The 71,692-nt window shown below is 44.5% G+C and overlaps 5 protein-coding genes across 5 annotated transcripts in view; all 5 read right to left on the bottom strand.

The window, feature by feature from the left end:
- The window catches only part of LOC118945296 (olfactory receptor 10G7-like), a 5,805-nt gene extending 2,627 nt beyond the window's left edge, over positions 1–3,178 (bottom strand). Inside the window, exon 1 of the mRNA XM_036967721.1 lies at positions 3,171–3,178. Coding sequence (XP_036823616.1) covers positions 3,171–3,178 — 8 coding nt within the window. The remainder of the gene's footprint in view (positions 1–3,170) is intronic.
- Positions 3,179–3,289: 111 nt separating this feature from the next.
- LOC110509432 (olfactory receptor 10G4-like) lies at positions 3,290–4,261 on the bottom strand. The gene has a single exon (XM_021590323.2). The coding sequence runs from the start codon at positions 4,259–4,261 to the stop codon at positions 3,290–3,292; it is 972 nt and encodes a 323-aa protein (XP_021445998.2).
- Positions 4,262–27,507: 23,246 nt separating this feature from the next.
- LOC110510114 (olfactory receptor 1-like) lies at positions 27,508–33,466 on the bottom strand. The gene is made up of 7 exons (XM_036967929.1): positions 33,390–33,466; positions 32,271–32,462; positions 31,531–31,583; positions 30,487–30,708; positions 30,199–30,315; positions 29,873–30,070; positions 27,508–27,928 (listed from the first exon to the last, which is right to left on the bottom strand). Exons 2-7 carry the CDS (start codon positions 32,415–32,417, stop codon positions 27,670–27,672), a joined length of 996 nt encoding a protein of 331 aa, XP_036823824.1. The 5' UTR covers positions 32,418–32,462; positions 33,390–33,466; the 3' UTR covers positions 27,508–27,669.
- A 10,637-nt stretch (positions 33,467–44,103) lies between these two features.
- On the bottom strand, positions 44,104–45,489 carry LOC110509431 (olfactory receptor 10G4-like). The gene is made up of 2 exons (XM_021590322.1): positions 45,463–45,489; positions 44,104–45,045 (listed from the first exon to the last, which is right to left on the bottom strand). The coding sequence occupies exons 1-2, from the start codon at positions 45,487–45,489 to the stop codon at positions 44,104–44,106; spliced, it is 969 nt and encodes a 322-aa protein (XP_021445997.1).
- Positions 45,490–59,995: 14,506 nt separating this feature from the next.
- LOC110509430 (olfactory receptor 52E4-like) lies at positions 59,996–65,324 on the bottom strand. The gene is made up of 7 exons (XM_036967894.1): positions 65,161–65,324; positions 64,610–64,801; positions 63,754–63,806; positions 62,803–63,024; positions 62,515–62,631; positions 62,192–62,386; positions 59,996–60,706 (listed from the first exon to the last, which is right to left on the bottom strand). Exons 2-7 carry the CDS (start codon positions 64,754–64,756, stop codon positions 60,448–60,450), a joined length of 993 nt encoding a protein of 330 aa, XP_036823789.1. The 5' UTR covers positions 64,757–64,801; positions 65,161–65,324; the 3' UTR covers positions 59,996–60,447.
- Between the last annotated feature and the right edge of the window lie 6,368 nt (positions 65,325–71,692).

Raw genomic sequence — 71,692 nt, 5'->3', positions numbered from 1 at the left:
ATTTGGAAGACCCATTTTCAACCAAGCATCAACTGATGTCCTGAGATGTTGCTTCAATATATCCACAATTTTCAATTCATCATGATGCCAACTATTTTGTGAAGTGCACCAGTCCCTCCTGCAGAAAAGCACCCCCACATCAATACTTCTACTGCTACTGGTACCTGTAGTTAAATAATTATACATATATTCATAATTTCCTAATTCTTCAAGGGCTGGATTTTCAACCACAGAATGAATCCACCATTCATTCTGATCTTAACCCGAACCCTCCGATGTCCACAAATTAACCCATCTTTCCCAATATAATGCTATTTCCTTTTGTAATACCAGCACTAGAAATACTGTTTTACTCAAGTAGAAGAATAATGACTGACTTTGATAAATACTGAAAGGACAAGTACTTGGAAAAGCTTCTCAATTACAGCAATGCGAGTAGTTTTAATGAGTTACTTTACACTTCTGTCTATTTACTACAACTTGACATTATAAATAAAGTTGTATTTATGGTTTAAAGTATGGTAATTTCTTATCAAGAAATGGGGAAATATCCCTGGACTGCGCATATTTGAAAAGTGTAACTAAATCAAGTCCATCGGGATTGAGTTACAGAAAAGTATTCAGACACAATTTGTTACATTATTCAGGCCATTTGAGACTCGAAATGAACTCAGGTGCATCCTGTTTCCATTTATCATCCTCGAGTCCACCTATGGTAAATTCAATTGATTGGACATGATTTGGAAAGTCACACATCTGTCAATACAAGGTTCCACAGTTGACAGTGCATGTCAGAGCAAAAACCAAGCCAAGAGGTCGAAGGAATTGTTTGTAGAGCACCGAGACAGGATTGTGTAGGGACACAGATCTGGGGGAGGGTACCAAAACAGTTCTGCAGCATTGAAGGTCCCCAATAACACAATGGCTTCCATCATGTTTAAATGGAAGAAGTTTGGAACCACTAAGATTCTTCCTAGAGCTGGCCACCCGGCCAAACTGAGCAATTGGTGAAGGGCCTTGGTCAGGGAGGTTTCCAAAAACTCTATGGTCACTCTGACAGAACTCCAGAGTTCCTCTGTGGAGATGGGAGAAGCTCCTAGAAGGACAACCATCTCTGCAGCACTCCACCAATCAAGCCTTTATGGTAGAGTTGCCAGTCGGAAGCTGTAGAGCAACGCTCCCCATCCAACATGACAGATCTTGAGAGATTCTGCAGAGAAGAAAGGGAGAAACTCCCCAAATATAGGTGTGCCAAGATTGTCGCTTCATACACAAGGAAACTCGAGGCTGTAATCGCTGCCAAAAGTGCTTCAACAAAGTACTGCGTAATCGGCCTGAATACATATGTAAATGTGATATTTCAGTTTTTATTCTTTATAAATGTGCAAAAAAAGTGTACAATCCTGTTTTTGCTTTATCATTATGGGCTATTGTGTGGGCTATACAGTGCCAGTAAAAAAAAATTGGACACACCTACTCATTCAAGGGGTTTTCTTTATTTTTTTTACTATTTTCTACATTGTAGAATAATAGTGAAGACATTTCAAACTATGAAATAACACATATGAAATCTTGTTGTAACCAAAATTGTTAAACAAATCAAAATATATTTCATTTTTTAGTAGTAGCCACCCTTTGCCTTTATGACAGCTTTGCACAGTCTTGGCATTCTCTCAACCAGCTTCATGAGGAATTCATTTCAATTAACAGGTGTGTCCAAACTTTTGACTAGTACTTTATGAATATATAATGGTGTACATAGACTGTATGGTGGAAAAGTACTCAATTGTTATACTTGAGTAAATGTATAACAATTAACAACAATTACCCCAAGTAAAAGTGAAAGTCATCCAGTAAAATACTACTTGAGTAAAAGTCTAAAAGTATTTGGTTTTAAATACACTTAAGTATTTAAAGTAAAAGTATAAATCATTGCACATTCCTTATATTGAGCACACTAGACAGCACAATTGTCTTGTTTTTTAAATGTATTTACAGATAAAAGTTCAGAGCAGGGTACTGGTGTTAGCCTGCTAGTTACAGTGTCTAAGATGCAGGGTACTGGTGTTAGGATGCTAGTGACAGTGTCTAAGGTGCAGGGCACTGGTGTTAGCCTGGTAGTGACAGTGTCTAAGGTGCAAGGTACTTGTGTTAGCCTGCTAGTGACAGTGTCTAAGGTGCAGGGTACTGGTGTTAGCCTGCTAGTGACAGTGTCTAAGGTGAAGGGTACTGGTGTTAGCCTGCTAGTGACAGTGTCTAAGGTGCAGGGTACTGGTGTTAGCCTGCTAGAGACAGTGTCTAAGGTGCAGGGTACTGGTGTTAGCCTGCTAGTGACAGTGTCTAAGGTGCAGGGTACTGGTGTTAGCCTTCTAGTGACAGTGTCTAAGATGCAGGGTACTGGTGTTAGCCTGCTAGTGACAGTGTCTAAGGTGCAGGGTAGGGTACTGGGCGGAGGCCAGCTAGGGACAGTGTCTAAGGTGCAGGGCAGGGTACTAGGCGGAGGCCAGCTTTTGACAGTGTCTAAGGTGCAGGGCAGGGTACTGAGGGGCGGTAGGCTTGTGATTACTGTTTAACAGTCTGATGGAATGGAGATGGAAGCTGTTTTTCACTCTCTCTGTTCCAGCTTTGATACACCTGCATTGTCTCCGCCTGCTAGATGGTAACAGGGTGAACAGGCCGTGACTCGGGTGGCTGAGGTCTTTGATGATCTTCTTGGCCATCCTGTGACACCGGGTACTGTAGATGTCCTGAAGGGCAGGCATTGTTCATCTGCTAAACTGTAGCGTCTGCTAAACAGTAGCGTCTGCTAAACACGACCAATAAACACTGATTTGATGTTTGACCGACCATGCCGTGACCCCAATCTGTCCCAGGGGGGAGTGGGATATGCTTAAAGCACATTTATATTTCACCCAACACTGTACAAGTTACACACGTGTACATGTGTGAAACAGGACTAATGTAAACACTCCCTAATTTACCTTTTGAGAATTAATATCCCTTCAAATTATTTTGACAATATTGTTGCAATTGATTTCACGCACAATTATCAAACCATGCGATAACTAGTATTGTGTGTCAACATTTTAACCGTTTTTTTTTAAATTTTTTTTATTTGTTGATATTTAAAAGAAGAGTGCACTTTCATATTTGTTAGTGAGGGTTCATACCTCGTCATACCCGACTCTATACATTCATTTTACATTTGAGATTTGATAAAACATGTCAGTCAAGTCACATCTGTATTTGATTATGTGTATCCCAAAATATATAATAACAAATAAATAACTCACCCTTTTTGACATTTTATTGATACAGTTCTTTTTCTTTTAGACAGTATCTGAACCAATCTCTTTCTAATCTCCTTGGTCTTCAGACAGTAGATTGTAGGGTTGATCAGAGAAGGTAACAGCGTAGCTATAATCAGTAAAGCATTACGCTCCGTCAGATTCAGCCTCACCCCTATCCTCGTCAACAACACAGAGACCAACTTGGGAGCGTAGTAACAGGACACCACAATGATGTGACAAATACAGGTATTAAACCCCTGTGCTCTGCTCTCACTGTTTGGCAGTCTCAGGAGTGTGTAGATGATTTTAACGTATGACAGTATAATTAAGGGAAACTGGCCCGCGAGGAGCCATAGAGCCAGAATGGTGGGAATCAGGAAGTAAGGTTCAGGGTTGACACAGGCAGCCCTGATTAACGCTGGGTAATCACAAAAGACGTACCTAATGATTGGTTGGCAGTATGGAAGGTTGTCAAAGTCTGCCCAAGCAAGAGCAATTCCTAAGCATATTATACCAATGAACCAGGAAGCTATGATTAACACAAATATTTGTGCGTTAGTCAGGATGCTGTGGTACCTAAGAGGGTTGCTGATAGCGATGGTTCGGTCCAAAGCCATCAGGGACAGGGCCAGACACCCTGTGATGTCACCCAGGTGGTAGATGTACATGCTTGATATGCAGGAGTAGTAGGAGATGGTTTTGACCTCGCCCAGCAGGACAGAGATCATGGTGGTGCTGGTGCTGGAGGTGAACATGATGTCCACCACGGCCAGGTTACAGATGAGGAGGTACATGGGCGTGTGCAGCCGTCTGTCCGTCAAAATGATGCAGATGTTGGTGCCGCTTCCCAGAATCACAAGGAAATAGGTGATGAAGATGAGGAAACCCAGGAGCTTCTGGTGAGAGAGGTGGTCGAAGCCAGTGATGGTAAACTCCTCCACATTCTTCCCAGTGAAATTCACTGAAGACATCCTACACAAGCATCAGCCTACACAGACATAAAGATGATATATAAACACAACAACTCTATAGTTAAACTAAGACACTAACAAGTGGTGACACAAGTCGTACGATCAAATCCCTCTATTGAAACTAGCTGAGTAGACAGAACTCTACAACCCCTAGGCTGTGTACTGCGACACTGTGAAGCTGTCGGCACTTATACATTAGGTGACCAACCCACAGGGGTGAATAGGAGGGGGAGGTGTTTCCCCAATTATAGGTCAGGACCCACTGGGAGGTGACGCCTATTGGTTTTGAATCATGGCCTAAGTTTTGGTCTTGGATATCATTATTTGGAAACCTATATAGTTTGACAATAAGAACGTTTTAACAAAACCATCACAATTTATAGATCCCAAAGTCATCAGCCAATAAGACCACAGACTGCAACACTGCTGGCTTTCATCTCTCCTCTCTAATCAGGGAATGACTGTTGAATACCCATCAGTGAATTACCACTAAGAAAAAAGGCCAGCAGTACTGTGGATGTAGACTCCTAGATCTGAAAACCCCTCAGGATATAACATCTCCTTTAGTGAGTGGTATCGTATCTCTGGGGAGTAAACACCTACAGACCACAGGTTTAATCATTAGACGATATCAAATCAAATCAAATTTATTCATAAAGCCCTCCTTACATCAGCTGATATCTCAAAGTGCTGTACAGAAACCCAGATATGCTATGCTACGCTATGCTATGGAGCTATGTTTTCTCCGTGGTTTAAACACCTTCAGACCACAGGTTTAATCTATTTATGCTATGCTACGCTACGCTATGGAGCTATGTCTTCTCTGGGTTGTAAACACCTTCAGACCGCAGGTTTAATCTATAGATGCTTTGCTATGTGTAACAGTATAACTTTAGACCGTCCCCTCGCCCATACCCGTGCACGAACCAGGGACCCTCTGCACACATCAACAACAGTCACCCACGAAGCATCGTTACCCATCGCTCCACAAAAGCCGCGGCCCTTGCAGAGGAGAACTACTACTTCAAGGTCTCAGAGGTCTCATATCAATCAAATGTATTTATAAAGCCCTGCTTACATCAGCTGATGTCACAAAGTGCTGTACAGAAACTCAGCCTAAAACCCCAAACAGCAAGCAACGCAGGTGTAGAAGCACGGTGGCTAGGAAAAACTCCTTAGAAAGGCCAGAACCTAGGAAGAAACCTATAGAGGAACCAGGCTATGAGGGGTGGCCAGTCCTCTTCTGGCTATGCCGGGTGGCGATTATAACAGAACATGGCCAAGATGGTCTAATGTTCATAGATGACCAGCTGGGTCAAATAATAATAATCACAGTGGTTGTCGAGGGTGCAACAGTTCAGCACCTCAGGAGTAAATGTGAGTTGGCTTTTCATAGCCGATCATTCAGAGTATCTCTAAAGCTCCTGCTGTCTCTAGAGAGTCTCTAGAGAGAAAACAGCAGGTCTGGGACAGGTAGCACATCTGGTGAACAGGTCAGGGTTCCATAGCCGCAGGCAGAGCAGTTGAAACTGGAGCAGCAGCACGGCCAGGTGGACTGGGGACAGCAAGGAGTCATCAGGCCAGGTAGTCCTGAGGCATGGTCCTAGGGCTCAGGTCCTCAGAGAGAGAGAAAGAAAGAAGAGAGAAAGAGAGAAAGAAAGAGAGAATAAGAAAGGAAGCGAGAGAGAGAATTGGAGAGAGCATACTTAAAATCACACAGGGCACCGGATAAGACAGGAGAAATATATAACAGATATAACATACAGACCCCATCCCCCGACACACTGCAGCATAAATACTGGAGGCTGAGACAGGATTGGTCGGGAAACGCTTTGGCCCCATCCGACGATACCCCCGGACAGGGCCAAACAGACAGGATATAATCCAACCCACTTTGCCAAAGCACAGCCCCCACACCACTAGAGGGATATTTTCAACCACCAACTTACCATCCTGAGACAAGGCCGAGTATAGCCCACAAAGATCTCCGCCATGGCACAACCCAAAGGGGGGCGCCAACCCGGACAGAAAGATCACGTCATTGACTCAACCCACTCAAGTGACACACCCCTCCTAGGGACGGCATGGAATAGCACCAGTAAGCCAGTGACTCAGCCCCTGTAATAGGGTTAGAGGCAGAGAATTCCAGGGGAGAGAGGGGAACCGGCCATGCAGAGACAGCAAGGGTGGTTCGTTGCTCCAGTGCCTTTCCATTCACCATCACACTCCTGGGCCAGACTACACTCAATCAGAGGACCTACTGAAGAGATGAGTCTTCAGTAAAGACTTAAAGGTTGAGACCGAGTCTGCGTCTCTCACATGGTTAGGCAGTCCATTCCATAAAAATTGAGCTCTATAGGAGAAAGCCCTGCCTTCTAAGCTGTTTGCTTAGAAATTCTAGAGAGAGCAAGGAGGCCTACATCTTGTGACCGTAGCGTGCGTGTAGGTATGTACGGCAGGACCAAATCGGAAAGTTGGGTAGTATCAAGCCCATGTAATGCTTTGTAGGTTAGCAGTAAAACCTTGAAATCAGCCCTTGCCTTAACAGGAAGCCAGTGTAGGGAGGCTAGCACTGGAGTTATTTTATCACATTTTTGGTTCTAGTCAAGATTCTAGCAGCCGTGTTCAGCACTAAATTAAGTTAATTCAGTGCCTTATCCAGGTAGCCGAAAAGTAGAGCATTGCAGTAGTCTATCCAAGAAGTGACAAAAGCATGGATACATGTTTCAGCATCATTTTTGGACAGAAAGTTGGACAGTCTGGAGGTCCAGAGGTCTAATCATTAGACTAATGGTTTCCCTCTCTTATTAAGGTTAATAAACATTATCAGGTAGCAGTATTATCACTTCCCCATTGAATTGATAGTCCCACTGATCCATCCAACTGGCTCCATGTGGACAATGATACAGTAGATGATATGCAATGTATACTCTATCTCTAAATATACCTAGGCAATTCACACAAGAAGGTACAATTTCGATGGCCCCACCTGCTTCATACTGCAAGACTAAACTACAACTATGAGATTTTAATGTATCTCAAGGTAGTGGTAAAAGTCAAAACATACAGTTGAAGAAGGAAGTTTACATACATCTTAGCCAAATACATTTAAACTCAGTTTGTCACAATTCCTGACATTTAACCTTAGTTAAAATTCCCTGTCGTAGGTCAGTTAGGATCACATCTTTATTTTAAGAGTGTGAAATGTCAGAATAATAGTAGAGAGAATGATTTATTTCAATTTTTATTTATTTTCTCACATTCCCAGTGGGTCAGAAGTTTACATAGACTCAATTAGTACTTGGTAGCATTGCCTTTACATTGTTTAACTTCTGTCATATGTTTCGGGTAGCCTTCCACAAGCTTCCCACAATAAGTTTGGTAAATTTCGACCCATTTCTCTTGACAGAGCTGGTGTAACAGAGTCAGGTTAGTAGGTCTCCTTGCTCGCCGACGCTTTTCAGTTCTGCCCACAAATCTTCCATTTGGAAGACCCGTTTGGGACCAAGATTTAACTTCTTGACTGATGTCTTGAGATGTTGCCTCAATATATCAACATAATTTTCCTACTTCATGATGCCATCTATTTTGTGACATGCACCAGTCCCTCCTGCAGCAAAGCACCACCACAACTTGATGCTGCCACCCCCGTGCTTCACGGTTGGGATGGTGTTCTTCGGCTTGCAAGCCTCCCACTTTTTCCTACAAACAATGATGGTCATTATGGTCAAACAGTTGTATTTTGGTTTCATCAGAACAGAGAACATTTCTCCAAAAAGTACGATCTTTGTTCCGATGTGCAGTTGAAAACCGTAGTCTGGATTTTGTATGGAGGTTTTGGAGCAGTGGATTCTTCCTTGCTGAGCGGCCTTGATCTAGGATTGATTTGCGCACCAAAGTACATTCATCTCTAGGAGACAGAACGCGTCTCATTCCTGAGCGTTATGACGACTGCATGGTCCCATGGTGTTTATACTTGCATACTATTGTTTGTACAGATGAACATGGTACCTTCAGGCATTTGGAATTTGCTCCCAAGGATGAACCAGACTTGTGGAGATCTACAAACAATCTACAAAGGTCTTGGCTAATTTTCCTTTGATTTTTCCCATGAATTAAAATCAAATAGGCACTGAGTTTGAAGGTAGGACTTGAAACACATGCACAGGTAAACCTCCAATTGACCCAAATTATGTCAATTAGCCTATCAGAAGCTTGTTTATTAGCCATGACGTGATTTTCTGGAATTTTCCAAGCTGTTTAAAGGCACAGTCAACTTAGTGTAGGATAACTTCTGACCCACTGGAATTGTAATACAGTGAATTATAAGCGAAATGATCTGTCTGTAAAAATTACTTGTGTCATGCACAATTTGGCAAAACTGTAGTTTGTTAACAAGAAACGTTAGAGAGGAACGTTGGAGAGGTTGAAAAACTAGTTTTAATGACGTCAACCTAAGTGTAGGTAATCTGACTTCAACTGTTCATTTTGGCCTAAAATCGCAGCCTAAAGACAGTCCCCACTTCATCTGAAGCATGGTGTAGCTAACAACAGTTCCATCATCACCTGCATGGCTACCTGTAAACAGGTGAGGTGATGACTCAGAATCCCAGGTCTACCAACACTCTAATTAGGTCTCTGATGACCACCTGTTTGTTGATCCTGAGTCTGAGGAGAGTGACAGGGACACTAGACCTGGTGGGAATACTGCTCTGTCATCATACAACTTGTTACTGTACACTCATTACGAGAGAGAGAGAGAGAGAGAGAGAGAGAGAGAGAGAGAGAGAGACGTGTGTAAGCAACAGGCCAAAGCCATGGGTTTAGGCAAGCTAATAAAATATTGCAGCTAAATGTAAATTTGCTGAATCTTGCCAAAAGACTGTTTAACCATCTCTCTACATTGTCCCTAAAATACCCAACAGTTAGTGGGTTGGTAATCTGTTCAACACTGTGACATTAATCCTCTCATAGGATCTGATGTCACTCTGTACAGAGTTAACAAATAGGCAGTCATCAGAGAGACAATTATAATGTTGATACACCTGAGAAGAGTGTTTACAGGTAGACAACTTAGGCTGGGGAGACTTAGGATGTTTTAGGGTTAACGGGCTAAAGAACAAGGTCAATGCAGGTCAACACTTTTGTCCCTAGCTTGCATGCTTGGAAGACTGTGCAATTTAAAAAAAAATATTATATATATATATATATATAGAAATAGTATTCCGAAAGGTGACATATGCGCGATCAGTTTTATATCACTCATTTGCACGTCACATCATTGATATCATGTCACCATGTGGGGACTATGGGTCAATTCAACTTCGGCGTCCTGATTCTAGTTCGTGAGCTAAGGTCTCCCACTCAGAAGTATGAGATGGGGAGGGGGCGGGGGTAGGTTGAGCTCAGGTCTCCCCACTGGAAGCCCGAGGTAGGGGGAGTGCAGGAATCTATCACGGTGATCCTCCTCTTCATCTGAAGAGGAGAGGCGAGAAGGATCGGAGGACCAAAATGCGGCGTGGTAGGTGTTCATCATTAATTTTAATAAAGAAAACACTGAAATACTATTAATTTTTTTATTTCACCTTTATTTAACCAGGTAGGCTAGTTGAGAACAAGTTCTCATTTGCAACTGCGACCTGGCCAAGATAAAGCATAGCAGTGTGAACAGACAACACAGAGTTACACATGGAGTAAACAATTAACAGTAGAAAAAAAAGAGGAGTCTATATACATTGTGTGCAAAAGGCATGAGGAGGTAGGCGAATAATTACAATTTTGCAGATTAACACTGGAGTGATACATTATCAGATGGTCATGTACAGGTAGAGATATTGGTGTGCAAAAGAGCAGAAAAGTAAATAAAAACAGTATGGGGTTGAGGTAGGTAAAAATGGGTGGGCTGTTTACCGATAGACTAGTTACAGCTGCAGCGATCGGTTAGCTGCTCAGATAGCAGATGTTTGAAGTTGGTGAGGGAGATAAAAGTCTCCAACTTCAGCGATTTTTGCAATTCGTTCCAGTAACAGGCAGCAGAGAACTGGAACGAATGGCGGCCAAATGAGGTGCTGGCTTTAGGGATGATCAGTGAGATACACCTGCTGGAGCGCGTGCTACGGATGGGTGTTGCCATCGTGACCAGTGAACTGAGATAAGGCGGAGCTTTACCTAGCATGGACTTGTAGATGACCTGGAGCCAGTGGGTCTGGCGACGAATATGTAGCGAGGGCCAGCCGACTAGAGCATACAAGTCACAGTGGTGGGAGGTATAAGGTGCTTTAGTGACAAAACTGATGGCACTGTGATAAACTGCATCCAGTTTGCTGAGCAGAGTGTTGGAAGCAATTTTGTAGATGACATCGCCGAAGTCGAGGATCGGTAGGATAGTCAGTTTTACTAGGGTAAGTTTGGCGGCGTGAGTGAAGGAGGCTTTGTTGCGGAATAGAAAGCTGACTCTTGATTTGATTTTCGATTGGAGATGTTTGATATGAGTCTGGAAGGAGAGTTTACAGTCTAGCCAGACACCTAGGTACTTATAGATGTCCACTATACAAAAACAATAAACGAAATAACAACCATGAAGCTAATGCGAACTGTGCTGAAACAAGCAATCAACATAGACAATCACCCACAAACAAACAGTGCAACCCAGGCTACCTAAGTATGATTCTCAATCAGAGACAACTAATGACACCTGCCTCTGATTGACAACCATACTAGGCCGAAACATAGAAATCCCCAAATCATAGAAAATCAAACATAGACTGCTCACCCCAACTCACGCCCTGACCATAAAAAATAATGAATACAAAACAAAAGTCCCCCCCCAAAGGTGCGGACTCCGGCCGCAAAACCTTAACCTATAGGGGAGGGTCTGGGTGGGCGTCTGTCTGCGGTGGCGGCTCTGGCGCGGGACGCGGACCCCACTTCACCATCGTCTTAGTCCGCCTCCGTGGCTTCCTAACCGTGGAAACCCTTCTCAATGACCCTACTGGACAGAGGGGCGGCAGCTCGGGACAGAGGGGCGGCAGCTCGGGACAGAGGGGCGGAAGCTCTGGCGCCTCTGGGTTGAGGGGCTCTGGCGCCTCTGGGCTGAGGGGCTCGGGCGCCTCTGGGCTGACGGGCTCTGGCGCCTCTGGGCTGACGGGAGACTCCGGCGGCGCCTCTGGGCTGACGGGAGACTCCGGCGGCGCCTCTGGGCTGACGGGAGACTCCGGCGGCGCCTCTGGGCTGACGGGAGACTCTGGCAGCGCCGGGCTGGCGGGAGGCTCCGACAGCGCCGGACAGGCGGGAGGCTCCGGCAGCGCCGGACAGGCGGGAGGCTCCGGCAGCGCCGGACAGACAGGACCACCTGTAGGGAGGAGACAGAGAGACAGCCTGGTGTGTGGGGCTGCCACAGGACCCACCAGGCTGGGGAGACCTCCAGGAGGCCTGGTGTTAGGAGGAGGCACCTGAAGGACCAGGCTGTGGGGGAGCACTGGAGCTCTGGTGTGCAGCCTTTGCAGCACTCCCCCAGGCTGGATCACTGCTCTAGCCCGGACCCTCCAGAGTGCAGGCACAGGTTGAACCGGGCTGTGGGTAAGCACGGGAGATCTAGTGCCTACTACGCGTACCTCTCCCTTAGGCTCCACTCCCACATTTGCCCGGCACGAGCGGAGCGCAGGCATAGGACCCACTCCACCCTCCCAGCGCCCCGGAGACACAGCATGCAGAGCCGGTGCAGGATACCCTGGCCCGAAACAGCGTACCGGCGACCAGATACGCTGAGCAGGCACCATACGCCCTGGCTGGATGCCCACACTCACATGACACTCTCGGGGGGCTGCCCTATAGCGCACCGGGCTATGGACACGTGCGCTTAACCGCATAACACGGTGCCTGACCAGTAACGCGCTGCTTATAATAAGCACGAGGAGTGAGCTCAAGTCTGCTACCTGGCTTAGCCCCACACCTCGTCTGCCCCCCCCCCCCAATTTTTTGGGGGGCTGCCTCTCGTACCTGTTGCGCTGCCGTGCTGGCTTCGCCAACCTCATTCTCCTGTAACCTTCCTCACACTGCTCCATCAAATCCCAGGCGGGCTCCGGCACTCTCCCTGGGTCGATCGCCCATCTGTCTATCTCCTCCCAAGTTGTGTAGTCCTGTGATGCTGGCCGCTGTTGTTGCTGCTGCTGCTGTCGTCGCTGTCTTTTACCACGCCGCTTGGTCCTTGGTTGGTGGGTGATTCTGTCACGGTGATCCTCCTCTTCATCTGAAGAGGAGAGGCGAGAAGGATCGGAGGACCAAAATGCGGCGTGGTAGATGTTCATCATGAATTTTAATAAAGAAAACACTGAAACACACTATACAAAAACAATAAACGATATAACCACTGTGAAGCTAATGAGAACTGTGCTGACACAAGCAATCAACATAGACAATCACCCACAAACAAACAGTGCAACCCAGGCTACCTAAGTATGATTCTCAATCAGAGACAACTAATGACACCTGCCTCTGAATGAGAACCATACTAGGCCGAAACATAGAAATCCCCAAATCATAGAAAATCAAACATAGACTGCCCACCCCAACTCACGCCCTGACCATACTAAATAATGAATACAAAACAAAGGAAATAAAGGTCAGAACGTGACACTATCAAATAGAGCACCTAAAACGTTGTACAGTACTAATGCAATTAGTTGTGCAATTTAGTTTGTGTGTTTCTTGTTTGAAGTGCAATAGTGTAATAATCTTCTTTATAAGTGTGTTATCTATTTGTGTATTTGTGTGGTATAGGACCTTGTGGAATTTAGTTGAATTTGTGTGTTTTTTGTTAGCAATATTGCAATAGTGTAATAATTCGATACTCTTTAACATTTGTATTTATATAATACAATTTGTTTCTATTTGTCTTTGTTACTACTTTTTGAAATTTATAAGTCTTATTTTTGTATATATATTTATATATTTTTGTGTTGTTCCAAATGTCAACAGATGGAGGACTGAAGAGACTGAAGAGTCCTCTGCTGTCTGAACTAGGAGGGACGTTTCCCTCAGTATTGAATTGATACAAGACACATCTGTTAATTTTTATCATCTTTGTTATTATTAAATCCAATGGTACATCAATAGAGGGTGGAGTGTGTGTATTCTTCAAACATGTCAGGGAACTCCTGTCTTATACGGGGCACCATACAGGAAGGTATAATATTTGTACATTGTTGTTTTAGCAGAACACTGCTTCTACAGTATTATGTGAAGGATGGTTTATTCTACATGAAACTGTTACACCTGAAAGTTATCGAATCAAATGTATTTGTATTTGTCACATGCGCTGAATACAACAGGTGTAGTAGACCTTACAGTGAAATGCTTACTTACAAGCCATTAACCAACACTGCAGCTTTAAGAAAATAAAAACATTAAGAAGTAAGTAACAAATACTTAAAGAGCAGCAGTAAATAACAATAGCGGGGCTATATACAGGGGTGGAACAGAATCAATGTGCGGGGGCACTGGAGTCGAGGTAATTGAGGTAATATGTACATTTAGATAGAGTTTTTAACCATTCTAGCGCAGCGGAACCCCTCAACAACATTCCGCTGAAAAGGAAATTACCCATCCCGGATCTGGGAGAATTGTCATCAACTGACACTAATTAGCATAACGCAACGGACAAAAAATATTACTAGAAAATATTAATATTCATGAAATCACACGTGAAATATATTGAAACACAGCTTAGCCTTTTGTTAATCACCCTGTCATCTCTGATTTTGAAATTATGCTTTACAGCCAAAGCAAGACAAGCATTTGTGTACGTTTATCAATAGCCTAGTATAGCATTATGCCTAGCTAGCAGCAGGCAACCTGGTCACAAAGATCAGACAAGCAATCAAATGAAATCGTTTACCTTTGATGAGCTTCGGATGTTTTCACTCACGAGACTCCCAGTTAGATAGCAAATGTTCCTTTTTCCATAAAGAGTACTTTTGTAGCCGAAATAGCTCAGTTTGGCTGAGAATGCGGTCACGACAACGCCGAAAAATATTCAAAATTAGCTCCATAATATCGACAGAAACATGGCAAACGTTGTTTATAATCCATCCTCAATGTGTTTTTCAAATATCTATTCGATAATATATCAACTGGGACAGCTGTATTTTCAGAAAGACCGGGAGGAAAAATAGCTACCTCTGTCTATTACGCAAGAATTACTCTGAGAGCATTCAGCCGGCCACTTACGCAATGTACAGTGCCTTGCGAAAGTATTCGGCCCCCTTGAACTTTGCGACCTTTTGCCACATTTCAGGCTTCAAACAAAGATATAAAACTGTATTTTTTTGTGAAGAATCAACAACAAGTGGGACACAATCATGAAGTGGAAAGACATTTATTGGATATTTCAAACTTTTTTAACAAATCAAATACTGAAAAATTGGGCGTGCAAAATTATTCAGCCCCTTTACTTTCAGTGCAGCAAACTCTCTCCAGAAGTTCAGTGAGGATCTCTGAATGATCCAATGTTGACCTAAATGACTAATGATGATAAATACAATCCACCTGTGTGTAATCAAGTCTCCGTATAAATGCACCTGCACTGTGATAGTCTCAGAGGTCCGTTAAAAGCGCAGAGAGCATCAGGAAGAACAAGGAACACACCAGGCAGGTCCGAGATACTGTTGTGAAGAAGTTTAAAGCCGGATTTGGATACAAAAAGATTTCCCAAGCTTTAAACATCCCAAGGAGCACTGTGCAAGCGATAATATTGAAATGGAAGGAGTATCAGACCACTGCAAATCTAAAAAGACCTGGCCGTCCGTCTAAACTTTCAGCTCATACAAGGAGAAGACTGATCAGAGATGCAGCCAAGAGGCCCATGATCACTCTGCATGAACTGCAGAGATCTACAGCTGAGGTGGGAGACTCTGTCCATAGGACAACAATGAGTCGTATATTGCACAAATCTGGCCTTTATGGAAGAGTGGCAAGAAGACACAATCATGAAGTGGAAAGACATTTATTGGATATTTCAAACTTTTTTAACAAATCAAATACTGAAAAATTGGGCGTGCAAAATTATTCAGCCCCTTTACTTTCAGTGCAGCAAACTCTCTCCAGAAGTTCAGTGAGGATCTCTGAATGATCCAATGTTGACCTAAATGACTAATGATGATAAATACAATCCACCTGTGTGTAATCAAGTCTCCGTATAAATGCACCTGCACTGTGATAGTCTCAGAGGTCCGTTAAAAGCGCAGAGAGCATCAGGAAGAACAAGGAACACACCAGGCAGGTCCGAGATACTGTTGTGAAGAAGTTTAAAGCCGGATTTGGATACAAAAAGATTTCCCAAGCTTTAAACATCCCAAGGAGCACTGTGCAAGCGATAATATTGAAATGGAAGGAGTATCAGACCACTGCAAATCTAAAAAGACCTGGCCGTCCGTCTAAACTTTCAGCTCATACAAGGAGAAGACTGATCAGAGATGCAGCCAAGAGGCCCATGATCACTCTGCATGAACTGCAGAGATCTACAGCTGAGGTGGGAGACTCTGTCCATAGGACAACAATGAGTCGTATATTGCACAAATCTGGCCTTTATGGAAGAGTGGCAAGAAGAAAGCCATTTCTTAAAGATATCCATAAAAAGTGTTGTTTAAAGTTTGCCACAAGCCACCTGGGAGACACACCAAACATGTGGAAGAAGGTGCTCTGGTCAGATGAAACCAAAATTGAACTTTTTGGCAACAATGCAAAACATTATGTTTGGCGTAAAAGCAACACAGCTGAACACACCATCCCCACTGTCAAACATGGTGTTGGCAGCATCATGGTTTGGGCCTGCTTTTCTTCAGGAGGGACAGGGAAGATGGTTAAAATTGATGGGAAGATGGATGGAGCCAGATACAGGACCATTCTGGAAGAAAACCTGATGGAGTCTGCAAAAGACCTGAGACTGGGACGGAGATTTGTCTTCCAACAAGACAATGATCCAAAACATAAAGCAAAATCTACAATAGAATGGTTCAAAAATAAACATATCCAGGTGTTAGAATGGCCAAGTCAAAGTCCAGACCTGAATCCAATCGAGAATCTGTTGAAAGAACTGAAAACTGCTGTTCACAAATGCTCTCCATCCAACCTCACTGAGCTCGAGCTGTTTTGCAAGGAGGAATGGGAAAAAATTTCAGTCTCTCGATGTGCAAAACTGATAGAGACATACCCCAAGCGACTTACAGCTGTAATCGCAGCAAAAGGTGGCGCTACAAAGTATTAACTTAAGGGGGCTGAATAATTTTGCACGCCCAATTTTTCAGTTTTTGATATGTTAAAAAAGTTTGAAATATCCAATAAATGTCGTTCCACTTCATGATTGTGCCCCACTTGTTGTTGATTCTTCACAAAAAAATACAGTTTTATATCTTTATGTTTGAAGCCTGAAATGTGGCAAAAGGTCGCAAAGTTCAAGGGGGCCGAATACTTTCGCAAGGCACTGTAGTCGTTTACGCTCATTCTTCAACATAAAGGCGTGAAACTACATCAAAAGGCTGTAGACACCTTGGGGAATACATAGAAAAAGGAATCTGGTTGATAGCCCATTCACTGCTCAATAGGGACGCATCAGAACGTAGAGCTTTCAAAACATGAGTCACTTCCTGATTGGATTTTTCTCAGGGTTTTGCCTGCAAAATCAGTTCTGTTATACTCACAGACAATATTTTTACAGTTTTGGAAACTTTAGAGTGTTTTCTATCCTAAGCTGTTAATTATATGCATATTCTAGCACCTTGTCCTGACAAAATAGCCTGTTTACTTTGGGAACGTTATTTTTCCAAAAATGAAAATAGTGCCCCCTAGTTTCAAGAGGTTAAAGGTCTTACTCACATTGGCTGCGGAGAGTGTGATCACACAGTCGTCCGGAACAGTTGATGCTCTCATGGATGTTTCAGTGTTTCTTGCCTTGAACCGAGCATAGAAGTTATTTAGCTCGTCTGGTAGGTTCATGTCACTAGGCAGCTCTCGGCTGTGCTTCCCTTTTTAGTCTGTAATAGTTTGCAAACTCTTCCACATCCAACGAGCGTCAGAGCCGGTGTAGTACAATTCGATCTTAGTCCTGTATTGACGCTTTGCCTGTTTGATGGTTAATCGGAGGGCATAGTGGGATTTCTTATAAGCTTCCGGGATGGAGTCCCGCTCCTTGAAGGTGGCAGCTCTACCCTTTAGCTCAGTGCGAATGTTGCGTGTAATCCATGGCTTCTGTTTGGGGAATGTACGTTGAGTCAATGTGGGGGGGACGTCCTCGATGCACTTATAGATAAAACCAGGTACTGATGTGGTGCACTCCTCAAAGCCATCGGAAGAATCCCGGAACATATTCCAGTCTGTGATAGCAAAACAGTCCTGTAGTTTAGCATCTGCTTCATCTGACTGCTTCATCTGACCATCAAAACACTTTGTTTAGAATATTTACAAAAATTGCACTCTTCTCATATTAGTCTGTAGGCTACTGACCTATTCCTATCCTGGAAACGTTGATTTGGTCAGTAGCCTACAGAGTGGTATGAGAAGAGTACCATCCTGCATCTCACATCTGCCTGTTGGTATTGAACTCTGCCTGCTGGACCCATGTTTTGTTGCAAACTCTGTCATATCCAGGATGGGAGTGCACTCCACCCATCTTGTGACCTGACTGTATCTGTCCATAATCTTTAAAACATTACATGGATGGAAGGAGCTTCATCCCCCACTGGAACTTGAAGACAGAACCTCACCCAGAGAGCTGTGCACGTCAGTGTGTGGTTAGACAGACAAATCCTTCGATTTGGACAAACAGACAAATTGAAAGCCATTCTTGTTGTGGACCAGGATGAGGAGGACCCAGCAGGGCAGGCTGTATGGAGCAGCACTATGCCGTCCAGGAGGGCAGGGCCGACCACACGGACTGAAGGAAGTGTCAGAGACAGGTCCAGACCTTCAAGAACTGTATGATGACCTTCCAGAAAGCCCTGAAGACACAGCTGATGAGGTAGGCTAAAGCAGCAGCAGTATGGGACACAGAGTCTACTTAGAAGAGCAAAGACTGTGTGATGACCTTCCAAAAATGCAGGAAGAAACAGCTGATGAGGCAGCTTGATGGGACTGCAAGGTAAAGTAGAACCTTCTCTAAGACTTTTCTCTAGAACACTGGTTCTGCATCCTTGGTGTGGGTCACAGGCAATAGATGGGTCACTTTGGGAACATGAAGATGCAATAGCTACTCTAAGACAGAGCGAATTGAATGGTATCAAACACATGTGTTTGATGTATTTGATACCGTTCCACTGATTTTGCTCCAGTCATTAACACAAGCCAGTTCTCCCCAATTACAGTGGCACCAGCCTCCTATGATGTGTGTGTGTGTGTATTTGTCTTGAAAGAACACAACATTCACATTTCAAACCCCTTACTATCTATAAAACATTGGTTGTGGATGGATGTGTGCTGTTTCATATCTATAAAGCATTGGTTGTGGATGGGTGTGTGTTGTTGTCAAGAGATTGAGGGTGCCTTCAGTTTCCTGTGTTGGCAGGACACATTTGATGTGCTTCATTTATTTGGACAAGTACAACTAAATAGATCACTGTCATTGTATTTTTTTTGTGTCTTATTTGAACTTCTACCAATCAAATTCCTCTTTTTGGTATAGTCAACACAGTGCCTTCAATACAGTCCCACATGTTGTTACGGACATTAGCCACAGGGTGGCAGTATGACCTCAGTGTCCACTGAGCTGAAGGAACTGTATCAAAGACATCCACACTCTCAGTCACATTAAAGTGAGAGAGAGACTAGGAAGGAATGGTGGGAAAACGTTATATCTTGTAGGTATTTTATTTATCTGATTACATTCATACTGTGTGTAGATCTCCAAATCGTCAGGTACACAGTTTACACCCGGTATAAAAGGTGTAGTGAACTGGTTGTGTGTTATCTCCCTCAACATTGCAGTACAATAATCAATATCAATAATAAGAGTCAATCCCACCGCAACCTCTCATCGAGTTACAGCTGTGGTCATTTTATAGACTCCAAGAATTCCTCCGTCTTCCTCTGTCTTTAGCGGGTATAACAATATTATATATAAACTCAGTGGCCAATTTATTAGGTACACCACCCTGTTCACTAAAATGGTTCGCTCCTACACACAGTGAGTCATGGCCGTGGCTTGCTATATAAAGCAGGCAGACAGGCATTGAGACATTCAGTTACCATTTGATTGAACGTTAGAATGGGCGGAACGAGTAACCTAAGCATCTTTGAGCTGTGCCAGGCGTGCAGGTTCCAGTACCTCCGAAACCAGGGGTGCAACTTTGGCTTTAGAGGTGGGGGGACATAACCTGGTGGGGGCTCTGGGGTTCCTCCCTCAGTATTTTTTTGTCATCTAAAGCTAATTTCCTGCATTTCTACACAATCTAATACGACCCTTTTTTTGGGGACACTTTTATTGTAAATAAGAATAGAATATGTTTCTCAACCCGTCTACATGAATGGATGCTTCCATGATTATGTATAATACTGAATTAACCGTGAATTATGATGACTGAGAAGGTTATAGGCTCACTGATTGTAATGGTGAGAGGTTAGCATATCTTGTGGGTGTGATGTTGTGTAGAGACAGACTGGAGAGTCTTGAAGAAATAGACAAAGAACATGCTACTGAGACAGACCTGGTTGGAGATGTACTGCTTCTCAAACAGAAAGGTCTCTATGAGATTAGGGATGAGACACACAGGTCTGTCAGGTTGAAGACTACGACGTCCCTACGACGTCTCTCTTTCGTATCGTCTGAGATTCCCAAAGATTGGAAAGCTGCAACTGTCATGTATTGTCATGTTGTGTCTTGTTTCTGTCCTTTCCCTTCACCCTGTCTCCCTCTGCTGGTCGTTATTAGGTTACCTTTTCTCCCCCTCTTTCCCCCAGCTGTTCCTTGTCTCCTCCTAACTACCTCGTCACCCCTTTTCCCACCTGTTCCCTTTTTCCCTCTGATTAGTCCTCTATATCTCTCTCTGTTTTTGTTCCTGTCTTTGTCGGATTCTTGTTTGTGTTTTTAATGCCTGAACCAGACTATCGTCATGTTGGCTGCAACCTTGTCCTGTCCTGTCGGAATCTGCCGGTCCATCTGAGCCTACCTATGTTTCGTTATTAAAGAAGTTCTGTTTACGTTAATTCGCTTTTGGGTCCTCATTCACGCACCGTAACAGAAGAATCCGACCAAGAATGGACCCAGCGACTTCGGATCCTCTCCACTCAGCCGTCGAGATCCAGGGAGCGATGCTAGGCAGACACGAGCAGGAATTGTCTGCTGCTCGACATGCCGTTGAGACCCTGGCCACCCAAGTCTCCAACCTCACAGAACAGGTTCACCATCTCCGCCTCGATCCACCGGCCACTTCCAGGGCTTTCGAATCTCCGGAGCCCAGAATCAATAACCCGTCGTGTTACTCTGGGGAGCCCACTGAATGCCGCTCGTTCCTCACCCAGTGTGATATTGTGTTTTCTCTCCAGCCCAACACTTACTCCAGGAGCACTGCTCGTGTCGCCTACGTCATATCTCTCCTTACTGGACGGGCTCGTGAGTGGGGCACGGCAATCTGGGAGGCAAGGGCTGAGTGTACTAACCGGACAGGACTTTAAGGAGGAGATGATACGGGTTTTTGATCGATCTGTTTTTGGGGAGGAGGCTTCCAGGGCCCTGTCTTCCCTATGTCAAGGTAATCGATCCATAACAGACTACTCTATTGAGTTTCGCACTCTTGCTGCCTCCAGTGGCTGGAACGAGCCGGCTTTGCTCGCTCGTTTTCTGGAGGGTCTCCGCGCAGAGGTAAAGGATGCGATTCTCTCCCGGGAGGTTCCTTCCAGCGTGGATTCCTTGATTGAACTCGCTATTCGCATTGAGCTACGGGTTGATCTTCGTCACCGAGCTCGTGGAAAGGAGCTCGCGTTCTCCGTTGCCCCCCTCTCCGCATCACTACCATCTTCCTCTGCCGGCTCGGGTGCTGAGCCTATGCAGCTGGGAGGTATCCGCATCTCGACTAAGGAGAGGGAACGGAGAATCACCAACCGCCTCTGTCTCTATTGCGGTTCTGCTGGTCATTTTGTCACTTCATGTCCAGTAAAAGCCAGAGCTCATCAGTAAGCGGAGGGCTACTGGTGAGCGCTACTACTCCTGTCTCTCCTTCAAGATCCTGCACTACCTTGTCGGTCCATCTACGCTGGACCGGTTCGTCAGCTTCCTGCAGTGCCTTAATAGACTCTGGGGCGGAGGGCTGTTTTATGGACGAGACCTGGGCTCGGGAACATGACATTCCTCTCAGACAGTTAAGGGAGTCCACGGCCTTGTTCGCCCTGGATGGTAGTCCTCTCCCCAGGATTCAGCGTGAGACGCTACCTTTAACCCTCACTGTTTCTGGTAATCATAGCGAAACCATTTCTTTTTTAATTTTTCGTTCACCTTTTACACCTGTTGTTTTGGGCCATCCCTGGCTAGTTTGTCATAATCCTTCCATTAATTGGTCTAGTAATTCTATCCTCTCCTGGAACGTCTCTTGTCATGTGAAATGTTTAATGTCTGCTATCCCTCCTGTTTCCTCTGTCTCCTCTTCACAGGAGGAGCCTGGTGATTTGACAGGGGTGCCGGAGGAATATCACGATCTGCGCACGGTGTTCAGTCGGTCCAGGGCCACCTCTCTTCCCCCACACCGGTCGTATGATTGTAGTATTGATCTCCTTCCGGGAACCACTCCCCCCCGGGGTAGACTATACTCTCTGTCGGCTCCCGAACGTAAGGCTCTCGAAGATTATTTGTCTGTAGCTCTTGCCGCCGGTACCATAGTCCCCTCCTCCTCTCCCGCCGGAGCGGGGTTTTTTTTTGTTAAGAAGAAGGACGGGTCCCTGCGCCCCTGCATAGATTATCGAGGGCTGAATGACATAACAGTGAAGAATCGTTATCCGCTTCCTCTTATGTCTTCAGCCTTCGAGATCCTGCAGGGAGCCAGGTTTTTCACTAAGTTGGACCTTCGTAACGCTTACCATCTCGTGCGCATCAGGGAGGGGGACGAGTGGAAGACGGCGTTTAACACTCCGTTAGGGCACTTTGAATACCGGGTTCTTCCTTTCGGCCTCGCTAACGCTCCAGCTGTCTTTCAGGCATTAGTCAATGATGTCCTGAGAGACATGCTGAACATCTTTGTTTTCGTTTACCTTGACGATATCCTGATTTTTTCACCGTCACTCCAGATTCATGTTCAGCACGTTCGACGTGTCCTCCAGCGCCTTTTAGAGAATTGTCTTTTTGTGAAGGCTGAGAAGTGCTCTTTTCATGCCTCCTCCGTCACATTTCTCGGTTCTGTTATTTCCGCTGAAGGCATTAAGATGGATCCCGCTAAGGTCCAAGCTGTCATTGATTGGCCCGTCCCTAAGTCACGCGTCGAGCTGCAGCGCTTTCTCGGCTTCGCGAACTTCTATCGTCGTTTCATCCGTAATTTCGGTCAGGTGGCAGCTCCTCTCACAGCCCTTACTTCTGTCAAGACGTGCTTTAAGTGGTCCGTTTCCGCCCAGGGAGCTTTTGATCTCCTCAAGAATCGTTTTACATCCGCACCTATCCTTGTTACACCTGACGTCACTAGACAGTTCGTTGTCGAGGTTGACGCGTCAGAGGTGGGCGTGGGAGCCATTCTTTCTCAGCGCTCCCTCTCTGACGACAAGGTCCACCCTTGCGCGTATTTTTCTCATCGCCTGTCGCCGTCGGAACGTAACTATGATGTGGGAAACCGCGAACTGCTCGCCATCCGCTTAGCCCTAGGCGAATGGCGACAGTGGTTGGAGGGGGCGACCGTTCCTTTTGTCGTTTGGACTGACCATAGGAACCTTGAGTACATCCGTTCTGCCAAACGACTTAATGCGCGTCAGGCGCGCTGGGCGCTGTTTTTCGCTCGTTTCGAGTTCGTGATTTCTTATCGTCCGGGCTCTAAGAACACCAAGCCTGATGCTTTATCTCGTCTCTTCAGTTCTTCAGTAGCCTCCACTGACCCCGAGGGGATTCTCCCTGAGGGGCGTGTTGTCGGGTTGACTGTCTGGGGAATTGAGAGGCAGGTAAAGCAAGCACTCACTCAAACTCCGTCGCCGCGCGCTTGTCCTAGGAACCTTCTTTTCGTTCCCGTTCCTACTCGTCTGGCCGTTCTTCAGTGGGCTCACTCTGCCAAGTTAGCCGGCCATCCTGGCGTTCGGGGTACGCTTGCTTCCATTCGCCAGCGTTTTTGGTGGCCCACCCGGGAGCATGACACGCGTCGCTTCGTGGCTGCTTGTTCGGTCTGCGCGCAGACTAAGTCCGGTAACTCCCCTCCTGCCGGCCGTCTCAGGCCGCTTCCCATTCCCTCTCGACCGTGGTCTCACATCGCCTTAGATTTTGTCACCGGACTGCCTTCGTCAGCGGGGAAGACTGTTATTCTTACGGTTGTCGACAGGTTCTCTAAGGCGGCTCATTTTATTCCCCTTGCTAAGCTTCCTTCTGCTAAAGAGACGGCACAAATCATCATCGAGAATGTTTTCAGAATTCATGGCCTTCCGTCAGACGTCGTTTCGGACAGAGGTCCGCAATTCACGTCTCAATTTTGGAGGGAGTTTTGCCGTTTGATTGGGGCTTCCGTCAGTCTCTCTTCCGGCTTTCACCCCCAGTCTAACGGTCAAGCAGAACGGGCCAATCAGACTATTGGTCGCATCTTACGCAGTCTTTCTTTTCGCAACCCTGCGTCTTGGTCAGAACAGCTCCCCTGGGCAGAATACGCCCACAACTCGCTTCCTTCGTCTGCGACCGGGCTATCTCCTTTTCAGAGTAGCCTCGGGTACCAGCCTCCGCTGTTCTCATCTCAGTTCGCCGAGTCCAGCGTCCCCTCCGCTCAGGCTTTTGTCCAACGTTGCGAGCGCACCTGGAAAAGAGTCAGGTCTGCACTTTGCCTTTATAGGGCGCAGACTGTGAGAGCTGCTAATAAGCGTAGAACTAAGAGTCCTAGATATTGTCGCGGTCAGAGAGTTTGGCTCTCCACTCAGAACCTTCCCCTTAAGACCGCTTCTCGCAAGTTGACCCCGCGGTTCATTGGTCCGTTCCGTATTTCTCGGATCATTAATCCTGTCGCAGTGCGACTTCTTCTTCCGCGATATCTTTGTCGCGTCCACCCGGTCTTCCATGTCTCCTGTGTCAAGCCCGTTCTTCGCGCCCCCGCTCGTCTCCCCCCCCCCCCCCATCCTTGTCGAGGGCGCACCCATCTACAGGGTCCGTAGGATTTTGGACATGCGTCCTCGGGGCCGTGGTCATCAGTACCTAGTAGATTGGGAGGGGTACGGTCCTGAGGAGAGGAGTTGGGTTCCCTCTCGGGACGTGCTGGACCGTGCGCTGATCGATGATTTCCTCCGTTGCCGCCAGGTTTCCTCCTCGAGTGCGCCAGGAGGCGCTCGGTGAGTGGGGGGGTACTGTCATGTATTGTCATGTTGTGTCTTGTTTCTGTCCTTTCCCTTCACCCTGTCTCCCTCTGCTGGTCGTTATTAGGTTACCTTTTCTCCCCCTCTTTCCCCCAGCTGTTCCTTGTCTCCTCCTAACTACCTCGTCACCCCTTTTCCCACCTGTTCCCTTTTTCCCTCTGATTAGTCCTCTATATCTCTCTCTGTTTTTGTTCCTGTCTTTGTCGGATTCTTGTTTGTGTTTTTCATGCCTGAACCAGACTATCGTCATGTTGGCTGCAACCTTGTCCTGTCCTGTCGGAATCTGCCGGTCCATCTGAGCCTACCTATGTTTCGTTATTAAAGAAGTTCTGTTTACATTAATTCGCTTTTGGGTCCTCATTCACGCACCGTAACAGCAACAATCATCTCCCTCTTCAAAGGGACCCAAACTGCTACAGACCAAGTTAACAAAAAGATTACCGACTATTTCGAATCCCACTGTACCTTCTCCACTATGCAATCGTGTTTCAGAGCTGGTCATGCGTGCACCTCAGCCACGCTCAAGGTCCTAAATGATATCATAACCAACATCAATAAGAGACATTGTCTCAGAATATGTGGACAACTACAAATACCTAGGTGTCTGGCTAGACTGTAAACTCTCCTTCCAGACTCACATTAAGCATCTCCAATCCAAAATTAAATCTAGAATCGGCGTCCTATTTCGCAACAAAGCATCCTTCACTCATGCTGCCAAACATACCCTCGTAAAACTGACCATCCTACTGATCCTCGACTTCAGCGATGTCATCTATAAAATAGCCTCCAACACTCAACTCAACAAATTAGATGCAGTCTATCACAGTGCCATACGTTTTGTCACCAAAGCCCCATACACTACCCACCACTGCGACATGTATGCTCTCCCCACCTTATTTCAGCTCACTGGTCAACATAGCAGCTCCCACCCGTAGCACACGCTCCAGCAGGTATATCTCACTGGTCACCCCCAAAGCAAATTCCTCCTTTGGTCGCCTTTCCTTCCAGTTCTCTACTGCCAATGACTGGAACGAACTGCAAATATGAGACCCAAATATGGGTACCCATATCTGGAGACCCATATCTCCCTCACTAGCTTTAAGCACCAGCTGTCAGAGCAGTTCACAGATCACTGCACCTGGACATAGCCTATCTGTTAACAGGCCATCAAACTACCTCATCCCCATACTGTATGTATTAATTTATCTTGCTCCTTTGCACCCCAGTATCTCTACTTGCACATCATCTTCTGCCCATCTACCATTCCAGTGTTAATTTCTATATTGTAATTACTTCGCCACCATGGCCTATTTACTGCCTTACCTCCCTTATCTTACCTCATTTGCAGTCACTGTATATACACTTTTCTTTTCTCTACTGTATTATTGACTGTATGTTTGTTTATTCCATGTGTAACTCTGTGTTGTTGTATGTGTCAAACTGCTTTGCTCTATTTTGGCCAGGTTGCAGTTGTAAATGAAATGAAATAAAGGTGAAATAAAAAAAATAAAAGTTGAAGATAACAGAGGTTATAACAACGTTGGTGAGAAAACTGTTGAAAGTGAACAGATTCATAGGACCAGCTCTATTTGTTACGGTGAGTGAATGAGGACCCAAAAGCGAACTAACTTAAACAGAGCTTCTTTAATAACCAAACATAGGTAGGCTCAGATAGACCGGCAGATTCCGACAGGACAGGACAAGGTTACAGCAAACATGACGATAGTCTGGCTCAGGCATGAAACACAACAAACAAGAATCCGACAAGGACAGGAGCAGAAACAGAGAGAGATATAGGGACCTAATCAGAGGGAAAAAGGGAACAGGTGGGAAAAGGGGTGACGAGGTGGTTAGGAGGAGACAAGGCACAGCTGGGGGAAAGAGGGGGAGAAAAGGTAACCTAACAACGACCAGCAGAGGGAGACAGGGTGAAGGGAAAGGACAGAGACAAGACACAACATGACAGTACATGACACTATTGCTAAAATAACATATCCAGGCCGTTTGTTGTTAGATTTATGTGACATTAGAATACTTGTGTTACTGGAGCTAACAACGTACTTGGCCGTGTGGAGGTTCCTGGCCAGGTAGATAACAGCCATGATGGAGTTAGCCATGACCGTCACGGCAAAGACCAGACACCAAAACACATGATAGTATTTGATGGAAACTGTTGATGTGGAAATATCACTGGCGTTTTGAATGTAGCACTGTAAGAGATTAGGACTGACTGCACGTAAGCCATGTTCCAGGAAACTAGGAGAGTCCGTGGGCAAGAGCCCCTGGGTAGTTGTCTTTTGTAAAAACAGCTGTTAATTGGTCATTGGAATCCTGGGAGGTTTAGGTCTGTGACCAAGATGGAATTACAATAAAATACCAGTCTCAAGTCAGGTGTAATGAGGATGCTTTGAACATTGAATTAACTTGACTACTTGATTTGAAGTCCAAGATCATCGTCATATATCACTTAATATAATCAGGTAAATGTTTTCCCCTTCAAAATCTTAAGCTAACAAGAGGTATGTTTTTGCCATTTTCTTTAACAAGGGTCTGGCATACCTCCACATACACCCTGAATTCAAGCCCTGGTTATAGGACGTCTATGGTGAGGTTATCATGCAGGGGTTGGCTGACATACAGGTATCTATCTATATGGTAACTTCTGCTTGCTAAGCACTTTGTGAAACTGAGCTGTAGAAGGGGCTTTATAAATAGATTTGATTTTGTATTAGGGTTTTATCCAGACTTTTTATTATGACATTTTCTGTATAGCTTTAAAAGCATATCGCCAAAATAATATCAATATTTCATTTAAGAAAAACATAATTCACTATGGCAGATACAGTATATCTTACACAGCATTTCAATCATAAACAATTCCAATAGAGATATAAATAAATCGTAACACTTCATGTTGATTGGATCGGCACCACAGCTCTCTGTGCTCTTCTTTTACTAAGCAGCTTCTTGGCCGATTCCTTAAACTCCTCTGTCTTCAGAACATATATGATGGGGTTGAGCATGGGCGGGAGCACCGAGGTCAGGGAGAGGTTGATGATCCGGGCGTTGGTTGGTATGATTGAGTGAAGGAAGTATGTAAAATTAATAGGCAGGTAGAATATCGCTACGAGTATCAGGTGTGAGGTACACGTCTTCAAGGCTCTGACTCTGAGAGAGAGAGAGAAAAAGAGAAGGAGAGAGAGAATGAGAGAGAGAGAAAATTAGAGGAGAGAGAGGGAGAGAGAGGAAGAGAGAAGTAGAGAGAGGGAAAGCGAGAGAAGGAGAGTGAAGGAGAGAAAGAGGGAGAGAGAGAGGGAGAGAGAGAGAGTGAGAGAGAGAGGGGGAGAGACAGAGAGAAACAGACAGAGACATAGAGAGAGAGAGAGAGAGAGAGAGAGAGAGAGAGAGAGAGAGAGAGAGAGAGAGAGAGAGAGAGAGAGATAGAGAGAGAGAGTGAGAGAGAGAGGGGGAGAGACAGAGAGAAACAGACAGAGACATAGAGAGAGAGAGAGAGAGAGAGAGAGAGAGAGAGAGAGAGAGAGAGAGAGAGAGAGAGAGAGAGAGAGAGAGAGAGAGAGAAAATGACAAAAGTGTCAGTACAGTAAGTCATCATCCATCCAGTTCAATGACATTCTCAGTATTTACAGTATTTATCACTAGAACAACATACATTATATATACAAAGGTATGTGGACACCCCTTCAAATTAGTGGATTTGGTTATTTCAGCCACAGCCAGGATTATAAAACTGTATAAAATGTTATAGGATGCTACCTTTCCAACCAGCCAGTCAGCTGCCCCGGTCAAGTAAGTGTTATTATTGGAGATTGCCAATGTCTAGGAGCAAGAACGGCTCAGCCACAAAGTGGTAGGCAACACAAGCTCACAGAACGGGACCGGCGAGTAATGAAGCACATAAAAATCATCTGTCCTCACTACTGAGTTTCAAACTGCCTCTGGAAGTAATTAACTGTTCTTCGGGAGGTTCATGAAATGGGTTTCCATGGCTAATCAACTGCAAACAAGCCTATGCTCACTGTGATCAAGACCAAGTGTCTCCTGGAGTGCTGTAAAACTCGCAGATATTGGACTCTAGAGGAGTGAAAACACGTTCTCTGGAGTGATGAATCACGCTTCATCATCTGGCAGTCCGATGGACGATTCTGGGTGTGGCAGACTGCAGGAGAACACTACCTGCCCCAATGCATAGTTCCAACTGTAAAGTTTAGTGGAGGACGAATAATGGTCTGGGGCTGTTGTTCATGGTTCGGGCTAGGCCTCTTAGTTGCAGTGAAGGGATATCTTAACGCTACAGCATACAATGACATTCTGGATTCTGTGCTTCCAAATTTCCTATTTCAGCATGACAATACCCCAGTGCACAAAGCGAGGTCCATACAGAAGTGGTTTGTCGAAATCAGTGTGGAAGAATTTGACTAGCTTGCACAGAGCCCTAACCTCAACCCCATCGAACACCTTTGGGATGAATTGGAACGCCGACTGCAAGCCAGACCAAATCGCCCAAAAACAGCGTCCGACATCACTGAAGCTCTTGTGGCTGAATGGAAGCAAGTCCCTGCAGCAATGTTCCAACATCTAGTGGAAAGCCTTCCCAGAAGAGTGGAGGAAGTTATAGCAGCAATGTTTCAACATCTAGTGGAAAGCCTTCCCAGAAGAGTGGAGGCTGTTATAACAGCAATGTTCCAACATCTAGTGGAAAGCCTTCCCAGAATAGTGGAGGCTGTTATAGCAGCAATGTTCCAACATCTAGTGGAAAGCCTTCCCAGAATAGTAGAGGCTGTTATAACAGCAATGTTCCAACATCTAGTGGAAAGCCTTCCCAGAATAGTGGAGGCTGTTATAACAGCATTTTTCCAACATCTAGTGGAAAGCCTTCCCAGAATAGTTTATGTTATAGCAGCAAATGGGGGACCAACTCCATTTTAATGCCCATGATTTTGAATGAGATGTCTGATGAGCAGGTGTCCACATACTTTTGGTCCTGTAGTGTATATCTGAGACAGCACAACAATCAGTATCAGAGCTATCTGTTTAGGTATATAAACTAAATCTCTGGCTTAATCTCTGACTCTGATCAGTATGACTTCTCACCTGTCCTGGGGCAGTGTGATGGTGAACAGGGCGTGTGTGATGCAGATGTATGATGATATGATGAAGACCATGGGGAACAATAGGATTATACTGGGGTTGAGATAAGATATTACTATGTTAGGGACCACATCAGAACAGGGGGCCGCCAGACGGAACAGGGGACCGTGGTCACAGAAGTAGCTGTTGATCACCAGAGACCTACAATACAATACATCTTCATTGTCCACATGTTACTGTGATCAACTGATCATTTATTTTTACAGCACCCGGCCCGGGATTCAAACCGGGAACCTTTCGGCAACAGGTTCACCTCCTCAGCCACCTACCGGCAGAAGGAGAGTCGGGTGATGAGGCACACAGCCAGCAACACCAGGAACACAGCAATCGCCCAGGCAGCACCCGTCAGCTGGAACATGGACCTGTGAGTCACTATCATATGGTACCTATTTGGACAGTGGAAAGAAGCTGTTATCAGGGATTTTAGATGCAGTGTTTTCATATATCAGGTTGAATTGTCAGTGAAAGCAGAAACATTATTATCACACAAGGGGCAATTATGAAGGCCTTTTGAATTGTATTTTTTGAATTATTAGATTTGATGTATTATCTGAGACCTGAGCGGGCAGCAGATGGCCACCAGTCTGTCGTAAGAGAGGATGGTGAGGTTGAAGGACTGCATGTTGAGGAAGAGGAAGATGAAGAAGAGGCTAGTGAGGCACTGGTCGTAGGAGATGAGATGTCTGCTGAAGAGGAACATATCCAGGAGCTTGGGGACCATGGCAGTGCTCCCACACACGTCTGTGAAGGCCAGGTTGAACACAGCAATGTACTTGGGGCTGTAAGGGTAAAATCCTGACTTGATTATCTCCATAGGAAAATGTTTGTATGTACACTAGACACAGGACATAGACAATTTCAGAGAAGGTAAATACAATCAATCAGTGAAGAAGTAAACAAAAAGTGCAGATCCTAAACAACTTTACACTGTCATCTGTAATGTGTAAGTTATCAACTATAGACCATCCAGCTGACCTAATGGTGGTTTTCATTCAGAATCAACTATAGACCATCCAGCTGAACCTAATGGTGCCTTTCATTCAGAATCAACTATAGACCATCCAGCTGGACCTAATGGTGGTTTTCATTCAGAATCAACTATAGACCATCCAGCTGGACCTAATGGTGGTTTTCATTCAGAATCAACTATAGACCATCCAGCTGGACCTAATGGTGGTTTTCATTCAGAATCAACTATAGACCATCTTTCTGACCCAATGGTGGTTTTCATTCAGAATCAACTATAGACCATCCAGCTGGACCCAATGGTGGTTTTCATTCAGAATCAACTATAGACCATCCAGCTGAACCTAATGGTGGTTTTCATTCAGAATCACTATAGACCATCCAGCTGACTTAATGGAGGTTTTCATTCAGCCTTATTGAGAGGCAGGCCGGTAACCAGGGATACAGTTGAAATCCCGAGCTGATGGGGGGAATCTAAAAAGGAGTGAACTAGCAGCCAGAGCCCCTGTGCTGCTTCAGCTTGTGTTGTGTGTGTTGTGGTTCATCTGGTTGGGTTCTGGAACTGCAAAAATACAGTCCAATAAAGGTAGAATTATGCTGTATTATTACCACTGAGATAAAAGAGGACTGATTACCTGTGGAGACTGTTGTCCATGTAGATAACCATCATGACGAAGGTGTTGCCCACCTAGACCCAATACACACACACACACACACACACACACACACACACACACACACACACACACACACACACACACACACACACACACACACACACACACACACACACACACAGACATCCATACAGACACACATACATACAGGAGGAACCATGACTCATAATGTATATACAGGTAAATTCATTTGGCCGTTGACTATATGTGGTGCTCTAGGACCCCAGCTGAAATGAAACTGCACCATATCAGGTTTTCTTAAGTTCAAAAAAAGATGTGCTTTCGATAGGTAAGTGAAACCTTTTCTAGTTAATCAAGTGGATAAAATCAAATCATTGTGGACGTCAGCTAGTTATTAGCGCCCTGGACCAGAGCTAGTTTGTAACAACCTGGACCTAAGCTAGTTTGTAACAGCATGGACCAAAGCTAGTTTGTAACAGCATGGACCAGAGCTAGTTTGTAACAGCCTGGACCAGAGCTAGTTTGTAACAGCCTGGACTACAGCTAGTTTGTAACAGACTGGACCAGAGCTAGTTAGTAACAGCCTGGACCAGAGCTAGTTTGTAACAGCCTGGACTACAGCTAGTTTGTAACAGACTGGACCAGAGCTAGTTAGTAACAGCCTGGATCACACATAGTTTGTAACAGCGTAGACCAGAGATAGTTTGTAACAGCATAGACCTGAGCTATGGACTAACCAGAGAGATGATGTATACGAAGCAGAGGAAGACGTAATAGTACTCCATGTGGGGGATGCCGATGAAACCACTGATGAAGAAGTAAGGGGGTCGGATAATGGTGTCAATGTTATCTGTCTGGTTAGGGTCAGAGGTCAGGTAACTCATCCTGACTGGTGGTGTTATCAGTGATTCCTCCTGGCTCGTAATAATCTGTGGAAATATAAAATAAATACTTTACTGTTTTTTAATTCACCTGTTGAGACATTGCAATGAGTGAAACATCATCAATACAAGGGCAAATGGGCCTCCCGGGTGGCGCAGTGGTTAAGGGCGCTGTACTGCAGCGCCAGCTGTGCCTCCAGAGACTCTGGGTTTGCGCCCAGGCTCTGTCGTAACCGGCATTGACCGGGAGGTCCGTGGGGCGACGCACAATTGGCCTAGCATCCTCCGGGTTAGGGAGGGTTTGGCCGGTAGGGATATCCTTGTCTCATAACGCGCACCAGCGACTCCTGTGGCAGGCCGTGCGCAGTGCGCGCTAACCAAGGTTGCCAGGTGCACAGTGTTTCCTCTGACACATTGGTGTGGCTGGCTTCCGGGTTGGATGCGCGCTGTGTTAAGAAGCAGTGCGGCTGGTTGGGTTGTGTATCGGAGGACGCATGACTTTCAACCTTCGTCTCTCCCGAGCCCGTACGGGAGTTGTAGCGATGAGACAAGATAGTAGCTACTAAACAGTAGGATACCACGAAATTGGGGAGAAAAAAGGGGTAAAACATAAAAAAAATAAATTAAAAAAAAATAAATAACCTGTGTTGTATTCTGAACATCTAAACTAGCCTAGAAAAAAGGGGTAAAATTCGAAAATAAATAAATATCCAAGTTCAATTGTCTATTGTTTATGTTATCATATTTAAAAAAGAAGAATACAATTATTTTATCTGACAACAAAGTACAAAATAGAATCCATTTGACTTTTACCTCAGATACAGTTAAACAATTTTAATGAATAATCCAAGGAATAGCACTGGAAAGGTGATATTGGTTTCACGTTCCCTCCATTAGAATAACTCTTACCTGTTGAACCCTCATACTGTATAGTCTAACATGGTACAACTACATACTGCAGAAACTAAGTCTTACCTGGTCGTACCACAGACTTGATCCAAATGTCTCTCTTCAGTAGTCTGGTGATGTGTGTTGGACTGAAGACCAATTTGCGGTGCTGGCTCTGTTATACCTGCAGCCCCATGGTGAATCTGTAGTAGGATGTCCCCTGTGGACCACCGTACTTGTGTATGACACACCTTGATTGAGTGAAGAAGACATGTCGGAGATGAAAACCCTTGCTGTTGTTGTTGTTGTTGTTGTTGTTGTTGTGTGGTTGTCATAGGACACATCTCTATACATTTATGGATCTACCAACCACACAGGCTGAGGAGAGAGAGGAGGGAGCTGGTAGAAAGAGAGAGGAAAGAGAGAGGAAGGAGGAGAGAGAAAGAGAGTAGAAAGCATAGAGAGTGAGAGTAGAAAGTAGAGAGAAAGAGAGGAGAGTTGACTATTCAGATCCCATCAAAGTTATATTTGTTATGTTTTGGTTACTGTGGTAATTTTAATAATTTAGAAGGCACTCTCATCCAGTTGAGCTAATGACAGTAGTGTAAAGTACTGAAGTAAAACTACTTTAAGGTGCTAATTAAGTAGTTTTTTGGGGTGAATCTGTACTTTCCTTTACTATTTATATTTTTGACAAGTTTTACTTTTACTTCACTACATTCCTTAAGAAAATATTGTACTTTTTACTCCAGGATTATTACTAGACCTCTATCTATCTGTAGTTTCATAGAGGATGATTACTAGACCTCTATCTATCTGTAGGTTCATATAGGATGAATACTAGACCTCTATCTATCTGTAGTTTCATATAGGATGATTACTAGACCTCTATCTATCTGTAGTTTCATTTAGGATGATTTCTAAACATCTATCTATCTGTAGTATTATAGAGGATGATTACCAGACCTCTATCTATCTGTAGTATTATAGAGGATGATTACCAGACCTCTATCTATCTGTAGTTTCATATAGGATGATTTCTAAACATCTATCTATCTGTAGTATTATAGAGGATGATTACCAGACCTCTATCTATCTGTAGTATCATAGAGGATGATTACCAGACCTCTATCTATCTGTAGTATCATAGAGGATGATTACCAGACCTCTATCTATCTGTAGTATCATAGAGGATGATTACCAGACCTCTATCTATCTGTAATATTATAGAGGATGATTACCAGACCTCTATCTATCTGTAGTATTATAGAGGATGATTACCAGACCTCTATCTATCTGTAGTATCATAGAGGATGATTACCAGACCTCTATCTGTCAACACATGAGTATCCTTATGAGTACACTGTCAATGAGGACCGGCTTGTCCACATAGCTTAGAAACGCTCTCTACAGATGAGAGAGAGAGATAGATAGAAGGAGAGAGAAAGCAACTCATGTGTAAGCAACAGGTCAAACCCAGCTAACAACAAATGTTCCCACATCTTTAGAGAATGTTCCCTTAGGAGTCTCATTACGTCATTAACTAACATTTTCATAGGAATGTTCCCGTGATGTGCAAGGAATTTTTTCAAGAATCCAATCCCTTAATGTCAAATAGAATTTACCCAGAACATGATATGAATATTCTGGAAAAGTCTCATGAGAATGTTTCAAATACTTTGTAAAAAATATAAAAAATAACATTACACATCATATCTCCTTACTGAGACAATTAAGGCCCTGATTGTTGATCTACTGATCCATTCACTTCTCTTCGTCTGTTGACAAAGTTAGGGATAGCCACACAGTGCTTTTAAGATAGTGTTTTCAACTTACATATTTGACACACATGATTACATTGTGCGTGTTCAATTAATCAGTCGTTGTTATTCAACCAATCCTCACGTGCGATTATGAACTCACAATCTCTTGGTTTACGTTACTCCGATCTTCCTGCTACGCCACCACGTCCATTTAAGTTATCAATTATTCAGACTATTCTCTCATTATTGATTTTATTGACTTATTTCAGAATGAAGAAGAAACCCCCACATTGCTCTTGATAGTATCACTGCTCTTGATAGTATCACTGCTCTTGATAGTATCACTGCTCTTGATAGTATCACTGCTCTTGATAGTATCACTGCTCTTGATAGTATCACTGCTCTTGATAGTATCACTGCTCTTGATAGTATCACTGCTCTTGATAGTATCACTGCTCTTGATAGTATCACTGCTCTTGATAGTATCACTGCTCTTGATAGTATCACTGCTCTTGATAGTATCACTGCTCTTGATAGTATCACTGCTCTTGATAGTATCACTGCTCTTTATTCAGCTTTACGTATCAGCAAGGCCTTCGTCAGAAAGTGCATTTTCATTTGGCGTTCTTCTTTTTTCTCATCTTATTCAACTGTTACCATGTACCTGCAACAAAGATCGCTCAGATGTGTCTTTTAAAATACTATTTCAGCAAATGTTGGTGGGGCACCTGAACCTGTTTTAATGATACTCCCGAATCTCTATGATCAATAAAATATTTTCTTGATTATACTTTTAACAGAACTGGGATTTACTTCAATGTGCGTTCACCCTATTACTTCCACCTATCAAGTTGTTTCAGAGTGCCTAGTGAGGAGGGGTTAGGGATTCTTCTGGACAGGACCTAAATATACTGGCCTAATAACCAAATGCGCTAGAGATATGCCTTATTGGGACAATGGTTAGAGCGATCATTGGTGCTGGTGGGTTCGAGACCCAGGCCAGCAATATATATCATTCATTATTTGGCAGCAGTTACAACACACTTTTCACTTTTTAATTAAATGCAGTTTCTCATTTTACATTTGAAAACTTTACAGTCCAATATCAAACAACCACGAAGAGGTAGGCTCTCTCTCCCTCAGTTATCTATGTACATCAACAACTAGCTAATGTTAGCCAGAGTGAGGTGAGCTCAACTCTATCGAGCAAACAGTAGATAAACAATGCCGTCAACATACCACTGATGAATGATGAACGATGGGGAATAGTTTCCTGCTCGCCCTCTGCAGCTTGCCTGCCAATGTATGCATGTCCCAACCCACATTTTGACAACTGAATGTGAACTTGCCTGCCTGCTAATTTGATCAATGCCAAATCCATTTGATTGATATTTAGAGATATGCTAACTGTTGACAACATAGCTAGCATAGCTAGCTAGCAAAGTGATTCACATTTCTTGCTAGTTAACCAAATGACACCTGCATCTGTAGCTGTAGCCACCAAAAAACGATATGGGGGGGGGGGGGGGGGGGAAGTAATTCACCCACTTGTCCAAGGACATGACATCCTCCCTAGCTAACATTAGGCCTTGTGTGTTTAGCTTGCTAAATAAATAGCTACATAAATAGATAAGCTAGCCTATTAGCCACATTAGTCATGGAATTTTGAGTCAAATTTAACCTAATTTTAAAACTTCATATAAAGTTGGCTTTGAAGTATAAACTGGGAATTTTATATTTTTACTGATATTATGATTGTCTGTTGGATTCCAATCACCAAAGTAGTTCAAATGCTATCTATTCAACTTTAAATATTTTAAATAAGTAAGTTCTCATGAAATGTGTCTGGAACATTGATATCTTATATTATGAGGACATGGCAACCATGTCCTGTATATGTTCAGTAAACATGGTAACCATGTTCACACACACAACAGTCAGGTATTATCATTACTGTAATGGCTTACAGATTGTAGTGACACTGATGATGTTATGACATTGACAATGGCTTGTTTTTATTGTTACTAAGCTTCAATAAAATAAATATAGCTATTTCATTAACAGCAATGCACAGTGACATAGTGGTCTTCTCTCATATAAACATTACCCATATTTTATATTTCTTTGTTTCTGTAACTTTAAATGTATTTTGTAAAATAATCCTTTAAATGAGACCAAACTCTTTGGTCCTGTGTGGCTCAGACAGACCTCCCAGGATGCATCCCAAATGGTACCCTATTCCCTATATTATTAAATTTTTATACATTTTTATTTCACCTTTATTTTATTTAACCGGGTAGGCTAGTTGAGAACAAGTTCTCATTTGCAACTGCTACCAGTTCAAGATAAAGCATAGCAGTTCAACACATACAACAACACAGAGTTACACATGGAATAAACAAACATACAGTCAATAATACAGTAGAAAAAAGGAAAACAAAAAGTCTATAAACAGTGAGTGTAAATTAATTAAGATAAGGGAATAGGCCATGATGGCAAAGTATTTACAATTTCGCAATTCAACACTGGAATGGTAGATGTGCAGAAGATGAATGTACGATATAGTGCACTACTTTTGGTTCCTGGTCACCTGGCACTATAAAGGGAATAGGGTGCCATTTGGGACAAATTGTCTTCCAGCTTCTCCACTGCATCGCTGTAGTCCTCAATAACCAGGTCCTGATTGAATGAATGCAACCAATCATTATTAATGGTTCTTATGGGTGATGATGATGACACAATGGGAATAGACATTAACTACTACACTGGTGGGGATTGTGACCTAGTAAAGCTGTGTAGCATATTATAGCTATAATTTCTTGACTTCATTATTATATCACTTTATGCAGAGGGCCTGTGGATTCATTGATAAATAGTCAGGTTACAATCAAGCTCCTTTCTATAGATGAATCCTTCCCAACTAGCAGCAGCACCAACTTTAGTTACACAACAACATGTTATCTCCATCACTTCACTTCTCTGTCATTCACACATCTCTCATGTGAAACTCTTCTCACTCACAGATGAGTATGGGAGGGTACTTTCAGAATAAAACCCCAAAATAAATTCTAGATGGCGATGCCATAATAAAAGTGTTATGGTGAGTGAATGAGGACCCAAAAGCGAACTAACTTAAACAGAGCTTCTTTAATAACCAAACATAGGTAGGCTCAGATAGACCGGCAGATTCCGACAGGACAGGACAAGGTTACAGCAAACATGACGATAGTCTGGCTCAGGCATGAAACACAACAAACAAGAATCCGACAAGGACAGGAACAGAAACAGAGAGAGATATAGGGACCTAATCAGAGGGAAAAAGGGAACAGGTGGGAAACGGGGTGAATGGGTAGTTAGAGGAGACAAGGAACAGCTGGGGGAAAGCGGGGGAGAAAAGGTAACCTAACAACGACCAGCAGAGGGAAACAGGGTGAAGGGAAAGGACAGAGACAAGACACAACATGACAGTACATGACAGTACCCCCCCACTCACCGAGCGCCTCCTGGCGCACTCGAGGAGGAAACCTGGCGGCAACGGAGGAAATCCTCGATCAGCGCACGGTCCAGCACGTCCCGAGAGGGAACCCAACTCCTCTCCTCAGGACCGTACCCCTCCCAATCTACGAGGTACTGGTGACCACGGCCCCGAGGACGCATGTCCAAAATTCTACGGACCCTGTAGATGGGTGCGCCCTCGACAAGGATGGGGGGGGGGGGGGGGGGGAGACGAGCGGGGGCGCGAAGGACGGGCTTGATGCAGGAGACATGGAAGACCGGGTGGACGCGACGAAGGTATCGCGGAAGAAGAAGTCGAACTGCGACAGGATTAATGACCCGAGAAATACGGAACGGACCAATGAACCGCGGGGTCAACTTGCGAGAAACCGTCTTAAGGGGAAGGTTCTGAGTGGAGAGCCAAACTCTCTGACCGCGACAATATCTAGGACTCTTAGTTCTACGCTTATTAGCAGCCCTCACAGTCTGCGTCCTATAACGGCAAAGTGCAGACCTGACCCTCTTCCAGGTGCGCTCGCAACGTTGGACAAAAGCCTGAGCGGAGGGGACGCTGGACTCGGCGAACTGAGATGAGAACAGCGGAGGCTGGTACCCGAGGCTACTCTGAAAAGGAGATAGCCCGGTCGCAGACGAAGGAAGCGAGTTGTGGGCGTATTCTGCCCAGGGGAGCTGTTCTGACCAAGACGCAGGGTTACGAAAAGAAAGACTGCGTAAGATGCGACCAATAGTCTGATTGGCCCGTTCTGCTTGACCGTTAGACTGGGGGTGAAAGCCGGAAGAGAGACTGACGGAAGCCCCAATCAAACGGCAAAACTCCCTCCAAAATTGAGACGTGAATTGCGGACCTCTGTCCGAAACGACGTCTGACGGAAGGCCATGAATTCTGAAAACATTCTCGATGATGATTTGTGCCGTCTCTTTAGCAGAAGGAAGCTTAGCAAGGGGAATGAAATGAGCCGCCTTAGAGAACCTATCGACAACCGTAAGAATAACAGTCTTCCCCGCTGACGAAGGCAGTCCGGTGACAAAATCTAAGGCGATGTGAGACCACGGTCGAGAGGGAATAGGAAGCGGCCTGAGACGGCCGGCAGGAGGAGAGTTACCGGATTTAGTCTGCGCGCAGACCGAACAAGCAGCCACGAAACGACGCGTGTCATGCTCCCGGGTGGGCCACCAAAAACGCTGGCGAATGGAAGCAAGCGTACCCCGAACGCCAGGGTGGCCGGCTAACTTGGCAGAGTGAGCCCACTGAAGAACGGCCAGACGAGTAGGAACGGGAACGAAAAGAAGGTTCCTAGGACAAGCGCGCGGCGACGGAGTGTGAGTGAGCGCTTGTTTTACCTGCCTCTCAATTCCCCAGACAGTCAACCCGACAACACGCCCCTCAGGGAGAATCCCCTCGGGGTCAGTGGAGGCTACTGAAGAACTGAAGAGACGAGACAAAGCATCAGGCTTGGTGTTCTTAGAGCCCGGACGATAAGAAATCACGAACTCGAAACGAGCGAAAAACAGCGCCCAACGCGCCTGACGCGCATTAAGTCGTTTGGCAGAACGGATGTACTCAAGGTTCCTATGGTCAGTCCAAACGACAAAAGGAACGGTCGCCCCCTCCAACCACTGTCGCCATTCGCCTAGGGCTAACCGGATGGCGAGCAGTTCGCGGTTACCCACATCATAGTTACGTTCCGACGGCGACAGGCGATGAGAAAAATACGCGCATGGGTGGACCTTGTCGTCAGAGAGGGAGCGCTGAGAAAGGATGGCTCCCACGCCCACCTCTGACGCGTCAACCTCGACAACGAACTGTCTAGAGACGTCAGGTGTAACAAGGATAGGAGCGGATGTAAAACGATTCTTGAGGAGATCAAAAGCTCCCTGGGCGGAAACGGACCACTTAAAGCACGTCTTGACAGAAGTAAGGGCTGTGAGAGGAGCTGCCACCTGACCGAAATTACGGATGAAACGACGATAGAAGTTCGCGAAGCCGAGAAAGCGCTGCAGCTCGACGCGTGACTTAGGGACGGGCCAATCAATGACAGCTTGGACCTTAGCGGGATCCATCTTAATGCCTTCAGCGGAAATAACAGAACCGAGAAATGTGACGGAGGAGGCATGAAAAGTGCACTTCTCAGCCTTCACAAAAAGACAATTCTCTAAAAGGCGCTGGAGGACACGTCGAACGTGCTGAACATGAATCTGGAGTGACGGTGAAAAAATCAGGATATCGTCAAGGTAAACGAAAACAAAGATGTTCAGCATGTCTCTCAGGACATCATTGACTAATGCCTGAAAGACAGCTGGAGCGTTAGCGAGGCCGAAAGGAAGAACCCGGTATTCAAAGTGCCCTAACGGAGTGTTAAACGCCGTCTTCCACTCGTCCCCCTCCCTGATGCGCACGAGATGGTAAGCGTTACGAAGGTCCAACTTAGTGAAAAACCTGGCTCCCTGCAGGATCTCGAAGGCTGAAGACATAAGAGGAAGCGGATAACGATTCTTCACTGTTATGTCATTCAGCCCTCGATAATCTATGCAGGGGCGCAGAGACCCGTCCTTCTTCTTGACAAAAAAAAACCCCGCTCCGGCGGGAGAGGAGGAGGGGACTATGGTACCGGCGTCAAGAGCTACAGACAAATAATCTTCGAGAGCCTTACGTTCGGGAGCCGACAGAGAGTATAGTCTACCCCGGGGGGGGGGTGGTTCCCGGAAGGAGATCAATACTACAATCATACGACCGGTGTGGAGGAAGAGAGGTGGCCCTGGACCGACTGAACACCGTGCGCAGATCGTGATATTCCTCCGGCACCCCTGTCAAATCACCAGGCTCCTCCTGTGAAGAAGAGACAGAGGAAACAGGAGGGATAGCAGACATTAAACATTTCACATGACAAGAGACGTTCCAGGAGAGGATAGAATTACTAGACCAATTAATGGAAGGATTATGACAAACTAGCCAGGGATGGCCCAAAACAACAGGTGTAAAAGGTGAACGAAAAATTAAAAAAGAAATGGTTTCACTATGATTACCAGAAACAGTGAGGGTTAAAGGTAGCGTCTCACGCTGAATCCTGGGGAGAGGACTACCATCCAGAGCGAACAAGGCCGTGGGCTCCTTTAACTGTCTGAGAGGAATGTCATGTTCCCGAGCCCAGGTCTCGTCCATAAAACAGCCCTCCGCCCCAGAGTCTATTAAGGCACTGCAGGAAGCTGACGAACCGGTCCAGCGTAGATGGACCGACAAGGTAGTGCAGGATCTTGAAGGAGAGACAGGAGTAGTAGCGCTCACCAGTAGCCCTCCGCTTACTGACGAGCTCTGGCCTTTTACTGGACATGAAGTGACAAAATGACCAGCGGAACCGCAATAGAGACAGAGGCGGTTGGTGATTCTCCGTTCCCTCTCCTTAGTCGAGATGCGGATACCTCCCAGCTGCATGGGCTCAGCACCCGAGCCGGCAGAGGAAGATGGTAGTGATGCGGAGAGGGAGGCGACGGAGAGCGCGAGCTCCTTTCCACGAGCTCGGTGACGAAGATCAACCCGTCGCTCAATGCGAATAGCGAGTTCAATCAAGGAATCCACGCTGGAAGGAACCTCCCGGGAGAGAATCTCATCCTTTACCTCTGCGCGGAAACCCTCCAGAAGACGAGCGAGCAAGGCCGGCTCGTTCCAGCCACTGGAGACAGCAAGAGTGCGAAACTCAATAGAGTAGTCTGTTATGGATCGATTGCCTTGACATAGGGAAGACAGGGCCCTGGAAGCCTCCTCCCCAAAAACAGATTGATCAAAAACCCGTATCATCTCCTCCTTAAAGTCTTGATACTGGTTAGTACACTCAGCCCTTGCCTCCCAGATTGCCGTGCCCCACTCACGAGCCCGTCCAATAAGGAGAGATATGACGTAGGCGACACGAGCAGTGCTCCTGGAGTAAGTGTTGGGCTGGAGAGAAAACACAATATCACACTGGGTGAGGAACGAGCGGCATTCAGTGGGCTCCCCAGAGTAACACGGCGGGTTATTGATTCTGGGCTCCGGAGATTCGAAAGCCCTGGAAGTGGCCGGTGGATCGAGGCGGAGATGGTGAACCTGTTCTGTGAGGTTGGAGACTTGGGTGGCCAGGGTCTCAACGGCATGTCGAGCAGCAGACACTTCCTGCTCGTGTCTGCCTAGCATCGCTCCCTGGATCCCGACGGCTGAGTGGAGAGGATCCGAAGTCGCTGGGTCCATTCTTGGTCGGATTCTTCTGTTATGGTGAGTGAATGAGGACCCAAAAGCGAACTAACTTAAACAGAGCTTCTTTAATAACCAAACATAGGTAGGCTCAGATAGACCGGCAGATTCCGACAGGACAGGACAAGGTTACAGCAAACATGACGATAGTCTGGCTCAGGCATGAAACACAACAAACAAGAATCCGACAAGGACAGGAACAGAAACAGAGAGAGATATAGGGACCTAATCAGAGGGAAAAAGGGAACAGGTGGGAAACGGGGTGAATGGGTAGTTAGAGGAGACAAGGAACAGCTGGGGGAAAGCGGGGGAGAAAAGGTAACCTAACAACGACCAGCAGAGGGAGACAGGGTGAAGGGAAAGGACAGAGACAAGACACAACATGACAGTACATGACAAAAAGTCTTGATATACCTTACATACATTCGTTCTGATGACTAAATTATCGCTGAATACCATGGCTCCACTAGTACTATTGACAATCTCTTCATGGTGTGCTTGGGGCTATGGTCCTGGCCTAGTAGGCATAAGAAAGAACAAGTTCCAGATCAATCTTTGCCGTCAAATAAGGAAAAGTCAAATGTACTCCGAGAGGGCTTCATCCTTGTCCAATTTCATCCTCGTCCAATCTTTATCAGTGTTTAGACAATTGGGTGTTTGTTCAATTGTGTGTGTGTGGTTGTGGTGTGCATCGTTGTTGCGGTGTGTGTCGGCCATAGGGCCCAACACAATTGGCCCAGCGTTGTCCGGGATTGGCTGGGGTAGGCCGACATTGTAAATAATAATTTGTTCTTAACAGACTTACCTAGTTAAGTAAAGGTTAAAATAGAAAAATATATATAAAGGGGTACTAATATATATATATATATATACACATATATCTAAGGGTTATATAATCAATTCAAGTTTATTTGTCTTTTGAACCGGACACATGTTGTGTACACAGTACAATCAAATTCTAATTTGCATGTATAACTCTGGACATTGCAACAACCATAAAATAATTATGTGAAATATACAATGTAATAAAAACATTTAGATACAATAGATACATGACAATAGACAGGTGTAGTAATGTAAATTGCAAACAGAAGAAGCCGGAACTATTTAAACCTTGGACTGTGGTTATTCAACAGAAATCCAATCGGATCTTTCTTGAAGACAAAGCAACTCTTAAAGGCAACGTAAACGCTGCTGACGTGAGCTGAATTGGAACTTATCTTTGAAATCTTTAAACACACATCAGTTCAGTTTCTGATTGAATCCTGGGCCATGTCGCAAAAAAATACTGTTCAAGACCTCATTTCATCACTGCAGTTCTTTTTCTAGACAGTATCTGAACCAATCTCTTTCTAATCTCCTTGGTCTTCAGACAGTAGACTACTGGGTTGATCAGAGAAGGTAACAGCGTGGCCATAATCAGTAAAGCATTACGCTCCGTCAGATTCAGTCTCACTCCTATCCTCATCAACAACACAGAGACTAACTTGGGAGCGTAGTAACAGGACACCACAATGATGTGACAAATACAGGTATTAAACACCTGCACTCTGCTCTCATTGTTAGGCAGTCTCACTACTGTGTAGATCAGATTCACGTATGACAGCAGAATGAATATGAACTGTGCACCAATCAACCACAGACCCAGGATGATGGGAAGCATCCAATAGGGTTCAGGGTTGACACAGGCGGCTCTGACCATAGCAGGATAGTCACAGAACACATATCTAATGATGGGCTGGCAGTATGGAAGGCTGTCTACCTGAGCTGCTACTACCCCCATGACCCCTAACCCTATCAGCCAGGTAGCTGTGATCAACAGGAAGAGCCGTGGGTTAGTCAGGATGCTGTGGTACCTAAGAGGGGTGCTGATAGCGATGGTTCGGTCCAAAGCCATCAGGGACAGGGCCAGACACTCTTCGATGTCACCCAGGTGGTAGATGGACATGCTTGATATGCAGGAGTAGTAAGAGATGGTTTTGACCTCGGCCAGCAGGACAGAGATCATGGTGATGCTGGTGCTGGTGGTGAACATGATGTCCACCACGGCCAGGTTACAGATGAGGAGGTACATGGGCGTGTGCAGCCGTCTGTCCGTCAAAATGATGCAGATGTTGGTTTCGCTTCCCAGAATCACAAGGAAATAGGTGATGAAGATGAGGAAGCCCAGGAGCTTCTGGTGAGAGAGGTGGTCGAAGCCAGTGATGGTAAACTCCTCCACATTCTTCCCAGTGAAATTCACCTATATAGTTTGACATAAGAACATTTTAACAAAACCATCACAATTTATAGATCCAAAAGTCATCAGCCAATAAGACCACAGACTGCAACACGGCTGGCTTTCATCTCTCCTCTCTAATCAGGGAATGACTGTCGAATACCCATCAGTGAATTACCACTAAGAAAAAAGGCCAGCAGTACTGTGGATCTAGACTCCTAGATCTGAATACCCCTCAGGATATAACATCTCCTTTAGTGAGTGGTATCGTATCTCTGGGGAGTAAACACCTACAGACAACATGTTTAATCATTAGATGCTATGCTATGCTACGCTATGGAGCTATGTTTTCTCTGGGGTGTAAACACATACAGACAACAGATGTAATCATTAGACGCTACACTATGCTATGATACGCTTTCTCTGGGGCTCAAAACCTACAGTCCCCAGGTCCAGAGGTCTAGTCATTAGACTAATGGTTTCCCTCTCTTATTAAGGTTAATAAACATCATCAGGATTACCACTTCCTCATTGAATTGATTGTCATGTACTGTCATGTTGTGTCTTGTCTCTGTCCTTTCCCTTCACCCTGTCTCCCTCTGCTGGTCGTTGTTAGGTTACCTTTTCTCCCCCGCTTTCCCCCAGCTGTTCCTTGTCTCCTCTTGACTACCTCGTCACCCCTTCTCCCACCTGTTCCCCTTTTCCCTCTGATTAGTCCCCTATATCTCTCTCTGTTTTTGTTCCTGTCCTTGTCGGATTCTTGTTTGTTGTGTTTCATGCCTGAACCAGACTGTCGTCATGTTTGCTGTAACCTTGTCTTGTCCTGTCGGAATCTGCCGGTCCGTCTGAGCCTACCTATGTTTGGTAATTAAAGAAGCTCTGTTTAAGTTAATTCGCTTTTGGGTCCTCATTCACGCACCGTAACAGAAGAATCCGACCAAGAATGGACCCAGCGACTTCGGATCCTCTCCACTCAGCCGTCGGGATCCAGGGAGCGATGCTAGGCAGACACGAGCAGGAAGTGTCTGCTGCTCGACATGCCGTTGAGACCCTGGCCACCCAAGTCTCCAACCTCACAGAACAGGTTCACCATCTCCGCCTCGATCCACCGGCCACTTCCAGGGCTTTCGAATCTCCGGAGCCCAGAATCAATAACCCGCCGTGTTACTCTGGGGAGCCCACTGAATGCCGCTCGTTCCTCACCCAGTGTGATATTGTGTTTTCTCTCCAGCCCAACACTTACTCCAGGAGCACTGCTCGTGTCGCCTACGTCATATCTCTCCTTATTGGACGGGCTCGTGAGTGGGGCACGGCAATCTGGGAGGCAAGGGCTGAGTGTACTAACCAGTATCAGGACTTTAAGGAGGAGATGATACGGGTTTTTGATCGATCTGTTTTTGGGGAGGAGGCTTCCAGGGCCCTGTCTTCCCTATGTCAAGGCAATCGATCCATAACAGACTACTCTATTGAGTTTCGCACTCTTGCTGTCTCCAGTGTCTGGAACGAGCCGGCCTTGCTCGCTCGTCTTCTGGAGGGTCTCCGCGCAGAGGTAAAGGATGAGATTCTCTCCCGGGAGGTTCCTTCCAGCGTGGATTCCTTGATTGAACTCGCTATTCGCATTGAGCGACGGGTTGATCTTCGTCACCGAGCTCGTGGAAAGGAGCTCGCGCTCTCCGTCGCCCCCCTCTCCGCATCACTACCATCTTACTCTGCCGGCTCGGGTGCTGAGCCCATGCAGCTGGGAGGTATCCGCATCTCGACTAAGGAGAGGGAACGGAGAATCACCAACCGCCTCTGTCTCTATTGCGGTTCCGCTGGTCATTTTGTCACTTCATGTCCAGTAAAAGGCCAGAGCTCGTCAGTAAGCGGAGGGCTACTGGTGAGCGCTACTACTCCTGTCTCTCCTTCAAGATCCTGCACTACCTTGTCGGTCCATCTACGCTGGACCGGTTCGTCAGCTTCCTGCAGTGCCTTAATAGACTCTGGGGCGGAGGGCTGTTTTATGGACGAGACCTGGGCTCGGGAACATGACATTCCTCTCAGACAGTTAAGGGAGCCCACGGCCTTGTTCGCCCTGGATGGTAGTCCTCTCCCCAGGATTCAGCGTGAGACGCTACCTTTAACCCTCACTGTTTCTGGTAATCATAGTGAAACCATTTCTTTTTTACTTTTTCGTTCACCTTTTACACCTGTTGTTTTGGGCCATCCCTGGCTAGTTTGTCATAATCCTTCCATTAATTGGTCTAGTAATTCTATCCTCTCCTGGAACGTCTCTTGTCATGTGAAATGTTTAATGTCTGCTATCCCTCCTGTTTCCTCTGTCTCTTCTTCACAGGAGGAGCCTGGTGATTTGACAGGGGTGCCGGAGGAATATCACGATCTGCGCACGGTGTTCAGTCGGTCCAGGGCCACCTCTCTTCCTCCACACCGGTCGTATGATTGTAGTATTGATCTCCTTCCGGGAACCACCCCCCCCCCGGGGTAGACTATACTCTCTGTCGGCTCCCGAACGTAAGGCTCTCGAAGATTATTTGTCTGTAGCTCTTGACGCCGGTACCATAGTCCCCTCCTCCTCTCCCGCCGGAGCGGGGTTTTTTTTTGTCAAGAAGAAGGACGGGTCTCTGCGCCCCTGCATAGATTATCGAGGGCTGAATGACATAACAGTGAAGAATCGTTATCCGCTTCCTCTTATGTCTTCAGCCTTCGAGATCCTGCAGGGAGCCAGGTTTTTCACTAAGTTGGACCTTCGTAACGCTTACCATCTCGTGCGCATCAGGGAGGGGGACGAGTGGAAGACGGCGTTTAACACTCCGTTAGGGCACTTTGAATACCGGGTTCTTCCTTTCGGCCTCGCTAACGCTCCAGCTGTCTTTCAGGCATTAGTCAATGATGTCCTGAGAGACATGCTGAACATCTTTGTTTTCGTTTACCTTGACGATATCCTGATTTTTTCACCGTCACTCCAGATTCATGTTCAGCACGTTCGACGTGTCCTCCAGCGCCTTTTAGAGAATTGTCTTTTTGTGAAGGCTGAGAAGTGCACTTTTCATGCCTCCTCCGTCACATTTCTCGGTTCTGTTATTTCCGCTGAAGGCATTAAGATGGATCCCGCTAAGGTCCAAGCTGTCATTGATTGGCCCGTCCCTAAGTCACGCGTCGAGCTGCAGCGCTTTCTCGGCTTCGCAAACTTCTATCGTCGTTTCATCCGTAATTTCGGTCAGGTGGCAGCTCCTCTCACAGCCCTTACTTCTGTCAAGACGTGCTTTAAGTGGTCCGTTTCCGCCCAGGGAGCTTTTGATCTCCTCAAGAATCGTTTTACATCCGCTCCTATCCTTGTTACACCTGACGTCTCTAGACAGTTCGTTGTCGAGGTTGACGCGTCAGAGGTGGGCGTGGGAGCCATTCTTTCTCAGCGCTCCCTCTCTGACGACAAGGTCCACCCATGCGCGTATTTTTCTCATCGCCTGTCGCCGTCGGAACGTAACTATGATGTGGGTAACCGTGAACTGCTCGCCATCCGGTTAGCCCTAGGCGAATGGCGACAGTGGTTGGAGGGGGCGACCGTTCCTTTTGTCGTTTGGACTGACCATAGGAACCTTGAGTACATCCGTTCTGCCAAACGACTTAATGCGCGTCAGGCGCGTTGGGCGCTGTTTTTCGCTCGTTTCGAGTTCGTGATTTCTTATCGTCCGGGCTCTAAGAACACCAAGCCTGATGCTTTGTCTCGTCTCTTCAGTTCTTCAGTAGCCTCCACTGACCCCGAGGGGATTCTCCCTGAGGGGCGTGTTGTCGGGTTGACTGTCTGGGGAATTGAGAGGCAGGTAAAACAAGCGCTCACTCACACTCCGTCGCCGCGCGCTTGTCCTAGGAACCTTCTTTTCGTTCCCGTTCCTACTCGTCTGGCCGTTCTTCAGTGGGCTCACTCTGCCAAGTTAGCCGGCCACCCTGGCGTTCGGGGTACGCTTGCTTCCATTCGCCAGCGTTTTTGGTGGCCCACCCGGGAGCATGACACGCGTCGTTTCGTGGCTGCTTGTTCGGTCTGCGCGCAGACTAAGTCCGGTAACTCTCCTCCTGCCGGCCGTCTCAGGCCGCTTCCTATTCCCTCTCGACCGTGGTCTCACATCGCCTTAGATTTTGTCACCGGACTGCCTTCGTCAGCGGGGAAGACTGTTATTCTTACGGTTGTCGATAGGTTCTCTAAGGCGGCTCATTTCATTCCCCTTGCTAAGCTTCCTTCTGCTAAAGAGACGGCACAAATCATCATCGAGAATGTTTTCAGAATTCATGGCCTTCCGTCAGACGTCGTTTCGGACAGAGGTCCGCAATTCACGTCTCAATTTTGGAGGGAGTTTTGCCGTTTGATTGGGGCTTCCGTCAGTCTCTCTTCCGGCTTTCACCCCCAGTCTAACGGTCAAGCAGAACGGGCCAATCAGACTATTGGTCGCATCTTACGCAGTCTTTCTTTTCGCAACCCTGCGTCTTGGTCAGAACAGCTCCCCTGGGCAGAATACGCCCACAACTCGCTTCCTTCGTCTGCGACCGGGCTATCTCCTTTTCAGAGTAGCCTCGGGTACCAGCCTCCGCTGTTCTCATCTCAGTTCGCCGAGTCCAGCGTCCCCTCCGCTCAGGCTTTTGTCCAACGTTGCGAGCGCAGCTGGAAGAGGGTCAGGTCTGCACTTTGCCGTTATAGGACGCAGACTGTGAGGGCTGCTAATAAGCGTAGAACTAAGAGTCCTAGATATTGTCGCGGTCAGAGAGTTTGGCTCTCCACTCAGAACCTTCCCCTTAAGACGGCTTCTCGCAAGTTGACCCCGCGGTTCATTGGTCCGTTCCGTATTTCTCGGGTCATTAATCCTGTCGCAGTTCGACTTCTTCTTCCGCGATACCTTCGTCGCGTCCACCCGGTCTTCCATGTCTCCTGCATCAAGCCCGTCCTTCGCGCCCCCGCTCGTCTTCCCCCCCCCCCCCCCCATCCTTGTCGAGGGCGCACCCATCTACAGGGTCCGTAGAATTTTGGACATGCGCCCTCGGGGCCGTGGTCACCAGTACCTCGTAGATTGGGAGGGGTACGGTCCTGAGGAGAGGAGTTGGGTTCCCTCTCGGGACGTGCTGGACCGTGCGCTGATCAAGGATTTCCTCCGTTGCCGCCAGGTTTCCTCCTCGAGTGCGCCAGGAGGCGCTCGGTGAGTGGGGGGGTACTGTCATGTACTGTCATGTTGTGTCTTGTCTCTGTCCTTTCCCTTCACCCTGTCTCCCTCTGCTGGTCGTTGTTAGGTTACCTTTTCTCCCCCGCTTTCCCCCAGCTGTTCCTTGTCTCCTCTTGACTACCTCGTCACCCCTTCTCCCACCTGTTCCCCTTTTCCCTCTGATTAGTCCCCTATATCTCTCTCTGTTTTTGTTCCTGTCCTTGTCGGATTCTTGTTTGTTGTGTTTCATGCCTGAACCAGACTGTCGTCATGTTTGCTGTAACCTTGTCTTGTCCTGTCGGAATCTGCCGGTCCGTCTGAGCCTACCTATGTTTGGTAATTAAAGAAGCTCTGTTTAAGTTAATTCGCTTTTGGGTCCTCATTCACGCACCGTAACATTGATAGTCCCACTGTTCCATCCAACTGGCTCCATGTGGACAAAGATACAGTAGATGATTTGCAATGTATACGCTATCTCTATATATACCCAGGCAATTCACACAAGGAGGTACAACTTCGATGGCCTCACCTGCTTCGTACTGCAAGACTAAACAAAAACTTTCAGATTGTAATGTATCTCAAGGTAGTGGTAAAAGGGAAAACATACACCTACGCCAAATACAATTAAAATGTCTTTCACAATTACTGACGTTTAATCCTAGTAAACATTCCCTGTCGTAGGTAAGTTAGGATCATCACTTTATTTTAAGAGTGTGAAACGTCAGAATAATAGTAGAGAGAATTATTTATTCCAGCTATTTCAGCTTTATTTAATCAAATCCCCAGTGGCTCAGAAGTTTGAATATGCTCAATTAGCATTTGGTAGCAATGCCTTTAAATTGTTTAACTTGGGTCAAGAGTTTCAGGTAGCCTTCCACAAGCTTCCCGCAAAAAGTTGGGTGAAATTTGGCCCATTCCACCTGACAGAGGTGGTGCAACTGAGTCATGTTTGTAGGCCTCCCTGCTCACACACGCTTTTTCAGTTCTGCCAACATATTTTCCATTTGGAAGACCTGTTTGCGACCAAGATTTAACTTCTTGACTGAGGTCTTGAGATGTTGCTTCAATATATCCACGTAATTTTCCTTCTTCATAGTGCCATCTATTTTGTGATGTGCATCAGTCCCTCCTGCAGCAAAGCACCACCACAACATGATGCTGCGACTCCGGTGCTTCACGGTTGGGATGGTGTTCTTTGGCTTGCAAGCCTCCCCCTTTTTCAAACAAACATAATGATGGTCATTATGGCCAAACAGTTGTATTTTTGTTTCATCAGACCAGAGGACATTTCTCCAAAAAGTACGATCTTTGTTCCCATGTGCAGTTGCAAACCGTAGTCTGGCTTTTTTATGGAAGTTTTGGAGCAGTGGCTTCTGATGGCTGTGTGGTCCCATGGTGTCCATACTTGCATACTATTGTTTGTACAGATGAACGTGGTAGCTTCAGGTGTTTGGAAATTGCTCCAAAAGGATGAACCAGACTTGTGGAGGTCTACAATTGTTTTTTTGGCTGATGTTCCGTTGATTTTCCCATGATGCCAAGCAAAGAGGCACTGAGTTTGAAGATAGGCATTGAAATACATCCACAGGTACACCACCAATTGACTCAAATGATGTCAATTAGCCTATCAGAAGCTTCTAAAGCCATGACATCCTTTTCTGGAATATTCCAAGCTGTTTAAAGGCACAGTCAGATTAGTGTATGTCAACTTCTGACCAACTGAAATTGTGAAACAGTGAATTATAAGTGAAATCATCTGTCTGTAAAGAATTGTTGAAAAAATGAATTGTGTCATGCACGAAGTAGATGTCCTAACCGACTTTCCAAAAGTATAGTTTGTTATTAACAAGAAATGTGTGGAGTGGTTGAAAATTAGTTTTAATGACGCCAACCTAACTGTATGTAAACTTCCGACTTCAACTGTACATTTGGGCCTAACATTGTGGCCTAAAGACAGGCCCCAACTTCATCTGAAGCATAATGTAGCTAACAACAGTTCCATCATCACCCGAATGGCTACCTGTAAACAGGTGAGATGATGACTCAGGATCTCAGGTCTACCAACACTCTAATTAGGTCTCTGATGACCACCTGTTTGTTGATCCTGAGTCTGAGGAGAGTGACAGGGACACTAGACCTGGTGGGAATACTGCTCTGCAATCATACAACTTGTTAATGTACACTCATCACGAGAGAGAGAGAGAGACTCGATTAAGCAACAGGCCAAAGCAATGGCAAGCTAATTAAATATTACTGCTAAATGTAAATTTGCTGAATCTTGCCAAAAGACTGTTAATCCATCTCTCTACATTGTCCCTAAAACACACAACAGTTAGTGGGTTGGTAATATGTTCAACACTGTAACATCAACCTTCTCATAGGATCTCATGTCACTCTGTACAGAGTTAACAAATATGCAGTCATCAGAGAGCCAATTATAATGTTGATACACCTGAGAAGAGTGTTTACTGGTCGACAACTTAGGCTGGGGAGATTTAGGACCTTTTAGGGTCAAAGGGCTACAGAACAAGCTCAATGCAGGTCAGCACTTTTGTTACTACCTTGCATGCTGTCAATTGCAAAGCACTTGAAAATAAACTACTGAAAATATAGAACTAGACAAGGTTGTCCCTTTTCCCCCCTTTTGTTCACTATTGTGAAAAGCCACTGGTCATCTCAGTCCAGGCCAATGACAACATAAGGGTGGTGAAACAGAAGGACATCCAGGTAATTGACAACATATCAGGAGCTGTTTCCGAGGGCTCAGGCAGTGGTCAGACAACATTCCCATTTCAGAGTAATGAGTGAGTGATGCCATCCAGTCAGTGCCATGCTGGCACATGTCCATTGGTGGATTTAGGCACAGGCGACATGGTCATCCTGCCGGGGGGCAGCATGTGATGCCTGCTAAAATAAATGAAATAATGAGATATTTATATATATACAAATATTATCCCCAATGGTGACATATGCGCGATCGGTTTTATATCGCTCATTTGCACGTCACGTCAATGATATCATGTCACCGTGTGGGACTGTGGGTCAATTAAACTTGTCGGAGTGGGCGTCCTGATTCTAGTTTGTGAGCTAAGCCGGCTACTGCGTGGGAAGGTCCCTCACTCAGAAGTATGAGATATGGAGTGGGCCGGGTTAGGTTGACCTCAGGTCACTGGAAGCCCGAGGTAGGGAGAGCAGGTTGAATCTATCAAATAGAAAACCTCAAACTTTCTTCAGTACTTATGCAATTAGTTGTGTAATTTAGTTTGTGTGTTTCTTGTTTGAAGTGCAATAGTGTAATAATCTTCTTTATAAGTGTGTTATCTATTTGTATATTTGTGTGGTATAGGATTTGTGCAATGTAGTTTTATTTGTGTGTTTTTTGTTAGCAATAGGGTAATAGTGTATTAATTCGATACTCTTTAACATTTGTATTCATATACTACAATTTGTTTATATTTGTCTTTGTTCTTTTTGATATTTATGAGTCTTATTTTTGTATATATAATTATATTTATATAGTTTTTAATGTTTTGATTATTTATTTGTGTTGTTCCAAATGTCAACAGATGGAGGACTGAAGAAATGCTTTGGAGTCCTCTGCTGTCTGAACTGGGAGGGACGTTTCCCTCAGTATTAAATTGATTCAAGACACATCAGTTACTTTTAATCGTCTTTGTTATCATTGAATCCAATGGTATTATCATTAGAGGCAGGAGTCTGTGTATTCTTCAAACATGCCAGGGAACTCCTGTCTTATACGGGGCACCATACAGGGAGGTATAATATTTGTACATTGTTATATTAGCAGAACACTGCTTCTACAGTATTATGTGAAGGATGGTTTATTCTACATGAAACTGTTACACCTGAAAGTTATCGAATCAAATGTATTTGTATTTTTCACATGCGCTGAATACAACAGGTAGACCTTACAGTGAAATGCTTACTTACAAGCCATTAACCAACACTGCAGCTTTAAGAAAATAAAAACATTAAGAAGTAAGTAACAAATACTTAAAGAGCAGCAGTAAATAACAATAGCGGGGCTATATACAGGGGTGGAACAGAATCAATGTGCGGGGGCACCGGAGTCGAGGTAGTTGAGGTAATATGTACATGTAGATATAGTTAGAGTTATTAAAATGGCTATGTAGATAATAGATAATAACAGAGCGTAGCAGCAGCGTAGAAGAGAGGTAGGGGGCGGGCAATGCAAATAGTCTGGGTAGCCATTTGATTAACGTCTCTGTCCTGAAGCAAGCACCAATTAGCCTGGAGCTAGCCCATGCTAGGCTCATCTTCCCGGCTAGCTGAAGAGGTCCATCAGCCACTCCTGGGCTACAATACCTATTTTGCCAATTGGCCTGGACCGCTTTTACTGCCGGTTCGGAGCCCCACCAATCCTTCACGACTGGACTACCGATGGGTTCTTCAACTGGCTAAAACGTTGCGACGTCCCCTGAATGCCCATCTGCTAGCCTGCTAGCCACAGCCCTCTAGCTGTCTAGAGCATATTGGACTGTTAGCTAAATATGTACATCGACCTGTCACAGTGCTGACTTTTGCCCAATGCCTGCAGCAAAAGCTGGGCAGAGTACTTTGGGACTTTAGTTACTTCGGTGTAACAAGGGCCTTGCCGTGCGGCCCTACCAACCCTTCTATTTATTCGTAATGGCCCTTCGCGTGAGTTGGGTTTGTTCCTTCGTTCACGTTGTCACTCCCTTATTTTCCGGTTAGTATGAGGCCTTGGATAGATATACTCCTATTTAAATATTCTTAAGCGTTATGGGATTCCTCCTATATTTCCTTACCCTCAAGTTATCTTTACCTATGTATATATCAATACCTAATAACAACTCCTAGTAGTTATTATGCTCGTCAGCTAGTAGTCACTCGGAAGCTAGTATTGGTATATGTTTTGACTTTCTTAAAAATACGTTATTGTCCACACAATGAAATATTCTGTAGTGCAATCACTTTAACCTATAACCAGGGTCACTTTCTGTTCAGTGAGAGTGTCAAAGGCGTTTGCTCTCCAGATCGTTAATCTGGCCTAGTTGTCAAAGTTTCAAGCTTTTATTAAGTCACTCTGTTTTTTGTCTTATACACATCATTACAATTCAATGGTTATACAGTTTCTCAATACAACAATAATGCTCAATCAATCCTTAATTAATGCTTTAAGCTATGCCAGATATTATTGCAAAACTTTAAATGCGTTAACACTTCTAACAATATTGACTAAATAGCTAAAATAGTTCAATTACCTTAAATGCTCAGCCCCTTGGTCACTTTTCCGTAATCGGTATTCTCGCAGCTATGACGCTAGATTCCGAATTCCAGTATCTCTATACACTTCCAACTCTGTGTATGGACTCAATATATTGTAACTGTTACTTGGCTATTTTTCCTTGAATTGCTAATCACCTCTGGTTTCTGGTGTCAAAAATGCGAACGCCCGCTTTGTCTATGTGATCAAGAGGTGGTTAGACCTCTGTTTTTCGGAGACTCAGTCGGGTTCACAAGATTCAACCAGCTTCTTCAGAGTATGACCCAATAAGTACTTAAGCACAATTATCCGGTTCCCAAAATATTGTTTTACTCTATCAAAAAGCGTATAGTGCAATAGTAAATTTACCTATGATGATTCTCCATATGAAGTCTGTTTTATATGTTAGTGAGGATCATACTGTCTTATGATCTCTGTTCTCTTTATATATCTTTTTAAAGGGAAAGTTCCCACTGGGGCTGTAGACCTACGTAATCTTAGGCCTGTGTGTTAAACGGAAGCTTCCTATTATTACCCTTTAAGGTCATGCACTACTGACTCTCACATTGCTGCTTCCGTGTTACTGTTGGCTGATTCCACTCAATCATACCAGCTGGTTGTTTCTGCCACTGGAGGTGGCGTAGGTGGTATGTCGAGCGTCAGCTGGGAGAAGTCTATGATAGGTATCTCCTCTGCTTCTCCCTGTTGTCCAGTTTCTGCAGGTGCGGTCCGTGGTTCCCTGAGGTCCCGTGAATGCCCTGTGTTGTTGTACCCATTGCTTGATGGAGTGGGCAGATTCTTTTCATCTCTTGTCACAGGCCAATTTCTTGTGCCACTATACCTATTTTGGCAATTGGCCTGGACCCCTTTTACTATCCATCATGACTGGACTACCGACGTAATCTGCCCAAGGTTTCTTTTTACCAACAGGGCCCTCCGTCGTGATGTCTCCTGAATGCTCATCTGCCAGCTGATAGCCACGGCCCGCTAGCTGTCTAGAGCATATTGGACTGTTAGCGGAAGAGACCCATCGGCCAATTTCTTGGGCCACTATACCTATTTTGCAATTTGGACTGGACCCCCTTCACTAAACGGAACCCTACTAATCCATCACAACTGGTCTGCCAACGTAACAGCACGAGGAGGCTCCGCACGAGGAGGCTATAACAGACTTATTTCGTCGCGACGTCCCTCTAAGGCCCTTCTGCTAGCTTGCCAGCACCGGCCCGCTAGCTGTCTAAATCGCCGTGTCTCTAGCCAGCCTAACTACTCACTGGACCCTTATGATCACTCTGCTGCGCATGCCTCTCCCTAATGTCAATATGCCTTGTCCACACTCTACTCAGCAAACTGGATGCAGTTTATCACAGTGCCATCCGTTTTGTCACTAAAGCACCTTATACCACCCACCACTGCGACTTGTATGCTCTAGTCGGCTGGCCCTCGCTACATATTCGTCGCCAGACCCACTGGCTCCAGGTCATCTACAAGTCCATGCTAGGTAAAGCTCCGCCTTATCTCAGTTCACTGGTTACGATGGCAACACCCAACCGTAGCACGCGCTCCAGCAGGTGTATCTCACTGATCATCCCTAAAGCCAACACCTCATTTGGCCGCCTTTCGTTCCAGTTCTCTGCTGCCTGTGACTGGAACGAATTGCAAAAATCGCTGAAGTTGGAGACTTTTATCTCCCTCACCAACTTCAAACATCTGCTATCTGAGCAGCTAACCGATCGCTGCAGCTGTACATAGTCTATTGGTAAATAGCCCACCCATTTTCACCTACCTCATCCCCATACTGTTTTTATTTATTTATTTTTCTGCTCTTTTGCACACCAATATCTCTACCTGTACATAACCATCTGATAATTTATCACTCCAGTGTTAATCTGCATAATTGTAATTATTTGCCTACCTTCTCATGCCTTTTGCACACAATGTATATATAGACTCCCCTTTTTTCTACTGTGTTATTGACTTGTTAATTGTTTACTCCATGTGTAACTCAGTGTGTCTGTTCACACTGCTATGCCTTATCTTGGCCAGGTCGCAGTTGCAAATGAGAACTTGTTCTCAACTAGCCTACCTGGTTAAATAAAGGTGAAATAAAAAAATTAAAAAAAATTAATTATTGTCTTATTTCACTATAGAGCCTCAAGCCCTGCTCAATATGCCTTAGCTAACCCTTTAGTTCCACCTCCCACACATGTGGTGACATCACCTGGATTAAATTATATTTCTAGAGTCAATATCTCTCTCATCATCACTCAATGCCTAGTCTTACCTCCACTGTATTCACATCCTACCATACCTTTGTCTGTACATTAACCCTTGGATCTATTCAATCGCGCCAATAATCCTGCTCCTTTTACTCTCTGTTCCAAACGTACTAGACGACCAGTTCTTATAGCCTTTAGCCGTACCCTTATCCTACTCCTCCTCTGTTCCCCTGGTGATGTAGAGGTTAATCCAGGCCCTGCAGTGCCTAGCTCCACTCCCATTCCCCAGGGGCTCTCATTTGTTGACTTTTGTAACTGTAAAAGCCTTTGTTTCATGCATGTTAACATTAGAAGCCTCCTCCCTAAGTTTGGTTTATTCACTTCTTTACCACACTCTGCCAACCCGGATGTCCTAGCCGTATCTGAATCCTGGCTTAGGAAGACCACCAAAAACCCTGAAATGTCCATCCCTAACTATAACATTTTCCAACAAGATAGAACTGCCAAAGTGGGCGGAGTTGCAATCTACTGCAGAGATAGCCTGCAGAGTTCTGTCTTTCTAGCCAGGTCTGTACCCAAACAATTTGAGCTTCTACTTTTAAAAATCCACCTTTCCAGAAACAAGTCTCTCACTGTTGCCGCTTGCTATAGACCACCCTCTTCCCCCAGCTGTGCCCTGGACACCATATGTGAATTGATTGCCCCCCATCGATCTTCAGAGCTCGTGCTGCTAGGTGACATAAACTGGGACATACTTAACACCCTGGCCATCATACAATCTAAGCTTGATGCCCTCAATCTCACACAAATGATCAATGAACCTACCAGGTACAACCCCAAATCCGTAAACACAGGCACCCTCATAGATATCATTCTAATCAACTTGCCCTCCAAATACCAACTTGCCCTCCAAATACACCTCTGCTGTCTTCAACCAAGATCTCATCGATCACTGTCTCATTGCCTGCATCCATAATGGGTCTGCGGTCAAACAACCACCCCTCATCAATGTCAAAAGCTCCCTAAATCACTTCAGCGAGCAGGCCTTTCTAATCAACCTGGCCCGGGGGTATCCTGGAAGGATATCGACCTCATCCCGTCAGTAGAGGATGCCTGCTTATTCTTTAAAAGTGCCTTCCTCACCATCTTAAATAAGCATGCCCCATTGAAAAAATGTAGAACCAGGAACAGATATAGCCCTTGGTTCACACCAGACCTGACTGCCCTTGACCAGCACAAGAACATTCTGTGGGATACTGCATTAGCATTGAATAGCTCCCGTGATATGCAACTTTTCAGGGAAGTTAGGAACCAATTTACACAGGCAGTTAGGAAAGTAAAGGCTAGCTTTTTCAAACAGACATTTGCATCCTGTAGCACAAACTCAAAAAAGTTCTGGGACAGTGTAAAGTCCATGGAGAGTAAGAGCACCTCCTCCCAGCTGCCCACTGCACTGAAGCTAGGAAACTCTGTCACCACCGATAAATCCACTATAAAGCATTTTTCTACGGCTGGCCATGCTTTCCACCTGGCTACCCCTACCCCGGTCAACAGCCCTGCACGCCAAACAGCAACACGCCCAAACCTCCCCCATTTCTCCTTCACCCAAATCCAGGTAGATGAAGTTCTGAAAGAACTGCAAAATCTGGGCCCCTACAAATCACCCAGGCTAGACAATCTTGAACCTCTCTTTCTAATATTATCTGCTGAGATTGTTGCAACCCCTATTTCTAGCCTGTTCAACCTCCCTTTCGTATCATCTGAGATTGGAAAGCTGCCACGGTCATCCCCATCTTCAAAGGGGAGACACTCTAGACCCAAACTGCTACAGACCTATATCTATCCTACCCTGCCTTTTTAAGGTCTTAAAAAGCCAAGTTAAACTCTTATGGATCCCGTCGCGCGCCAATCCCTTTAGATTGATTTGACAATATCCAGTGAAATTACAGCGCGCCAAATTCAACAACAGAAATACTCATAATGAAAATTCACAAAACATACATGGCTAATGCATCAAAATAAAGCTTAACTCCTTGTTAATCCATCCGTAGTGTCAGATTTCAAAAAGGATTTACGGCAAAATCATGTGATTATCTGAGGAAATCATATTTTAACCATCCAGGTGCGACACAAAAGTCAGAAATAACGATATAATTGATGCCTTACCTTTGAAGATCTTCTTCTGTTGGCATTCCAAAATGTCCCAGAAACATCCCAAATTGTCCTTTTGTTCGATAACAAGTGAATGACACAGTAGAAAAAATAAAGTCTACATACAGTGTGTGCAAAAGGCATGAGGAGGTAGGCAATAAATAGGCCATAGCAGATTATAGTAGAATGCATCCCCCAAACAACTACCCCGGGCCTCCCATCTGAGCCTGGTTCCTCTCTAGGGTGTTTTTCCTTCTGGGGTGTTTTTCCTTCTAGGGTGTTAATCTTCTAGGGTGTTAATCCTTCTAGGGTGTTTTTACTGGTTCTGATGTACTGCTTCTACTTCTGCTTGCTAAGCACTTTGTGAAACTGAGATGTAGAAGGGGCTTTATAAATAGATTTGATTTGTATTAGGGTTTTATCCAGACTTTTTATTATGACATTTTCTGTATGGCTTTAAAAGCATATAGACAATAATATACATGTTTATTTTAAGAAAAACATTATTTTTAATTTAATTGAAACAACAATTAGCAGTATATCTTACACAGCATATCAATCAAAAACAAGTCAAATAGAGATAGAAATAAATAGTAACACTTCATGTTGATTGGTGCAGCACCTCAGCTCTCTGTGCTCTTCTTTTACTAAGCAGCTTCTTGGCCGATTCCTTAAACTCCTCTGTCTTCAGAACATATATGATGGGGTTGAGCATGGGCGGCAGCACCGAGGTCAGGGAGAGGTTGATGATCCGGGCGTTGGTTGGTATGATTGAGTGAAGGAAGTATGTGAAATTAACAGGCAGGTAGAATATGGCTACGAGTATCAGGTGTGAGGTACACGTCTTCAAGGCTCTGACTCTGAGAGAGAGAGAGAGAGAGAGAGAGAGAGAGAGAGGGAGAGAGAGAGAGGGAGAGGGAGAGAAGTAGAGAGAGAGAAGTAGAGAGAGGGAGAGAGAAGGAGAGAGAGGGAGAGAGAGGGAGGGAGAGAGAGGGAGAGAGAGGGAGAGAGAGAGAGAGAGAGAGCGAGAGAGAGAAACAGAGAGAGAGACAGAGACAGAGAGACAAAGAGAGACAGAGAGAGAGAAAGAGAGCGAAAGAGAGAGAAAGAGAGAGACAGAGAGAAAAGGACAAAAGAGTCAGTACAGTGAGTCATCATCTATCCAGGTCAATGACATTCTCAGTATTTACAACATTTATCACTAGAACAATATACACTATATATACAACGGTATGTAGACACCCCTTCAAATTAGTGGATTTGGTTATTTCAGCCACACCTAGGTGTATAAAACTGTATAAAATCGACCCCACAGCCATGCAATCTCCATACACAAGCATTGGCTATAGAACGGCCTTAATTAAGAGATCAGTGACTTTCAATGTGGCACTGTCATAGGATGCTTCCTTCCAACAAGTCTGTTCATAAAATTTCTGCCCTGCTAGAGCTGCCCCAGTCAACTGTAGGAAATTGGAAATGGTGGCAACACAAGCTTACAGAACGGGACCGCTGAGTGCTGAAGTGTGTAGTGTGTAAAAATCTTCTGTCCTCACTACTGAGTTTCAATCTGCCTTTGGAAGCAATTAACTTTTCTTCTGGAGCTTCATGAAATTGGTTTCCATGGCTGATCAACTGCAAACAGCCTAACATCACTGTGCGCAATGCCAAGAATCTGGGTTTGGCAGATGCCAGGAGTACGCTATCTACCCCAATGTATAGTGGCAACTGTAAAGTTTGGTGGATGATGAATAATGGTCCAGGGCTGTTTTTTATGGTGCATGCTAGGCCTCTTAGTTCCAGTGAAGGGAAACCTTTACACTACAGCATACAATAACATTCTGGATTCTGTGCTTCCAACTTTGTGATAACACTTTGGGGAAGGCCCTTTCCTGTTTCAGCATGACAATACCCAAGTGCACCAAGCGAGGTCCAAACATAAATGGATTGTCGAAATCAGTGTGGGAGAACTTGACTAGCTTGCACAGAGCACCTTTGGGATGAATTGAAACACTGACTGCGAGCCAGGCCTATTCGCCCAACATCAGCGTCCGACCTCACTCATGCTCTTGTGCCTGAATAGAAGCAAGTCCCCGCAGCGATGCTCCAACATCTAGTGAAAAGCACTCACAAACGAGTGGCGGCTGTTTCAGCAGCAAAGGGGGGACCAACTCCATATTAATGCCCATAATTTTAGAATGAGATGTCTGATGAGCAGGTGTCCACATACTTTTGGTCCTGTAGTGTATATCTGAGACAGCACAACAATCAGTATCAGAGCTATATGTTTAGGTATATAAACAAAATATCTGGCTAAATCTCTGACTCTGATCAGTATGACTTCTCACCTGTCCTGGGGCAGTGTGATGGTGAACAGGGCATGTGTGATACAGATGTATGATGATATGATGAAGACCATGGGGAAAAAGAGGACTGTAGCGATGAGATATCCCATCACTCTGTTAGGGACCACATCAGAACAGGGGGCCGCCAGACGGAACAGGGGACCGTGGTCACAGAAATAGCTGTTGATCACCAGAGACCTACAATACAATACATCTTCATTGTCCACATGTTACTGTGATCAACTGATCATTTATTTTTACAGCACCCGGCCCGGGATTCAAACCGGTAACCTTTCGGCAACAGGTTCACCTCCTCAGCCACCTACCGGCAGAAGGAGAGTCGGGTGATGAAGAACACAGCCAGAAACATCAGGAACACAGCCAACGCCCAGGCAGCACCTGTCAGCTGGAACATGGACCTGTGAGTCACCATCATATGGTACCTATTTGGACAGTGGAAAGAAGCTGTTATCAGGGATTTTAGATGCAGTGTATTCATATATCAGGTTGAATTGTCAGTGAAAGCAGAAACATTATTATCACACAAGGGGCAATTATGAAGGCCTTTTGAATTGTATTTTTTGAATTATTAGATTTGATGTATTATCTGAGACCTGAGTGGGCAGCAGATGGCCACCAGTCTGTCGTAAGAGAGGATGGTGAGGTTGAAGGACTGCATGTTGAGGAAGAGGAAGATGAAGAAGAGGCTAGTGAGGCACTGGTTGTAGGAGATGAGCTGTCTGCTGAACAGGAACGTATCCAGTAGCTTGGGGACCATGGCAGTGCTCCCACACACATCTGTGAAGGCCAGGTTGAACACAGCAATGCACTTGGGGCTGTAAGGGTAAGATCCTGACTTGATTATCTCCATGGGGAAATGTTTGTTTGTGCACTAGACACAGGACATAGACAATTACAGAGAAGGTAAATACAATCAATCAGTGAAGAAGTAGACAAAAAGTGGAGATCCTAAACATCTTTATCCTGTCATCAGCAATGTGTAAGTTATCAACTATAGACCATCCAGCTGACCTAATGGTGGTTTTCATTCAGAATCAACTATAGACCATCCAGCTGAACCTAATGGTGGTTTTCATTCAGAATCAACTATAGACCATCCAGCTGAACCTAATGGTGGTTTTCATTCAGAATCAACTATAGACCATCCAGCTGAACCTAATGATGGTTTTCATTCAGAATCAACTATAGACCATCCAGCTGAACCTAATGGTGGTTTTCATTCAGAATCAACTATAGACCATCCAGCTGAACCTGATGGTGGTTTTCATTCAGAATCACTATAGACCATCCAGCTGACTTAATGGAGGTTTTCATTCAGATGCCTTATTGAGAGGCAGGCCGGTAACCAGGGATACAGTTGAAATCCCGAGCTGATGGGGGGAATCTAAAAGGAGTGAACTAGCAGCCAGAGCCCCTGTGCTGCTTCAGCTTGTGTTGTGTGTGTTGTGGTTCATCTGGTTGGGTTCTGGAACTGCAAAAATACAGTCCAATAAAGGTAGAATTATGCTGTATTATTACCACTGAGATAAAAGAGGACTGATTACCTGTGGAGACTGTTGTCCATGTAGATAACCATCATGACGAAGGTGTTGCCCACCTAGACCCAATACACACACACACACACACAAATACACACACACATGACCCAAAATGTAAATACAGGTAAATTCATTTTTTCACTTTTCATTTCTCACCTGTTGACTATGGGCGCAATAGGCCCCCAGCTGAAATGATACTGCACCATACCAGGTTTTCATAAGTTCAAAAAACATATACAAGCGTGATTTCGATAGGAAAGTGAAACCTTTTCTAGCTTATCAAGTGGATCAACATGCTGACGATGGCGATACGCAACTCCCTGGACCATAGCTAGTTAGTAACATCCTGGACTACATCTAGTTTGTAACAGACTGGACCAGAGCTAGATAATAAAAGACTGGACCAGAGCTAGTTAGTAACATCCTGGACTACATCTAGTTTGTAACAGACTGGACCAGAGCTAGTTAATAAAAGACTGGACCAGAGCTAGTTAGTAACATTCTGGACTACATCTAGTTGTAACAAACTGGACCAGAGCTAGTTAATAAAAGACTGGACCAGAGGTAGTTAGTAAAAGACTGGACCAGAGCTAGTTAGTATTAGACTGGACCAGAGCTAGTTAGTAAAAGACTGGACCAGAGCTAGTTAGTAACATCCTGGACTACATCTAGTTTGTAACAGACTGGACCAGAGATAGTTAATAAAAGACTGGACCAGAGCTAGTTTGTAACAGACTGGACCAGAGCTAGTTAGTAACATCCTGGACTACATCTAGTTTGTAACAGACTGGACCAGAGATAGTTAATAAAAGACTGGACCAGAGCTAGTTTGTAACAGTGTAGACCAGCAATATGGACTAACCAGAGAGATGATGTATACGAAGCAGAGGAAGACGTAATAGTACTCCATGTGGGGGATGTCGATGAAACCACTGATGAAGAAGTAAGGGGGTCGGATAATGGTGTCAATGTTATCTGTCTGGTTAGGGTCAGAGGTCAGGTAACTCATCCTGACTGGTGGTGTTATCAGTGATTCCTCCTGGCTCGTAATAATCTGTGGAAATATAAAATAAATACATTACTGTTTTTTAATTCACCTGTTGAGACATTGCAATGGGTGAAACATCATCAATACAAAGGCAAATATCCAAGTTCAATTGTCTATTTTTTATGTAATTATATTTAAAACACTAAGAATACAATTAATTTATCTGACAACAAAGTACAAAATAGAATCCATTTGACTTTTACCTCAGATACAGTTAAACAATTCTAATGAATAATCCAAGGAATAGCACTGGAAAGGTGATATTGGTTTCACGTTCCCTCCATTAGAATAACTCTTACCTGCTGAACCCTCATACTGTATAGTCTAACATGGTACAACTACATACTGCAGAAACTAAGTCTTACCTCGTCTTACCACAGACTTGATCCAAATGTCTCTCTTCAGTAGTCTGGTGATGTGTGTTGAACTGAAGACCAATTTGTGGTGCTGGCTCTGAGTCCACCTCCACTGTTATACCTGCAGCCCCATGGTGAATCTGTAGTAGGGTGTCCCCTGTGGGCCACCGTACTTGTGTATGACATGCCTAGATTGAGTGAAGTAGACGTGTCAGATATTAATACCCTTGCTGTTGTTGTTGTTGTTGTTGTCATAGGACACATCTCATTGCCCTTCTGGAACTACCAACCACACAGGCTGAGAAGAGAGAGGAGGGAGGCGGTAAAAAGATGAGGAAGGAGGAGAGAGAAAGATGAGAAAGGAGAGAAAAATAAAGTAGAAAGGAGAGAGAAATAGGAGAGTTGACAATTCAGATCTAATCAGATTTCATTTTTTAAAATGTTTCGGTTACTGTGGTAATTTTAATAATTTAGCAGACACTCTCTTCCAGTTGAGCTAATGACAGTGGTGTAAAGTACTTAAGTGAAACTACTTTAAGGTGCTAATTAAGTCGTTTTTTGTGTGAATCTGTATTTTCCTTTAATATTTATATTTTTGTCTACTTTTACTTTGACTTCACTACATTCCTTAAGAAAATATTGTATTTTTTACTCCATACATTTTACTCCAGGATGATTTCTAAACCTCTATCTATCTGTAGTATTATAGAGGATGATTACCAGACCTCTATCTATCTGTAGTATTATAGAGGATGATTACTAGACCTCTATCTATCTGTAGTATTATAGAGGATGATTACCAGACCTCTATCTATCTGTAGTATTATAGAGGATGATTACCAGACCTCTATCTATCTGTAGTATCATAGAGGATGATTACTAGACCTCTATCTATCTGTAGTATTATAGAGGATGATTACCAGAACTCTATCTATCTGTAGTATCATAGAGGATGATTACTAGACCTCTATCTATCTGTAGTATCATAGAGGATGATTACTAGACCTCTATCTATCTGTAGTATCATAGAGGATGATTACTAGACCTCTATCTGTAGTGTTATAGAGGATGATTACCAGACCTCTATCTATCTGTAGTATTATAGAGGATGATTACCAGACCTCTATCTATCTGTAGTATCATAGAGGATGATTACCAGACCTCTATCTATCTGTAGTATTATAGAGGATGATAACCAGACCTCTATCTATATGTTGTATTATAGAGGATGATTACCAGACCTCTATCTATCTGTAGTATTATAGAGGATGATTTCTAAACCTCTATCTATCTGCAGTATCATAAGAGGATGATTACTAGATCTCTATCTATCTGTAGTATTATAGAGGATGATTACCAGACCTCTATCTATCTGTAGTATTATAGAGGATGATTACCAGACCTCTATCTATCTGTAGTATCATAGAGGATGATTACCAGACCTCTATCTATCTGTAGTATTATAGAGGATGATTACCAGACCTCTATCTATCTGTAGTGTCATAGAGGATGATTACCAGACCTCTATCTATCTGTAGTATTATAGAGGATGATTACCAGAGCTCTATCTACCTGTGAACACATGAGTATCCTTATGAGTACACTGTCAGTGTCAGTGAGATACTAATGAGGACCAGCTTGTCCACATAGCTTAGAAATACTCTCTCCAGATGAGAGAAGGAGATCAGCAACTCATGTGTAAGCAACAGGCCAAACCCAGCTAAAATCAGACGTTCCCACAACTTTAGAGAACGTTCCCTTACGTGTCTCATTACGTCATTAAGTAACATTTTCATAGGAATGTTCCCGTGATGGGCAAGGAATTTTATCAAGAGACCAATCCCTTCATGTCAAATATAACTAAACCCAGAACATGATATGAATATTTTAGAAAAGTCTCATGAGAATGTTGCAAAAAACGTTCGTAATTAAAAAATAAATAAATAACAGAATACACATCTTGTTGTACAAGTCTCGTTACTGTTGCTGAGCCAATCAAGGCTCTGATTGTTGAACCACTGATCCATTCACTACTCTTTTTTCTGTTGACAAGGTTATGGATTCTCACACACAGGGCTTTTAAGATAGTGTTTTCAGATGACATATTTGACACACTTTGACATACATGATAACATTGTGCGTGTTCAATTAATCAGTCATTATTATTCAACATGTCCTCACAATCTCTTGGTTTACGTTACTCCGACCTTTCTGATACTCCACCATATCTGTTTAAGGTATCAATTATTCGGACTATTCTCTCATTATTGATTTTATTGACTTATTTCAGAATGAAGAAGAAACCCCCACACTGCTCTTGATAGTATCACTGCTCTTGATAGTATCACTGCTCTTGATAGTATCACTGCTCTTGATAGTATCACTGCTCTTGATAGTATCACTGCTCTTGATAGTATCACTGCTCTTGATAGTATCACTGCTCTTTATTCAGCTTTACGTATCGGCAAGGCCTTCGTCAGAAAGTGCATTTTAATTTGGTGTTTTTCTCATCTTATCTTATTCAACTGTTACCATGTACCTGCAACAAAGATCGCTCAGATGTGTCTTTTAAAATACTATTTCAGCAAATGTTGGTGGGGCACCTGAACCTGTTTTAATGATACTCCCGAATCTCTATGATCAATAAAATATTTTCTTGATTATACTTTTAACAGAACTGGGATTTACTTTAATGTGCGTTCACCCTATTACTTCCACCTATCAAGTTGTTTCAGAGTGCCTAGTGAGGAGGGGTTAGGGATTATTCTGGACAGGACCTAAATATACGGGCCTAATAACCACATGCGCTAGAGATATGCCTTATTGGGACAATGGTTAGAGCGATCATTGGTGCTGGTGGCCTGGGTTCGCAACACGCTAGGGGAGTCACCCTACTGTCACATACCCCAATTTAACTGCCTGTAGCTCAGGACCTGAAGCAAGGAAATGCATATTCTTTATACCATTTGAAAGGAAACACTTTGAAGTATGTAACAATTTGAAATTAATGTAGGAGAATGTAACACATTAGATCTGGTAAAAGATAAACAATACAAAAAAACATGCGTTTTCATGTTCCATCATCTTTGAAATGCAAGAGAAAGGCCATAAAGTCACATAGGAGTTTAGGTACAATTTAGATTTTGGCCACCAGTTGGCAGCAGTTTGTATGCAAAGATTCAGACCGTAGAACCCAGTTCCTGCATTTGAATATAAAAATGGATTTTACTAAACAAAACTATGCTACATTATATCTCTGGGACACTCAGGATGACAAATTCGAGCAAGATTACTAAATGTAAGTCAATTATTTACTACCTTCAGAGGTAGAGGTTAACGTTATAATATGGCAGCAGTTACACCACACTTATCTGAGCTAATAAAAATGAGTTTCTCTTTGTACATTTGGGAACTTTACGGTCCTACATCAAACAACCATGAAGAGATAGACTCTCTCTCCCTCAGTTGTCGATGTACATCAGCAACTAGTTAATGTTAGCCAGAGCGAGGTGATCTCAATAGATAAACACTCTCAAACTTCTTTAGCTAGTTGGCAGTCAACATACCACTGATGAATGATGAACGATGGGGAATAGTATCCTGCTCGCCCTCTGCAGCTTGCCTGCCAATGCATGCTTGTCCCAACCAACGTTTTGACAACTGAATGGGAACTTGCCTGCCTGCTCATTTGATCAATGCTAAATCCATTTGATTGATAACTAGAGATATGCTAACTGTTGACAACATAGCTAGCATAGCTAGCTAGCAAAGTGATTCACATTTCTTGCTAGTTAACCAAATGACACCTGCATCTGTAGCTGTAGCCACCGAAAAACGATATGGGGGGAAAAAGTAATTCACCCACTTGTTCAAGGACATGACATCCTCCCTTGCTAACATTAGGCCGTGTGTGTTTACCTTGCTAAATAAATATCTACATAGATAAGCTAGCCTATTAGCCACATTACTCAGTCATGGAATTTTGAGTCAAATTTAACCAACTGTTAAAACCACATATGGAGGATAGTTTTGTAGTTTAACCTGGGAGTTTTATATATTTATATATCTGTTTTTCATATCTGCAAAGTAGTGAAAACGCTGTCACTTCGACTTTAAATTGTTGAGATAAGTAAATCAAATCAATGACGAGAGAATAGTCAAATGATATAAGTTGTAAGTTGAAAACACCATCTTAAAAGCACTATGTGTGAGTACATACATAGAAACGTTCTTTCAAAGTTCCCATGAAACGTGTCTAGAACATTAATATCTTATATTATGAGGACATGGCAACCATGTCCTGTATATGTTCGGTAAACATGGTAACCATATTTACAGACACAAAGGTCAGGTATTATCAGTACTCTAATGGCTTACAGATTGCAGTGACACTGATGACGCTATGACACTTACAAAGGCTTGTTTTTTTTGTTACTAAGATTCAATAAAATAAATATAGCTATTTCATTAACAACAATGCACAGTGACATAGTGGTCTTCTCTCATATAAACATTACCCATATTTTATATTTCTTTGTGTCTGTAACTTTAAATGAGACCAAACTCTTTGGTCCTGTGTGGCTCAGACAGACATCCCAGGATCATGCCAAATGGCACCCTATTCCCTATATAGTGCACTACTTTTGGTTCCTGGTCACCTGGCACTATAAAGGGAATAGGGTGCCATTTGGGACAGAGGCCCAGTCTCCTCTTGTCTTCCAGCTTCTCCACTGCATCCCTGTAGTCCTCAATAACCATTCAATTAATGCAACCAATCATTATTAATGGTTCTTATGGGTGATGCTGATGACACAGTGGGAATAGACATTAACTACTAAGCTGGTGGGGATTGTGACCTAGTAAAACTGTGTGGCATATTATAGCTATAATTCCTTGACTTAATTTTTATATCACTTTATTCAGAGGGCCTGTGGATTCATTGATAAATAGTCAGGTTACAATCAAGCTCCTTTCTATAGATGAATCCTTCCCAACTAGCAGCAGCACCAACTTTAGTTGCACAACAACATGTTATCTCCATCACTTCACTTCTCTGTCATTCACACATCTCTCATGTGAAACTCTTCTCACTCACAGATGAGTATGGGAAGGGTACTTTCAGAATAAAACCCAGACATAAATTCTATATGGTGATGCCATAATAAAAGTCTTGATAGACCTTACATACAGCAGTTCTGATGACTAAACTGAATACCATGGCTCCACTAGTACTATTGACAGTCTCTTCATGGTGTGCTTGGGGCTATGGTCCTGGCCTAGTAGGCATAAGAAAGAACAAGATCCAGATCAATCTTTGCCGTGAAATAAGGAAAAGTCAAATGTACTCCGAGAGGGCTTCATCCTTGTCCAATTTTCATCCTCGTCCAATCTTTATCAGTGTTTAGACAATTAGGTGTTTGTTCAATTGGGTGTTTGTTGTGGTGTGTATCGGGGTGGTTGTGGTGTGTATCAGTGTTGTGATGTGTATCAGTGTTGTGGTGTGTATCAGTGTTGTGGTGTGTATCAGTATTGTGGTGTGTATCAGTGTTGTGGTGTGTATCAGTGTTGTGGTGTGTATCAGTGTTGTGGTGTGTATCGGGGTGGTTGTGGTGTGTATCAGTGTTGTGGTGTGTATCAGTGTTGTGGTGTGTATCGGGGTGGTTGTGGTGTGTATCAGTGTTGTGATGTGTATCGGGTGGTTGTATTTATACATAAAAAAATATCAGACAGAAAGTGATTTGTTGGGTCTGGAGTAAGGAGCTGCCTGGGAGAGAGTCAGTACTTTATTCATATTGTTCATCACAATATAAAGGGCTCTCAAGTAGGACAGCGTTCCAAGGCACTGCATCTCACTGCAAGAGGCGTCACTACAGTCCCTGGTTCGATTCCAGGCTGTATCACATCCGGACGTAGGACAATCGGCCCAACGTTGGTCCGGGGTAGGCCATCATTGTAAATAAGAATTTGTTCTTAACTGACTTGCCTAGCTAAATAAAGGTTAACATAAAAAATAAAAAAAACTTATATAAATACATATATATTTGTATTTTTTATATATATATATAAATACAGATATATTTGTATTTTTTTGTAATATATATATATATATATATATATATACAGTGCCTTGCGAAAGTATTCGGCCCCCTTGAACTTTGCGACCTTTTGCCACATTTCAGGCTTCAAACATAAAGATATAAAACTGTATTTTTTTGTGAAGAATCAACAACAAGTGGGACACAATCATGAAGTGGAGCGACATTTATTGGATATTTCAAACTTTTTTAACAAATCAAAAACTGAAAAATTGGGCGTGCAAAATTATTCAGCCCCCTTAAGTTAATACTTTGTAGCGCCACCTTTTGCTGTGATTACAGCTGTAAGTCGCATGGGGTAAGTCTCTATCAGTTTTGCACATCGAGAGACTGAAATTTTTTCCCATTCCTCCTTGCAAAACAGCTCGAGCTCAGTGAGGTTGGATGGAGAGCATTTGTGAACAGCAGTTTTCAGTTCTTTCCACAGATTCTCGATTGGATTCAGG

The sequence above is a fragment of the Oncorhynchus mykiss genome, chromosome Y, assembly GCF_013265735.2.
Source record: "Oncorhynchus mykiss isolate Arlee chromosome Y, USDA_OmykA_1.1, whole genome shotgun sequence".
In the NCBI taxonomy this organism is placed as follows: domain Eukaryota; kingdom Metazoa; phylum Chordata; class Actinopteri; order Salmoniformes; family Salmonidae; genus Oncorhynchus; species Oncorhynchus mykiss.
This window is presented reverse-complemented; position numbering and strand designations above follow the sequence as displayed.

Excerpts from the sequence above, each read along its gene's own strand:
- LOC110509432 (XM_021590323.2), bottom strand. The coding sequence starts at position 4,261 with ATGTCTTCAGTGAATTTCACTGGGAAGAATGTGGAGGAGTTTACCATC.
- LOC110510114 (XM_036967929.1), bottom strand. The coding sequence starts at position 32,417 with ATGAGTTACCTGACCTCTGACCCTAACCAGACAGATAACATTGACACC. Across the intron at positions 30,316-30,486 it reads GCCATCTGCTGCCCGCTCAG|GTACCATATGATAGTGACTC; the intron begins GTCTCAGATAAT and ends CTGTCCAAATAG. Across the intron at positions 30,071-30,198 it reads ACCCGACTCTCCTTCTGCCG|GTCTCTGGTGATCAACAGCT; the intron begins GTAGGTGGCTGA and ends ATTGTATTGTAG.
- LOC110509431 (XM_021590322.1), bottom strand. The coding sequence starts at position 45,489 with ATGACTAGACCTCTGGACCTGGGGACT. Across the intron at positions 45,046-45,462 it reads GACCTCTGGACCTGGGGACT|GTGAATTTCACTGGGAAGAA; the intron begins GTAGGTTTTGAG and ends CAAACTATATAG.
- LOC110509430 (XM_036967894.1), bottom strand. The coding sequence starts at position 64,756 with ATGAGTTACCTGACCTCTGACCCTAACCAGACAGATAACATTGACACC. Across the intron at positions 63,025-63,753 it reads ATGGACAACAGTCTCCACAG|CCCCAAGTGCATTGCTGTGT; the intron begins GTAATCAGTCCT and ends TTACCCTTACAG. Across the intron at positions 60,707-62,191 it reads ATCACACTGCCCCAGGACAG|AGTCAGAGCCTTGAAGACGT; the intron begins GTGAGAAGTCAT and ends TCTCTCTCTCAG.